Source organism: Triticum urartu, chromosome 5A (assembly GCF_056163025.1).
Source record: "Triticum urartu cultivar PI428250 chromosome 5A, HENAU_Tu73, whole genome shotgun sequence".
Taxonomy (NCBI): Eukaryota; Viridiplantae; Streptophyta; class Magnoliopsida; order Poales; family Poaceae; genus Triticum; species Triticum urartu.
This window is the reverse complement of record NC_141877.1, coordinates 297,917,568-297,989,656: the sequence shown is the minus strand read 5'-3', so window position 1 is coordinate 297,989,656 and position 72,089 is coordinate 297,917,568. Positions and strand designations below refer to the sequence as shown.

At 44.8% G+C, this 72,089-nt stretch overlaps 1 long non-coding RNA gene across 1 annotated transcript; it reads left to right on the top strand.

The window, feature by feature from the left end:
* The first annotated feature begins 52,661 nt into the window (after positions 1-52,661).
* LOC125508763 (uncharacterized) lies at positions 52,662-54,770 on the top strand. The gene is made up of 4 exons (XR_007283760.2): positions 52,662-53,010; positions 53,950-54,040; positions 54,123-54,241; positions 54,311-54,770. It is a non-coding gene; the product is annotated as an uncharacterized LOC125508763 (long non-coding RNA).
* Positions 54,771-72,089: the final 17,319 nt, after the last annotated feature.

Here is a 72,089-nt window from a genome sequence, read left to right as displayed (position 1 = left end):
TTGACATGGCAATATGGGAGGCATGATAAATCATGTGGTAGGTATCGTAGCATAGGCATAGCAAAAGAGCGAGCAATCTAGCAAGCAAAGATAGAAGTGATTTCGAGGGTATGGTCATCTTGCCTGCAAAGTTCTCCGAGTTGACGTTAGCTTGATCCTCGTAAACGTACTCAACGGGCTCCTCGATCACGTACTCGTCTCCCGGCTCTACCCAAAGCAAGAACACAAGCAAAGGGCGACACAATCATCCACGTGCAATGCACAAACAACATGATGCAAAACATGGCATGATATGCGGGATGTGATATGCAATGCATATGCATGCTTCGGAAAGGAAAGATTGAACATGGCCTCAACTTGGAAAACCAAGAGTGCCGCTGGAAAGATGAGTTGATTTCGGTCGAAATCGATATAAAGATCACCGGAATCGGATGCACGATTTGCAAATGACAAGCAAAACAACAATGGCACAAAGCTGCGATTAACAGCACGAGGCCATTTAAATGCATCAAGAACAACAAGCTACTGCACTCTAACATAACAACAAATCACATGGCAGTGATCCACTCAAGATACTTGACAAAAGATGAACACTGATCTACGGCTAATTCACTCAATAGCAGGTTCAAACAAGCATGGCAAAAGTGCAAAAGATATCAGGTTTCAGACTTAGTGAAAATAACAACATGCGAGGAATTTAACATCAGGAAGCAATGTTTAGAGCAAGATAACAGCATGCTACAGGAACATATCATGGCAAATCAAGGCATGGCATGAAGCTACTCAAAGCATACAACAAAAGTCCCTTACTGACCATAAGCCAAAAGGGATCAGAAAATACAATGGCAACCATGTGAACATAGCAACTTTCGTTAACAGATTCAGACATAGCAGAAAACTGGAACATGGCAAAACAGATTCACTAGGCATGTTTGCGAGCTCGATGCACTCACCACAAAGCATTGCATGAAAAACTAAGCATACACCCAGCAAGTAGACATGGCAAGAACAACCTCATAGCATGCATGGATAACCTACACCAACCTCGGCAAAAATGCTTAACACGTAAACAATCTGCCAGGAACATTTTATAGCAAAAGTAGAGCATGATTGAGTCATGCTAGGATGCTCCATAATTGCAAACAAATACATGGATGGATAGAGCACAACAATATCTACAAAACATCCTTACTGATCATGCTCAAAAGAGGCATGGTTCCCTCTGTAGCAACAAGAATACATGGCATAAAAATATAACCAGGAAAATGACTTAGAAGATTTCTAAGTCCCTGAAATCAGCAACATTACGAGAGCTACTTTGCATGCGTGTGCTAGTCAACACAAAGATCACAAAAATACATGGCATACACCCCTGTAAAGATGGCATGGCATACTACAAAACACATGTAGGACTAAAGTTCATAGGAGGCACACATTAATCATGGCAAAAATGACAAATGTCCAATTGCTGATAATAATCTAAAACTAACATTGCATAGCACTCTTGCAACAGCATTTAGGGAAACAAGATGAACTCAAATGAACATGGTGCAATGGAATGAAATGAAGTACTCGTCGAGACGAACAATTTGATATGCTACACGCCCAAAACGGAGCCACGGATGCAGAGTTATGATGCGATGAAAATGCCCAAAAAATTACTGGGACAGAGGCAAATTAGGTCAACCTCTAGGGTTTTCAGATCCAGATCGGGCGGCACGGAAACCGAGGATGGACGGAACAGTGCTCGCCGGAGAGGGGACTTGCCGGTCTTGGGAGCGTCGACTCCGGCCGGAGAGCTCGCCGGAGCGGACGCGAGGCGGCGAGGGCGGCAGTGGCGCGGCAGGGCGGCCCGGAAGCCGAGGCGACGGCGGCAGTCGAGGGCGTCGGGGAGGCGCGGCGGCCGGTGATGGGAGAGCGCGGCGGCACGGCGTAGGTGCGACGCCGGGCGAAGAGGAGGCAGCGGGCACGGGCGGCGGAGCAGGCGATGGGCTTCGGGGGCCCGGTACGGGCCTCGGCGGGCCAGCGGCGGAGAGAGGTGGCGGCGACACGTGGCACCATGCCAGTGGCTGCGGGCGGCGGCGGCGAAACGTCCGGCGTGGCCCGGACGTGTCCGGCGCGCGGATGAGGAGCGGGGCTAAGGGTTAGGGTGGTATGGATCCGGAATTTCGGGGGAGAGGCCTTTTAATAGGTAGGTGGAGCTAGGAGGCTCCAAATTGAGCACGGTTTTCGGCTACGCGATCGTGATCGAACGACCGAGATGATGGAGGGGGTTTTGGGCCACTTTGGAGGGGTGTTGGGCTGCAACACACACGAGGCCTTCTCGGTTCATCGGTTAACCATTGGAGTATCTAACGAAGTCCAAATGCCACGAAACTTGACAGGCGGTCTACCGGTAGTAAACCAAGGCTGCTTGGCAATTCTCGGTCCAATCGGAAAACATTTAACACCCGCACATGAAAAGAGGTAGAAGGGGACATCAGAGGACATAGGAGCACCGGAATGCAAAACGGACAACGGGGAAAATGCTCGGATGCATGAGACACACACGTATGCAAATGTGATGCACATGATGACATGATATGAGATGCATGACAAAGACAAAAGCAACACGAAGACAAAAACCCAACAACGAGGAATCTCATAACTTAGTGCCGAAAATGGCAAGAGTTGGAATACAATTATGGCAGGTTACATATGGGGCGTTACAATAATCTCACCATATTTTTTCGTATGCATGTCAGATATAGTACACAGTCATGCTGATCATGTAGAGAAAAAGAGAAGAGTTTTTTGCGGCAATACAATGTCATGCAGGCATCGCTCCATGGTGGGTTCAATGGAAAACCCTCCCCACCCCTCTCCAGATTGTAATCCAGAGGAAGATATCTGTTCTGAGGCGGATTCAGACGCCGCTGACCACTCCTATTTACCCCCCAAGGTGTTTGCTCTACCTTGGCATGATGATGTTAGTCATATCATGCATATGTTGCCTTGCAGTGCCTACTTTTGACATCATATATGTCATCTGCTTAGTTTAGACATGTTCTGTAATGCCACCTGTTTATTTTCTATATCATATATGGGAATTATGCAGTCTCATGTCTTTTAGCCAGCCATAATATATGTGAAATGTGCAATGCCATCCTGTTTAACCAGGCATCATATATTTGAATGATATCTTGTCCATCCTTTTCTTCATTACATTTCCATTTGTCGACAATGTTTGTACATTAAACTACTCTTCCTGTGAATCAGCCATTTGGGTGGGAGATGGAAAAATCTGGAGTGAAAACAAGGCCTTCAGAGCAGACAGTGCTACCTGTCAAAGCAGATCTCTTGTTGGGTCCCAATAGCTCCTCAGAGATGGATTCAGAGTCAGATGACCAGTCCTATTCCCCCGCTGAGGTGTATGCTCTAACTTGGCACAGTTATACTGCTCATATCATGCATACGGTGTCTCGCATTGCATAGTTTAGATATCATATACACAATATTCAACACCATGTTCTTAGTTCATACATCATATTGAATGCCCTCTGTTTAGCATATAAATCACATATGTGAATTAAATGATGCGATCCTGATTACTTAGATAACATGTAGGTGAATTATATCATGCGATCCTGTTTAGTTATTCATCATATCTTTGAATTATATTATGCTATGCTATCCAGTTTAGATAGACATCATATATGTGAAATTATGTCATGCTATCCATTTTAGTTAAACAATATACATGTCAACTATTTCATGCCCTCCTTTTTCCACAGTGTCTATTGCATCTGTCTCTCATACAATGTCTGTACATTCAACTATGTTTCCTGTTTATCAGCCATTTGAATTGGAGAGGGTGATGCCAGTATCTAGCGGACTAAAAACACGGTCTTCAAATAAAACAGTGCTACCTCTTGGTGGAGATAGCACCCCGGTTGTACATGCACAAGAACCAGCCCTACCACACATAACCCAAACTCTCGCAGATTGTACCCCTACTGCGATGGACAGAGAACCAGCTTCACCCAATCTAACCCCAACCCCAGCCGATAGTAACCCAGTTCCAGTTAACATAGCACCATCTCCACCACAGAGCTCCCAAACAAGAGCAGTTAGTAAGGCAGCTCCAGTTCCCAAAGGGCCAGTACTATCATGGCGAACCCCAACTCCACCAGTTAGTACGCCTATTCCTGTGGAGGAAGCACAACCAACTAGTCATAGTTTAGCATCTATCGCATTTGATGTTGTTAAATCGTATGTGCGTATCTTCCCATCTTGGAAATATTATACTGAAGATGAAGGAAAATGCCAGTTGCAGGTGTTTGTCCAGGAGTTATGTGTAAGTAATGTTATTCATGGCAATTACTTTGCTTCGTCCCATGCATCCTACCTCCATGATGGTTATAATACAGCAAATGTTCCCATTTTTCTCTATAGAGAAGGACCGATTTGGAAACTCAGGATGAGGTAACCTGTGCTAATACCTCTGCTATCTTCAAGAATTCTTGGTGGCAGTATCAGAATTACCTGAAGAAAACATACTTCACCGGCAAAGAAACTCATCAAATTTCCTTACGTTCTCCTGATACACATTTACTGGACGATGATTGTGAACGCCTTGTTCTGTACTGGTCCTGAACCAAGAATGTGGTAAGGTCTATGAGTTCATTTTCTATTTTTAAGTATTATATTCTTGCGTATTACTGTACTCTGTTCATGTAGAACAAGTGCCTAAACCTGAAGAACAACTATTCTAATTTAAGATTCCATTGCTATCATAGTTCAAAAAAGCGCTAGGCGTTAATTATGCATTTTGCCACCGCCTTGCGCTTTACTGACCAAAGCGCATGCTTATGCGCAGTTATGCACAGATTATGCGTAGTTATGCGCAATGCGTTTTGCCAACGCCTAGAGCCTAGGCGCGCCTTTTTTAACTATGATTGCTTTGCCCTTTTTTGACTGTGAACTGTGGGGCAAAACCCCCACAGCAGATCAAAACTTTATTGAAGTAAAGAACAAATACAACAAGTTGATTACAAGGAGTAACCAGAGTACAAAGGATAAAAAGGGAATCTTACAAAACTAGCTTGAGGGGGGAGGAAAGAGATCCATTTGAGCAAGTCATCCTTGTAAGCAGATTTGATTCTATGCTGCATTAGGCTAATATCATGCCTAAAAGCAAACCTCCATTTATTGAAACTAGCCCTCTCATTTCTGAACACTTTGGCATTTCTGATGATCCAGATATTCCAGCAAGCAATGAATACCACTTCAGAGAAGAAAGTCTTATCAAAACTTCTCCTTGCCTGAGTAACCAGCTCAAACATGGAGGTGCCAGCAGACCAATCAATTTGCAGATAATTCCATACCCTAATACTGAAATTGCAGTTGAAGAATAAGTGATCCCTGGTTTCTCTAGCCAGCAAGGGGCAGAGCCTATAGTGGACTCCATCTTCCATGTGCCAGTGCCTTCTCTCAACCATATCCTTGGTGTTCAACCTGTCAATAATAAGCATCCAAGAAAATACCTTGATCTTGAGGGTACAAAAGGATTTCCAAACCCAACAGAGCAAAGGATTGAAGGACTCGGACACAAATATGTGGGAGGAAAACATCTTGGGCTTTAAAATCTTGGATGAGTCCTGCCAGAACCAAAGGTCCCTCGAACTGGGGTCTCTGTTGTGGGAATCCATCAAATCCTTAATCAAGTTTAACTCATCAAAGGCCTGAGCAGATAAGGGAAGGTGGAAAAGTTGGTGCATATCCTGGGTATTGAAACTTTCCTTAACTGAAACCCAGGGGTCCTTGGCAAAATAAAATAGCCTTGGGAATCTTGTCTGCAAACTAGAAACTTTAGTGCCAAGGTTCCAATTATCAGACCCAAAAAATGCAGTGTCCCCTTCATTAATCTGCACCCAGGAGCAGTCCCTAAAATTCTGCATGACTTTACAAATATCCCTCCACCAGAAGGAGCCACAATCATTTGTTCATTGAGGCATTCTTTCAAAATAATATGAATCCCAAACTAGGGACACCCAAGGAATATCTCGTTTGTTCAGGAAGTTACTAGAATGCTTGAGAAGAAGAGCCACATTCTGAACCCCCAGATTAAGAATACCAAGACCTCCTTTGTTTTTTGGCCTACAAATGAGTCCCCAAGCAGCAAGAGATGGGGCTGGCTCATCTCTATGCTTTCTCCACAGACACTGCCTTTGGATTCTTTCCAACTACTTGAGAATACCAGCTGGAAGAGCAAGACTACACAAAAAGAATATTGGCATTGAAGATAGAGCAGAGTTAAGGAACTGTAGCCTTTCACCTTGGTTAAGGAAAGGTGAACTGGCAGTCATTCTTCTTTCCATACAGTCAACCAATGGCATGAAGTCCACCATTTTGGTCCTTGTGGTCCCCACAGGTAAGGCAAGATATGTAAATGGCAATTTACCAATTTTGCAACCAAAAGCAGCAGCCAGATCCTCCATTACAGCAGAGTCAACATTGATTGGAATAATAAATGATTTATGGTAGTTGACATCCAGAACTGTGGACTGAGAGAACACCTTTAACATATCCTTCAGGGCCAGAAGTTGAACCCTGTCTGCAGGGAGGATGATAAATGTATCATCAGCATATTGGATCACAGGGTAATCTGTATCATGCCAAGGTATAGGTAGGTGAAGAACTCCCTTCCTGAACATATCATTAATCACTGTTTGCAACAGATCAGCAGCTATGACAAAGAGCAGAGGAGATACAGGGTCACCCTGCCTAACTCCTTTTTTACAAACAAACTTCCTCCCAGGGACCCCATTAAGACGAACAGAAGAAGTACCAGTGGCTAGGAGCTGCTTCATCCAGAGAATCCACTTTTCATTGAAGCCCTTATACCTTAGAATTTGAAAGATAGCTTCATGCTCAACAGAGTCAAAGGCCTTCTCAAAGTCCAGTTTGAGAATTACTATGGGTCTCTTTGACTGATGACATTGGTGCAAATATTCAAATGTCCAACCCAGACAATCCTGGATTGTTCTGGTCTTAATGAAACCATATTGGTTTTTCTGAATGCACTGCATAATCATTTCTTGGAATCTATTTGCAGCCATTTTGGACAGAAATTTGAGCCCCATACTAGTGAGAGAAATAGGCCTATAATCTCCCACTTCCTCAGGTGATAGCTTTTTGGGCACAAGAGTAATAAAAGAACTGTTGATGTTCTCCAAGACAGCAGTTCCTTCATGAAAGGCCTGTGCCAGCTCATAAAAATCCTTAGAAATTAGGTGCCAGCATTTTTAAAAAAACAGGCCATTGAAACCATCAGGACCAGGTGCTTTATCCACAGGCATATGCTTAACCACATTGTCCATTTCCTCCTTTTCAAAAGGCTTAGTGAGCACCTCAAGGACAGCCACAGGTGAAATAAGTGAGGGCAAATAAAAACCCATCACAATCCCTCTAGAGGTGCCCATTCTATTCTTAAAGCAACTCCAAATAATTCCAGCCATTTGGGAGTGATCAGAGACCACAGATCCATCAGGTAGCTTCAAACTAGCTATAGAGTTCCTCCTGCGTCTCTCAGTGGCCATAGCATGGAAGAATTTGGTGTTCTCTCCCCCACCTTAAAATACCTGATAGTGCATCTCTTTTTCCAGTACAGAAACTGCAAGTGCAGAAGCTTTTCCAAATGGGTTTTGACAATTGTTCTGAAGTTATTCTCCTGAATAAAAAGAGGTATCCATTCCTCCAATTCATCTAGAAGGAAAATAACATGATTGCATTTGCTGATCAATAATCTCAATTTGGAAACATTCATTTGCCACCTCTTAAGGCACATTCTCAAACTTTTAAATTTGTCTGCAATTCTAGCAGTTATATGTGTTTTTCGAGAGGGTTGTTTCCAAGAAGATTCAACACAGTCCATGAAACCCTCTAATTCTAGCCAATAATTTTCGAACCTAAAGAGATTTGATTTTGGAATGGAAGTCTTAATGGAGACTAAGCAAGACACATGATCAGAGGCAGTCCTGGCCAAGGGCAGAACTTTAGTCATAAGATAATCAGAAATGCAGTCCACAGATGTAAAGAACCAGTCCAGCTGCTCAAGAAGTGGGGTATCTTGCATATTGGACCAGGTGTATGATCTGCCTTTGATTGGAATTTCAAGGAGGCCCAGGTGACCAATAATCTCATTGAAAATAAACATGTCATTTATGTCCCCACCAGGCAAGTTTCTATTATCCATAGACCGAAGGAAATTAAAATCACCAAGTAACAACTAGTGCTCATTGAGAGGTATAGTCAGGTTGTATAACCAATTAACAAAATTGTCCCTGGCTTCACCCTGACAAGGGCCATAAACAGCAACAAGTGTCCAAGTTTCATTGTTCTGTCTGGAATTAAACTGGACAACCACAGCAAACTGCTGCACTTCAATTACAGTGCCACTAAAAATAGAAGAATTCCAGACCACAATAATTCCTCCAGAAGCTCCAATAGAAGGGGAGCAAACGAAAGAGTCAAATCTTTTGGGACAGAAAGATTTGATTGACCTGGAGTCAAAAGAGGAGCGTTTTGTTTCTTGCAGACAGGCTATTGAACATTGGCTTTCCTCAATTTTCTGCCTAACAGCCCTCTGTCTAGCTTCAGAATTCAGACCTCTTACATTCCAGCAAAGAATATTCCAGTTTCTACAAATATTACTCATTATAGCATAAGATAAAGTCCACAAATCACATGGCACACAATACCACATGTCCAGAAGAGCACAGCCTAGTCTGACCCAACATTAAAACACACAAGAATTCATGAAGTAGAGTACTGCCTAAAAATATAGATAAAGCAAAGTTAAGGGCTTGCGAAACCCAACATGCCAAGGACATTCTAATCATCATGCTTAGGAGAAACAACAGCAAGTGGGTCCACCATAAGTGCATCCACAGAGAGCAGAGCAGCGTCAATTTCCAGCTCTCGCCCAACTTCTTGAAGTCGACTGACAGGAGTTGCAGGAGGAATTTCTTCAGAAGCAGGCTCATCATGCATCTGGGCCGTGAAAGGCTTAGCCTTGGGCTTCTTTCTCTTGGGCTGCAGAGTGAGCTCCTGGAAGGTGGGCTTGAACCCATCACGCTGAGCTGAGCTTCTGGTGCAGCGCCTAACTGCGGTGTCCACAATTGGAGTTGGCGCCAAGGTTTTCCGTGGCCTACGAGCTTTAACCACCGCAGCTGTAGGGGAGGATACCTGCAAAGGTTGCACATCAACATGATCAGAAAGCGCCATGGCAACAGGCCTAGCTGGCTCCTGTTCCCTCCAGGTAAGACGTGGCAGGTCTGATTCACTGAATGCCAGATCCCAACTCCTCTTGGACAAAACAACCGGCGACAGAGGTTGCAGCAGTACTGGCCTGGGTACAGAGAAAGCTACTGGAGCTTGTAGAAGGCTCTCAAAAGATCTCCTCAAAACCATATCCGGAGGAAAAGGGGGCCCAAATGGAATCGCAAGAAGAACAATCTCCTCCCTGACAGCAGGAGGCTGATAGACAACAATGGCCCAATTGTTAGCTGCATCTTCAGTAACCAAAGGCAAAACAGGCACTTCAGATAGATCATCCTCCACCACAACAATGGGCGGATCCTGGTTAACAGCAGAGCTGGGCTGGGCTGAGAGATCCACCACCATTGATTCTTGATCTTGTGCAGGTTCAGGTTCCACATTGGCATTCCAATTTCCCCAATTTTCATCAGCCACCTCATTGATCACAGGCTCTGGCGGCGGAGGTGGGACTGCATTCCACCCCAAGGCAGGGTAAGCAGGAAGATTGAACGGAGGCAGCTCTGGGAAAGGAACACCAGGAACTGGATGCGGATTGCGATTGATGGGAATCCAATCCTCATCCTGGGGCATCTGCTCAGCGAATTTCGCACCCAAAATATACAGAGGCGCAGTCCAAGAAACTCTAGCACCACCGTACACCGCATAATCCATGAATAGCACATCACGTGGCACAAGGATATCCTCTGGGAATGAAGAAAATACCAGAGAACGAACCAGATATGGGTCCTCACTGACCCAGTGATGAAACTTGCCAAAAGTGTTCACAGCTGCCCTGATGCATTCAGTGTTACGAAGATCCAACGGAATACCAAGAAACTTAAGCAGCCCCTGACGAAAACCCTGAACTCCATGAAAAGTTTCGCCCTCGTCGTGCTTCATAAATTGCACAAAACGGTCATTACCCAGCGGCTGTGGCGGAAGTTGCAGCAAAGAAAACTTGACAGCGGCGTCCCGAAGCTCAAAGAGCCCAACCGAACGGATCCAAGGCTGCGCTGACCTAACAAGAACACCATGCCCTTGCAACCACTGCACTACTTATTCCCTAGCAGCACCAACCTCATCTGGCTAAGGAATAGGCATTACCTCCGCAAGCATGAACTCCTCATGACGGTGCACAATTGGGGTATGTGGCGTCACAAAGGTACGCGGTAGTCGATCTTCCCCACCATCAACGATGTGGTGGCCAGCAGGCACATACAGCAGTGGATCCAAGTGAAAGTTCGCCATCAGAGCCGGGAGCTCCGCCTCCAAGGACGGCGAGTGGAGAGGTGGGGGAGGGGTTGCAGGCGGCGAGGTCGATGGTGTCTTGGGGCCGGGGCTGATGGAACTGGACGACGGCATAAATGCGGAAGTGCAAGGGAGGTCCAAGTTTGGTAAAAGAGTTGTCACAGAGATATTCCCGCGGCGTGCCTCAGAAGATTGAGCGTTAACGGGTTTGGCTTGCCATACGAGCCCCAAGATTCTAGCAAACTTATTGCAATCTTTTTTGACGTGACCAGACCGGAGGCAAGAGATACACCAGAGCTTAGACGTACATGCAGAGGCGAGATGACCCTTCTTAAGGCACTTCTGACACGTAGAAATTTCATCGACCATATCAGAAATTAAATTATCAAAATCCTCCCTGGCTTGTTGAGACAAGGGGATATCCAGCTGCTCCCCAGAGGAAACCGGCCTAGCCTGGCCCGACTGAGCAGAAGTCGAGCGCTGATCAAGGCCCAAAGCAGCCATAGAGGCTGGCCCATTATGGCACGGTACGTCCTCATTCAAAGGAACTGAATTCCCGCCCGAGATTGGTGGCGTGCGATCAGTGGGTGGCGGAAGATCATGAACCGTACTAAACGAGATGGATGGCCTCGCCGACGTCCACCGGAGAGTCGCCGGTAATGAAGGACGAATAATAACCTGCTCATGAGGAGGAATCGAATAACCCGCATCTTCAACAGTTCGAATGCAATTTTCCGTAGCTGGATAACGATATCCCTGGCATGCACCATAATTCTGAAAGACTGCAAACGAAAGCTTTTTGCCAACTGAACAAGCGGATTTGAAAGAGGACTTAGATGGCTTAGAATGCAAAGGCTAAAACCCCAAGAGCAGCACGCCTTTTTGAGGGACTCACAAGGATCCACTCTGCATCACACTCCAAATTCTAGATCTTAAACTCACGACTCCAATTAGGACCACCGTTACTCCACAAATGAAAGTAACATTAGAATTGATCGCAAGAAAAAGACCGAAGACAAAGAATGATCATGGCAACAACCTTGCAAGAGACTTGAAATCCAAATACCTTGTCTTTTATCAGAAAAACCATGAGATCAATGCCCGAACCACCAATAGCTGCCTCCAGAGCTGCGGCCATAAAATCTTCGTTTAAACGAAAATTGTGGCGTCCAAACGAGACCACCATGGTGAAGATGTATGAGTCCTCCATGGGATGCACCGAAAAGCCCGTAGATTGAAAAACCTTCTCCGGAAAAGCCAAACCCTTGGAGAAGTCCAAACCAAGTGTGGAACCCTCCATGGAATCCATAGAAGATGAGTATGAACGTGTAGATCTCGATGCGCCGAAGAGATCTACTGGAAGGGAACTAGGATTTAGTGGCTAGGGGTGGAGATCGCCGGAAGGGGGTGGAGATCGCCGGGGTGGGGGTGGGAGCACCATGCTTTGCTCTTGTATCACTGTATTTACTCATACAAAGTAATTTTTAAATTGAAGGATCCATTAAAACTCCAATGGCACAGCAGGTATGTTCACGCATGTTTCTTTAATAGGTTTGCTCTTATCAATAACTCTGTTGATTTCAATTTCAATTGTGTATACAGTTGACTTTCATGTCATGCACATTACTAGCATCACAACAGAGCCAATAGTGTTGTTGTACATGTAGACCCGTGGTACCCATCTGAAATCTTGTTGTGCCGTGTAGTTTCCCATGCTTTGTATTCTTTCACTGCTGCTTTGTCTTGAACTGGTATGATTTGAACCGTGTCTCTATTTTGATTTGGCAAGACAATGCAGTGACCATAGGACATAGATATATGTTTGTTTGATGCTTTTATTATGTACTAGTACTTGGCAATAGAAGACTTGGTAGTTTAATCTTGTCCACCTTACTAATGAACTGGTTCACCGAAATGAGTTTCATATACTAGTACATGCTAAACTTGTTATGTGTCTGCTTGTTTCTTCTTTTAGAATGCTGACAGAATATTGGCGAAGAGTGCCTTATTAAGCAATGGTAAAGGAAGTAATGCAGATAAGGTTCAGGATAGTGACACATCCTTCTTGGTCTCCAACAAAGCTGATAAAACAGCTAAGGAAGACTATCTTGAAGATAGCGAGACAACCCCAAAGTCCTGTCTTGGTTTAGTGTTCGAATTACTGGCCACTACTGCTTGCACAAGCTATTCAAACTCACTGTCTGAATCAGTTCGGTTTCTTGAGTCTCAACTACAAGCTGAAAGACATCGATCAGCTGTGCTGCGATAAGAAGCGAAAGGATTGCGAAAGTCCCTGGAGCATTCAGATGCATACTTTCTGGTGCAACAGCAAGCGTTGGAGGATTTTAGCACCAAACAGGACAAAGCTAATCAGCTTGCTAAGCTTATTGCCAGCATGGTGGATACCCAGGATAATGTTTCTTCAGCTCTTCTAAAGTTGTTTCAGTTATGCTCTTGTTTTGCTGCCGCGTTTATTTGCACTGGTGGCCAATTTTGACGGCCAGTGTATGTAATGTGCTGCTTTGTTCCCTATATTTGCACTGGTGGCGAACTTTGATGCCCAGTGGATGTAATATGTGTAATAGCGGTAATAGGCTAGCGTTAATTCCTTGCTTATTTATTTCCTTATTGTCTTGTTTAGTTGTTTGCTTGTAGTCACTACAGTTCTTTTTCTGTTTTTTTCTAGTGGCCACAATAGCCTATTTTTGGTAACTAGGCCAAAATAATCATGGGCCTTCTACAGGCCGTATTATGATGCATGGGCCTTCGTCCGGCCGTAGGATCCATCGGCCTTCTATACGGGCCTTAGGGTCCATGGGCCTTCTACGGGTTGTAGTGTCCATGGGCCTTCTACGGGTCGTACGATCCATGGGCCTTCTATGGGCCGTACTATCCATGGGCCTCATACGGGCCGTAGGATCCCTGGGCATTCTACGGGGTGTATCATCATTTCGCCAATCATGTGCCATACTATTCGTGGACCATAACGGGCCGTTAATAGGCCGTATTTGATAACTCTATGAAAACAGCCCAACGGGTTTTTTGACATGAAAACGGCCCAACGTATTAAAGGTCCGCAAACGGGCCGACTGTAACGACGGGCTGAATTTGGTCCACAAGCAGAAAATGACAGTGACGGGCCATATGTAACCGAATGCTACAAATGAGCCCAAGAATCAATGGACCCTGAGAAGGCCGAAAGATAACTTGGGCTAGAAACGGCCCAATGGAATAACGGACCATTAATGGGTATAAAGTGATACACTGTTCATTACGGGCCAGTTTCACCACGGGCCGTTAATGGGCCAAGAGTTACAAAGGTCCTCATATGGGCCGAAAGAAGTCATGGGCCACACATGGGCCGGAAGTTAAAACGGGCTAAATCATATTGGACGGCCCATATGACGCTACTGGGCCTAATTCGAAAAGGGCGTAACGGGCCCTGGGTTAGCGGGCTGTAAATGGGCTATATGCGAATAGGCCATTAACAGGCTTTCCATGGGCCAGCCCGCCACCTTTTGACCAAGTCGAACGGGCCGGCCTTTTCACAGGAATGGGCCTCTGTTGGGCCGTGCCACGTGTCGCCGTATCATAGGCGCCTTCGGTCCAATGAGCGGATGACATCTGTCCCAACGATGAGCCGACACGTGTTTCCTCTAGCCAATGATGATTTTACACGTGGAAAATCCCCATTGGTCGGGGCTGTTAATGGGTTATCGGATCCAAAACCCGACCCGATAGCTTAACGACGTTCCGTTATGATGGATGCCATGTGTCGGTCACCCTTGACGAAAGCACTTCTGTGACATGCGGTTTATCGTCATGGAAATGGACACTTCCGTGATGATAATTATGGTAATGTCATGGAACACTTCTAAGACAGCACAGGTATGACTATCTTGATTTTGTCATAAATTTGTCATGGATGTACATGCATGACAAAAAAACATGACCTACTGTGAAAAACACGTATCATCACGGAAGTGTATTTTTTTTGTAGTGCCAGTTATGCCGTCTGCCAGCGGACGGCAAAGTGATTTGAATCTTTGTTGTCTGCTAGCAGACAGCAAAGTGACCAAATAGGCAGCCAGTGTTTCCCAGGTTTTACAGGTAGCTGCCACGTGTCCTCTTTGCCGTCCGCTAGTAGACGGCAAAGAGGCTATATACCCCCTGTTTTTATTTGTATCCATTTAATTTCTCATGAATTCACACACAGATACACACACACACACACACACATATATTCACATGCACAGCAGACATATGATGTATCCAACACATAGCTCCATCCATGACAACATACATACATAATAAGAAACAGAGTTCCATACATACATATTACAGTAACATCACAATGTTCACCCAACACATTGTTCCATGCATGCATCCATATAACAAAGTTCCACATTTTTTATCGATACAAACGAAAAAAAGAAAAGGGAAACAAGCACTCCATCCATGCAAGCTCCCATATAGTGAATTAAATCTGCAAAATGGGAAACATGGAAGTTAGAAGAAGAAGACTAGAAGAAGAAGAAGAAGAAGAAGAAGAAGAAGAAGAAAATGAAGAAGAAGAAGAAGAAGAAGAATGAGTAAGCATACTTAGGTAAAATGGAGCTAACCTAGCTAATTGTGCCATTTCTGAGTGAACTAAGCATATTATGCCATTTTTGATATAACTTAGAGCTAACTTCATTTTGGAGAAGAAGAAGAAAAGTAGAAGAAGAAGATGATGATGATGATGATGATGATGAAGAAAACTAGAAGAAGAAGAAGAAGAAGAAGAAGAAGAAAAGAAGAAGAAGAAGAAGAAGAAGAAGAAAAGAAGAAGAAGAAGAAGAAGAAGAAGAAAGAATCTTCTTTTCTCCCTATTCCTTCTCTTTCTTCCTCTTCCTGGATTTTCTTCATCTTATTATGTCATTTATGGACTAAATAGGATAAATTATGTCATAAATGGACTAAATAGGCTAAATTAGAAGAAAAATGCCATTTTTTAGCTTACCTAGCTAATTATGCCATTTTTGACCTAACTAAGCATATTATGAGATATAACTTAGAGCTTACTTCATTTTGGAGAATAAGAAGAAGAAAACTAGAAGAAGAAGAAGAAGAAGAAGAAGAAGACTAGAAGAAGAAGAAGATCTTCTTCTTTTCTTCTTCTTCTTCTTCTTTTCTCCTATTCCTTCTTTTCTTCCTCTTCCTTGATTTTCTTCATCTTATTATGTCATTTGTGGACTAAATAGGCTCAATTATGTCATAAATGGATAAATAGGCTAAATAAGATGAAACATTCCATTTTTGAGCTTACCTAGCTAATTATGCCATTTTTGACCTAACTAAGCATAACTTAGAGCTAACTTCATTTTGGAGGAGGAGAAGAAGAAAACTAGAAGAAGAAGAAGAAGAAGAAGAAGGAGGAGGAGGAGGAGGAGGAGAAGAAGGATAATCTTCTTCTTCTAGTCTTATTCTTCCTCTTCTCCTTCTTCTTCTTCTTCTTCTTCTTCTTTTCTTCCTATTCCTTCTTTCCTTCCTCTTCCTTGATTTTCTTCATCTTATTATGTCATTTGTGGACTAAATAGGCTAAATTATGTCATAAATGGACAAAACATGCTAAATAAGAAGAAAAATACCGTTATGACGGAGGTGTAGGAATGGTCGGGGCTGCGCCAATGCCAGACGGAGGTGAAGGACCGGTCGGGGTTCCGGCATTGGCAAAAGGAGTGGTCGATGCTTGTCGGGAGCCATGCTGCGCCAAAGATCATTTCCGATAATGTCTCGTTAGAAAGTTCGCAAACTAAAATGTGAATAGTAGTAAGCAACGACCATTCAAATCAAACTCACTGTGTTCGCCGGAGCAATCTAGGGCATCGGCGGAGGGGCCTGACTGTTTTTCTCGCACATGGTCTGCACATTTGGTTCTCTTGAGTCAGTCATATTAGATAGTAATGCGAACATTATGTGCATGATTGGGCTAATATGCACGAGAAACGTACCACGATGAGCTCGTATATGGCCCGGTTAGCGATGTCGTTCCAGTTCCACTCCTCCTCCAACAGCTTAGCCGTCTTCTCCTCCATCTCCTTTTTTGCCTCCCTTTTTGCCTCCTCCACAAGCTCCTTCGTCTTCAATCTCTCTTTCTCAACAATAGCCTGCAACACACCACTCCTCGTTAGCATTGTAATCATCGATGGACGCACACACAATGTAATGGAGCAAAGGTGAGAGAGTCCGTATAACTAACCGCCATGGCGATCTCCGCGGGCCATGCATGAGGCGTTATCTCAGGATCAGAGCTACTCAGGGGCTTCTTGATCTGTGGGAGAGTCTTAGGACAACATATCAGTCCATCACCAATGGCTTGAGAGCCATGGGACCTCCCGCCACAAGATATCATCACCAGCTCTGTATCAAAAGGATCCTGGCTCAGGTTAATGTCCTCCCCTTTACTCGTCTTCCCCTCGTCTCTGTACCTCACAAGCTTGTGGTGGGAGGTCTTGTTGGTGAAGCTCTCTGGATCATCTAGGTCAGACTCCGTGAATGGCTTGGCCTTCTTGTACGGGGCCATATGGGCCATGCCATAGAGGTCGAACAGACCTGGCACAGGCCTCTTGTGGTGGTGCGCCTGAGAGAGAGGAACAAAATATTAGTTAAGGGCTCAAGCTAGCATGAAGAATGATATTGCTATGTAAATAGGTCATTTTGGAGCTAACTAGCTAAGATTAGTTTAGGTCGTTATTGAGCTATCGAAGGTAGTTATGCCATTTTTAACTGACTAAAGCATATTAAGTCATTTTATAGAGCTATCTAAGGTTATTATGTCATTTTAGAGCTAAATGTGTCATAAATGAACTATCTAGCATGAAGAATCAATTGCATGAATCATGTAGCAAACCACATACCCAGTTATCCCCGTACTCAAACAGGTTGGAGCTCCCTTGATGGTGTGGCACACCTTCCATTTGGTCGCGCTTATCCTTGGCCCTTTGGTGTTCGACTTTCCATTGGGCAGAGCACCACGCATCCACCAACGCCTCCCAACAGTCCATCTTATCCACACACCATCTCGGGGGCACCTAAGGCCAACTCCACCGCGCGACCCTATCCTGTCCGCCCTCGTCCATTTGGGGTAAAAGGGACAAACGAGACGGCCCAGCGCGCGGCCGCAAACGGACTTTTGTCCGCTTTGTGTCCTCTTTCGACCCATCCGCGGCCCAAGTTTGCGTCGCTTTTGGGGTGAAACGGACACCACGCGGACGCGTGGATCGTCTGCGCATGTCCTCCCCTGGCCCGCCCGTCAGTGGCACAACGCAGGCCTTTTTCTATCCGCCCCCTCCCTCCCTCCGGCCGCACCCCCTCCACTTTCCCCACTCTTCCCCTCGCCGCCGCCGCCGCCACTGCCGTTGCAGTCGTGCAGTTCGGACGTGAGCTCGCCCAACCCCTTCCCCTCGGCGCCGCCGAGCTACCCAACCACGGCCACCTGGTTTGCGCACCCGCCGGCCGGTTTTGGGGCGGATCCGGACGGTCTTGAGCTCGGCCGGCTGTGGGAGGCCGGGACGCACCATGGACTGGCTGGGCACCTCGCCGGAAGGCCCTGGCAGGGCCGCAAGGCCACATGCAGGCAGTGGCTCCTCCTCTAGCCGCTCGGATCTGCACTATCGGTGGTCCGCCGGCAGATACGCGAATGGCGGCCGGCCGGGCTCGGTGCTTGCCCAAAAGCTCGCTGGCGCACCGTTGCCACTCATTAAGTGCGACCACTGCCCAAGGATGGTCGTGCGTCGCGTGTCTACAACACCGGAACATCCCGGATGGGTGTTCATCAAGTGCTTAAACGATGGGGTATGCACTTTTTTTAGCTTCGGTTTGTGCTCTAGATTTGACTAGTTGTGCTAACTTCAAATTTTTTTGTGTAGAATGGATGCATGTTTTGGTATTGGGAAGAAGAGTACATCGATATATTGATAGAGCGAAATTTAGTACATGTTCGTGCACTTTTAGCTAGCATAGAGGCTGTAAATGAGACAAGTGCACTTGTTGCTAGATTAGAGGCTAGACACGAGACTAGGTCTGAGGAGGAAGCAACATTGACTTATGGCTTGAAGAAGAAAGGAGGATGCCAGATCGAGCCTCCTCCTCCACAGATGAACAACGAGTGCATCGAGAAGGCCCTAACCCAACTCTAGGGAGCAGTTATGGAAGTCGGGTATCTTCTAAAATGTATTCTTGTGGTTCTTGTTTTCTTTGGTCTTGCTTTACTAGTAAAAATGTGATGATGTATTTTTCATGTACTAAAAATGAATGATGAAATAAAGTTAAGGACTTGCAAAGAAATAATACGCGGATAGGATGCGGCCGAGATGCTTCCACGCGCTGGGTGCACGGCCACCACATCCCAGGACACGCCCGGACACGACCCCAAATCCCTACCCAAACGGACAGAATCCGGACAAAACAGACATCCGTTTGGGGTCGCGCGGTGGAGTTGGCCTAAGTGAGTCAAGAGAAATTTTAGCGCTACACCAATGAATCAAATCAAGAAAACTAAGTTCAAGGCCTTAAGAATAGGTAATTACCTGCATGTACTTCTCCTTACTCGGAAACTTGCCGCGACACTTCTGCTTGCCCCTCTTAATACCCTTCGAGGCGTAGAAGTCTCGAACGGCCTACACCCGAGCCTCGTGCCTTAAGTTCTAAAGTAGGCGCTTGCACTCGTTTTCGACAACCATACACGCGGCCTCCTGCTCTCCCTCTGAAACCCTGTAGAAGGTTTGCAATCAAAGTAGACAACACTGATTAGTAGAATCACTAGGTAGTGTTGATTTTTAATTCCGTAAAGGAGAAATTACCCAAAACCGACGGAACACAATGTCGGCCACCGTCTCGCACAAGACATCATTGACCCTCTCCTCCGGCGGGGCCGGGGCAACCGAGTACAGCTCCCAGGTCAGTGCTAGCTGTGGAACCTGACCCTCACCGGGCAACGTGACACACCCAGGGAAGTGCTGCCGGCAAAGCACACCAAGGACCTGGTTGGGCCGACGGGAACCATGGGGGCGAACCCAGCCCCTGCAGTATGACAAGGCCAATGCATTAGATATTAATTTGAAGGAACATGAAGGCAAAAGGTTAATGAATAGTAAATGCACTTACTTCAACCCTTTAGGCGCAATCAACCACCTCTGGTCGGGGGTCGTCTGCACGGGCGGGAGCTTTGTAGCACCACACTTGTAGACCTTCTTTCCCTTCTCAACCAGCTCATCATCGCTGTAGCAATCATCTGAAAAGGTGTCCTCCCTACCATCCTCCGAGCCACTAGCCTCCGGAGTCTCGTGGGCCGAAGACCCCGTGACCGGAGTCTTCTGGGACGAAGACCCCGTGACCGGAGTCTTCTGGGACAAAGACCCCGTGACCGAAGTCTTCTGAGACAAAGACTATGGGACCGGACTCACGTTGGGTGAAGGATCGGCGACCCGAGTCTGGTCAGGGGAAGGATCAGCGACCAGAGGCTCGTGGACCGGAGTCCGAGACGGGTCCACGTCAGAGGGAGCACTCATGTGGTCGGGTGAATCAGCTGAGGGTGGCGGTGAGGAAGGCGTAACAGCTTTCCTACCTCTCCCTCTGCCACGTCCACCTCTAGCAGGCTTCTTCGTCCTCCCCGACCTCTCCCAGCCGAAGAAGAAGTGCCCGCCGCAGTTGTCTGCATACTGTCTAGCAGCGCTCTCCGGAGGGGTGGGCTGGAATAATGGAACCACCCCTCCTAGTAGCGCTCGCAGGAGGATCGGGGCGCTCTGGACCCTTGCCCACCATCCTGTCAACACCTGCAATGAAAAAAAGTAAACAAAATTAGTACAACATAAAAAATTGGATACCTGACATGAGCATAATGATATATATATATATATATATATAATTTAAGTGTATCATTATCATGACCATAATAAAAATACACTCGATCAACACAAATATATATGGGGTCGGGGTGTGGTGTCAGGGTGTCGGGGTGTCAGGGTCGGGGTCGGGGTGTGGTGTCAGGGTGTTAGGGGTCGGGGGTGAGGGTGAGGGTGGGTGTGGTGTCAGTGTGTCGGTGGTCGGGGTGTCAGGTGTCGGGGTGTCGATGGTCGGGGTCGGGGTCGGGGTGTGGTGTCAGGGTGTCAGGGTCGGGGTGTCGTGTCGGGGTCGAGGTGTCAGGGTGTCGAGGTCGGGGTCGGGGTCGACCGCGGTCGGGGTGTGGTGTCAGGGTGTCGGGGGTCGGGGTCTTCTTCTTCTTTCTTCTTCTCCTCCTCCTCCTCATCCTCCTCCTCCTCTTCTTCTTCTTCTTCTTCTTCTTCCTCTTCTCCTTTTTCCTCCTCTTCTTCTTCTTTTCTTCTTTCTTCTTCTCCTTCCTCCTGTTCCTCCCTCCTCCTTCTACTTCTTCTTCTAAGCTAAAACTAAAACTAATCTAAAATACTAAAATAATATAAACTAAAGCTAAAACTAATCTAAAATAAACTAAACTAAAAATAATCTAAAATAAAGTAAACTAAACTAAACTATAACTAAAACAGAAACTAAACTAAAAGAAACTAATTAAACAAAAAGGGGAGGAGCTCGCCTGGTGGAGAGGGAGGCCAGGCGACTGTGGCGGCCGCTGGAGGAGGCGGTGACCCGGTGGAGGGGTAGGCCGGACGGCCGTGGCAGGACGGGGCGGGGACGGCCGTGGTGGGACGAGGCGGGGACGGCCGCGGCGCGGCTGCCCTACGTGGAAGAGGCGGCGGGGCCACGGTGGAGGTCGGGGAGGGGTGCGGGGCGGCAGGGCAGCCGGCTACGCCGGACGGGGTCGGCGGCGACGGTGCGGCCGGTGTGGGTGGGGGATGGCGACGGAGGGGAAGGGGCGGGGCGACGTCGAAGGGGCGGTGGGGTGCGTTGGAGGACGGGGGCGCAGGGGAGGGGTGCGGGGTAGACGGGGTCGGCGGCGGCGGCGCGGGTGTGGTGGGGACGAATGAGAGAGTGGAGAGAAGAGAGGGGGCGGGACGGCCGTTAACGTACCCGCCTCTTCGCCGTCCGCCAACGGTCGGCAAAGATTCTTTGCCGTCCGCTTGCGGACGGCAAAGAGGTGGGGCCGGTGGGCTTGAGTTGGTTAAACAATAACAAGACCCACCCACCTCTGTGCCATCTGCTAGCGGACGGCAAAGATTCTTTGCCGTCAGCCAGCGGACGGCAAAGAACGGGCTGATGGCAAAGACTTTGTGTTTGCCATCAGGCACATCTTTGCCATCCGTTTTCTTGTGGCTGACGGCAAAGACCTTCTTTGCCGTCAGCAAGCGGACGACAAAGAATGGGCAGATGACAAAGAACCTGATTCCACTAGTGTGGTAGGTAGCGTGACATAGCGATAGAGCCAAGAACTAGCAAACAAAGATAGAAGTGATGTCGATGGTATGGTCATCTTGCCTGAAATCCCGCAAGGAAGAAGAACGAGTCCATGAAGAAGACAAACGGACGTAGTCGAACGGATCCTCACAAATGCAATGTTACCGGAACTAACAAGAATAAGCAACTCCGGAAAGAAACAAACAACATGGTAAACCAACAAGCATAATCATGGCATGATGCACAAACAAGTATGATGCATGTCCGGTTAAAATATGCATGGCATGGCAAAGTGCACAAACAACACTACAAATTAAGTGGAGCTCAATATGCAACGAGTTGCATAATGACAAAACCCCACATTCAAGTATTTAGTTCACTATCGTTTATGAACCCAACAATATTAAATGTTGTTAAACATGGCAAGAGGTGAAGCACAAGTAAAACAACTATCTAGGCAAGTTTAAATGAGGCCAAAAACAAAAAACAACAATTCCGAAAAATCCTCATCTGCATATTCAAATTTGCTCCTGTTCTTCCTAAACCGTATTTTAGAGTTGTTAAACAGCCAAAGCAAGTGCAACATGTTAATCTATGCATTTTTCTACCCCATTTACGTATAAAGTTTATTTAAAATGAAGCTACAGTTATTTAGTTATGAAATAAATCATTTTAACATGGCATTATGCAAAATAAACACAAACAACATTTTGAACATTTTAAACATGGTTGAAAGTTGCATATTATGAAACTAGACAAAATTCTAAGTATTTTTCATATTAAGTTTGTTTAATTCCGATGCACGGTTGTGGACTTATTAAATGCATGAACTAGAAGGGTTTTTCTGTAAAACTGTAAACTCTGGAAAATTAGACAAATTCGCAGATGCTAAAAAAACATATGCAGGCCGAATCTGAAGTAGTCCACTGGGCGCCGAATAACTAAACTACGCACTGGGTAGGGAATAGGGAGGTTGTCCTCACCATGGGCTTGGCTCAGTCGAAGGAGAGACGAGGCAGACGATCCTGCACTAGGCTTGGGGCAGCTGGGCCAGTTTGCGGGACCCATGCGGCCCATGTGCGTGCGAGCGGGTAGGGGAGGTTGGCGAGCTGGGCGCTCGTCCTCCTCGCGTTCAGGGAGTAGCGGCGGCGGACTTCGGTGGCACGGAGGTGCAGCAGGGTCGAGGAGGAGAAGGACCCGACCTGAATGGATGCGGGACGACGTGAGTTTCTCGTATCCGACAGCAGGGAGGCCGGATCGGGCGGCTGGCGACGGATTCCAGCGATGGTTGCGCAGATCTGAGGCCATGGCGGCCCTGCAGACAGAGGGAGAGAGAGATGTGAGGTCTGCAAGAGAGAGAGGAGAAGGAGAAGGTGACGGGGGTTGGCAGCGACCTGACGGGGCGCGGTGGATCGGTCTCCGACGACGGCGCTGGTGCGTCGGCGACGGGGTCGGGCAGAGGCGATGGAAGGAGCGAGCGGGGAGCTCGGGCTAGGCGGTTCGGGAGCTCGAGGAGGAGCCATGGGAGCGGCGGTGGAGCGCTCGGGCCCTGATGGGCTTCCCAGGGCCTGATCTGGGTCCTGGCAGGCCCACGGGCTTCGTGGCGGCGCGGGGAGACCAGGGGCCGACGTGGCCGGCTCCTGTTGGCTGTGGCGGGCGCTGAGGGGTGAGGTGGCACTCCGGGATTGGCCCTAGGGCATGGCGGCGGCGACGACAAGTGGAGGCCAGGGAGGGGCTCGGCGCTGAAAACAAGGTGGGGTGGTGGCTAGAACTAGGAGGAGGGGTAGGCTACCCAAAATGGAAGGGGAAGGTGTTATATAGGGCAGGTTTAGGGTTAGGGGGGATTTTGGGGCGTTTCAGAGCATCCGATCACAATCCGACGATTCCGATCGAGAGGAGGGTTTAACTAGGTTAGGTGGGCTCTAGAGAGAGTGGGTTGGGCTGAGAGGAGAGAGACGGAAATGCAGCCCGGCAAGGTTTCCGGAGACCGAAAACGTCCGACGATACACTGGCTATACTGCCGCTATAGTTATCTGTTGGGGTGTCAAACGCATGCCGAATGCGATGAAACTTGGCAGGTGGCCTACCTACAACATAACAACACCACATTCCAACTTTCAACCCATTCTGAGAACATTTTTCGGCCACTTATAAAATACTATTTCGGACATGCCGCGGGCGTGTGCAAGTGTGTCTGGGCTCAGAACGGACAACTGAAAGAACTGGGAGACCCGGACGAATGCAAGTTTTGAAAACATGCAGATGCAATGCAGATGATGACATGGCAAGATGCAACACGCAAGTGAATGACAAGGCAAGAATAACGAATAACTAGAAGACACCTAGCGCGTCAGACTTGGGGAGTCACACAAACTACCCGTTACCGACAATTTCAGTGCTTGCAGAAAATACCTTGCTGAAAACCACTTGTCATTTCCTTCTGCTCCTCGTTGGGTTTGACACTCTTACTTATCGAAATGACTATGATTGATCCCATATACTTGTGGGTCATCAGAGCTCACGTAGGAGCTCGCGGCAGTCTCGGAGAAGCCGGGAGAGGTCAGGGTTGAGCGAATCGATGGTGTGATGTGGTGGCCGGTGTTGGGGAAGAAGTAGAGGGCTCTGTTCCAATGGTGTGGAAGAAATAGCGGTGGTCGGTGAAGCTTTTGGACATCCACACGAGGCTTGGGGACGATGGTGACCGCGAGAACGGCGGTGGCCATGGCCGAGGCGGATCATGTGCACGCTACAGAGGGGAGAGGGACGCGAGGGGAAGGGGATCTGGGGTGTTAGGGTTTCGGGATAGGGTGAGAGGGGCATGGGCTAGCCCTTATCCATCATGGGAGCCGGGGGGATGGCCGCACGTGGTCGGGGGCGCCGTGGATGCCTGCCATGGTTGTCTCCTGCGCCCCCACTTTAGCGGGGTAGAAGACAAGGGTGATGGTGGGCTGGGCCTGCACTTGTGGACTAAGGCCCAGTCCACCAGTGCTTCTTTTCCTTTTTATATACATCCTTTTTATATATTTCTATTTTGCCTCAAATATTATAAAGTAGATAACTTTTATTAAATATGGAAGTTGGTCCATAAACCACAATGCAATTTTGGCCTCTGCCACAAAAAGTTTGGGGTTTAAATAAAATAGTTAGTAAATTTTATAATTTTGAAAAGGCATTTTATTAAAGATTTGGCCTCTGTTTTAATTATTTTAGGGTACTTAAATACTTTACAAAAAGTTGATTTCACCTTGACAATTACTCATTGATTATTTGTAATGCAATGAACATTTTTATTTTACTGTTCGAAGAAATATATTACTTGACTTTACTTTAAATTTGAATTTGGCTTTGTTTATAACAAGTGATAATTTGGCTTAGTTAAGTAACGATGACATGGCATCATTAGTGTGGAGTTACTGTAGCATGACACTGGGGATGTTACACTGTCCTGTGCAGGACCAGCGCGCGACAAGCCGAGAAAGCCTCGTCGCCACCGCTCGCCCGGCTTTGCCCGGCCGCGCCCTGTGGCGGCGGCGAGGGAGGAGGCGTGGGGTGGAGAGAGCTTGTGGCGGCGGCGGCTGAGGTGCCCTCCCTGTCGCACGCGGGGCAACGAGGGTGGTGAAGGGGGATAATGCGATTCGGGTGCTCGTATTTGCGAAATCACTAATTGAGGAGTACTCCTTCCAAAGACCACTCGCACCTCCCTATGTTGTGACAAACGGTGCGATGCATGTGCGCCACTTGTGGCAAGCTGGGAGTTTTCCCTTTTTCATAGATCCATTTATTCAAAACATTTTATCTCTTAAACCATGCGTCAAAATCTCGAATCGTTTTCACCATTGGATTCGTGTCGAGATCTTCAAAATCCCATGTTGATAGGTTTTGACGATCTTTTTGTCAGGAAAAAAACAGACGAAAAATCAATACCGGGAGCATGTTTTTTTCTTACAGTAGCCGTTTGCGAGAGTCATGCCTCTCGTGGAAGCAAAAACGTGCCTCTCAGGAAAGGAAAAAAGAGAAAACCGAGTTTTTTCGTTTCTAAGAGACATGGTCGTGCCTCTCACGGAAGCAAAACTGTGCCTATCGTGGAAGCAAAAACGTCCCTATCGAGAAAGAAAAAAACATATTTTTTCCGTTTCTAAGAGGCACGTCCGTGCCTCTGGTGGAAGGAAAACCGTGACTCTCATAGAAAGAAAAAAACACATTTTTCATTTCTGAGAGGCACGACCGTGCCTCTCGCGAAAGCAAAACCATGCCTCTCGTGGAAGCAAAACCATGCTTTTATGGACGCAAATAAACACATTTTTCACGCAATTTTTTCCCTTTTTTATTTTGTCGAAAAGCTAACACTACTGCAGGTTGTTGCTAACGCGACACTACAATCAGAGACCGTTTGACGAAACTATGTGCGATGCATTAATCACAAATTGCGGTGTAAAAAACCGTCAAAAAGGTGCAAAACATTTGTGATGGAGCATGCATCAAACATGGTTCAGATTATAGTTGCATGTGCGATTCAGGACACACGGCTAACCCGTTCGAACTGTTTGCGATGAGGCAAAACAACAAAAACGGGCAGCCATATCAATGTTTGTGCGATATGTGGCATACAGTTCGCTCCGATGAACTATTTGCTATTAGGGAGTGCAATAGAAATGGTTAGCCAGATCAAGGTGTGTGTGGTATAGGGCATACAGTTCACTTGGAAGAACTGTTTTCGATTAGCGAACACAAAAGAAACGGTTCAACTTAACAAGATGTGTGTGATACGTGGCAAACAGCCTACTCGGATGAACTATTTGCGATGAGAAATTACAACTCAGACGGTTAATACAGTAAGTTTGTGTGCGATTCTATGTGTACAAAAAACTTTGAAAATGCAAACTAGTTGCTTGCGGTGGCTAGGAGTATCGCACATGATGCGTCTGCGAGTACTCGTGTGCGATGATTAGTAAGTTACACATATGTTTCCTTATGTCAACGCTTGTGTGATAAATAACACGTGGCACCGGATACGGTATTCGGGTTGTGTGTGTGCTCCACTTAGTCTTCCCGCGCTCCAGCGAATGCTTCCCGTGCTCCACATGGGTGAATTGTAAAATCCATGCCTCTTCCCTCACCGGTTTCCCGCCACCAGCTTACCGCTTGCTGCATATAACCCTGGCGGCAACGCACCACCACGACACTCTATGCAGATCTAGTCCTCACCCATATACCATTAGTTATTCCAAGCATGCCAGGAAACGACCAAAGCTTCGACATCAACACCTACCTGCGTTACATCTTCGGCGAGGAGAACGAGCAGGTCGGGGAGCAAGAGCTTCATCGGCCGATGCAGGCACCATACCCCATCGGTAGCGATATCGGTGTGATAGTCCTTGGGAGCACAATCGACATATTGCAGAGGAGGTGTGATGAGCAGTTTGCCATCCTCCGTGCAAAAGATCCATAGCTGCTCGGCGGCATGATCGACGACCAACCCAAAGAGCCGCCGTCACCAGTGCTCAACGAGAGCCTGATGCCCTGCAAGGAATGGGCAGAGGGTCTCTACGATTCAGTCAAGACACAGGCAGCCGGTGGCTTTATCATTGCCCGCGGCAGCCGTGTCAACCTCGATCCTGATGATGTGGTGGCTAGGCTCGAGCACATCCTTGGCGGAGTTGACGTCCCCGACGAAGTAGAACATCGCCAACGGGATATCTTGAGGATGTAGGTGATGGACGGAATTTGCTACCAGGCCAGAGACATGGAAATGGAGCGGTTCCGCGAAGTTGTCATGCGCACGCTTGCACGCTGTCAGGCTCTTCTGGAAGAGGCCCAGCAGCCCCAAGAGCCTCCCAGCGCCAGTAGCTCCGTAGGCAGAGGCGGGTCGGGACACTTGGAGTGAACGGCCGCAAGGGTGCTATGCTGATCATGGAATCCGAGAAGACCATCGCCGGAAGGCCGCCAACTCAGCCTTTTAGATTATATTTTATTATAATTGTATGCATATGTAGGTCGTGAGTGTTCTGGGCCTTGCCGCATGTGGCATTTTAAATTATCGTGTATACGTAAGTGATACGTCTCCAACGTATCTATAATTTTTGATTGCTCCATGCTATTATATTATCTATTTTGGACGTTAATGGGCTTTATTTTACACTTCTATATCATTTTTGGGACTAACCTACTAACCGGAGGCCCAACCCAAATTGTTGTTTTTTGCCTATTTTAGGGTTTCGAAGAAAAGGAATATCAAACGGAGTCCAAACAGAATGAAACCTTCGGGAACGTGATTTTCTCAACAAACGTGATCCAGGAGACTTGGAGTGGGCGTCAAGAAACGATCAGGGAGGGCACGAGGCAGGGGGCGCACCTACCCCCCTGGGCGCGTCCTCCACCCTCGTGGGCCCCCATTGCTCCACTGACGTACTTCTTCCTGCTATATATATCCACGTATCCCCAAACATCCGGGAGCACCACGAAAACCTAATTCCACCGCCGCAACCTTCTGTACTCGAGAGATCCCATCACGGGGCCTTTTCCGGAGCTCCGCCGGAGGGGGAATTGATCACGTAGGGCCTCTACATCAACTCCATGGCATCTCCGGTGATGTGTGAGTAGTTTACTTCAGACCTTCGGGTCCAAAGTTATTAGCTAGATGGCTTCTTCTCTCTCTTTGGATCTCAATACAAAGTTCTCCTCGGTTCTCTTGGAGATCTATTCGATGTAATCTTCTTTTGCGGTGTGTTTGTCGAGATCCGATGAATTGTGGGTTTATGATCAAGTCTATCTATGAATAATATTTGAATCTTCTCTTAATTCTTTTATGTATGATTAGTTATCTTTGCAAGTCTCTTCGAATTATCAGTTTGGTTTGGCCTAGTAGATTGATCTTTCTTGCAGTGGGAGAAGTGCTTAGCTTTGGGTTCAATCTTGCGGTGCTCGATCCCAGTGACAGAAAGGGAAACGACACGTTGATAACCCACAAGTATAGGGGATCGCAACAGTTTTCGATAAGTAAGAGTGTAGAACCCAATGAGGAGCTAAAGGCAGAACAAATATTCCCTCAAGTTCTATCGACCACCGATACAACTCTACGCACGCTTAACGTTCGCTTTACCTGGAACAAGTATGAAACTACAAGTACTTTGTAGGTGTTGTTGGATAGGTTTGCAAGATAATAAAGATTACGTAAATAAAAAGTAGGGGATGTTTAGATAAAGAAACAATAAAGTAAATATAGCGAGTGTGGAAAAGTGGAGGTAGGAGTTGTGAAATTGCCCCTAAGCAATTGACTACTTTACTAGACCGATAGCAAGTATTATGTGGGAGAGGCCACTGCTAGCATGTCATCCCTGACTTGGAATTCTATGCACTTATGATTGGAACTATTATCAAGCATCCGCAACTACTAATGTTCATTAAGGTAAACCCCAACCATAGCATTAAGATATATTGGTCCCCCTTCAATCCCGTATGCATCAATTTCTATGCTAGGCTGAAGCTTCTGTCACCCTTGCCCTCCAATACATAGTCCTATCAACATACAACTAACCCTATGGTGTGATCCACGCGCGCGCTCATATGGTGGGCACCAAAGGACAGCAACATAACCACAAGCAAATTAAATCAATCATAGCAATTCATCAACCACCGCTAGGACAACGAAAATCTACTTGGCCATCATAGGATGGCAACACATCATTGGATAATAATATGAAGCACAAAGCACCATGTTCAAGTAGAGGGTACAACGGATTGCGGGAGAGTGTACCGCTGCAGATAGAGGGGGGAAGGTGATGGATGTGTTGGTGAAGATGGCGGAGGTGTTGGAGTAGATCACGGTGATGATGATGATGGCCACGGCAGCGTTCCGGCGCCACCGGAAGAGAAGGGGAGAGGGGGCCCCTTCGTCTTCTTCTTCCTTGACCACCTCCCTAGATGGGAGAAGGGTTTCCCCTCTGGTCCTTGGCATCCATGGCGTGGGAGGGGCGAGAGCCCCTCTGAGATTGGATCTGTCTCTCTGTCTCTCTCTGTTTCTGTGTTTTCTTCTGCTGCCCTTTCACTGTTTTGTATATATATGGAGATTCGTAACTCCGATTGGCCCGAAATCTTCGCCATGATTTTTTACCAAAAAATAGATTTCTTGCGGCCGAAGAAGGGCATCAACCGCCTTACGGGTGGCCCACGAGGGTCAGGGGCGTGCCCCCCAGCCTCGTGGCCACCTCGGGCATCGTCTCGCGTGGATTTTTCTTCCAGAATTTTCCAAATATTCCAAAAATAAGCTCCGTCCATTTTTATCCCGTTTGGATTCCATTTGATATGGATATTCTGCGAAACATAAAACATGCAACAAACAAGAACTGGCACTAGGCACAGGATCAATATGTTAGTCCCAAAAATAGTATAAAAAGTTGCCAAAAGTAAATGAAAGTTGTATAATATTGGCATGGAACAATCAAAAATTATAGATACGACAGAGATGTATCAGCATCCCCAAGCTTAATTCCTTCTCGTCCTCGAGTAGGTAAATGATAAAAAGATAATTTTTGATGTGCAATGCTACCTAGCATAATCTTGATCACATATCTAATCATGGCATGAATATTAAGATACGAGTTATTCAAAGCAATAGTCTATCATTTGACATAAAACAATAATACTTCAAGCCTACTAATAAAGCAATCATGTCTTTTCAAAATAACATGGCCAAAGAAAGTTATCCCTACAAAATCATATAGTCTGGCTATGCTCCATCTTCTTCACACAAAATATTCACATCATGCACAACCCCGATGACAAGCCAAGCAATTGTTTCATACTTTTGACGTTCTCAAACCTTTTCAACTTTCACTCAATACACGAGCGTGAGCCATGGACATAGCACTATAGGTGGAATAGAATATGATGGTGGAGGTTGTGTAGAAGAAGATAAAAAAAGGAGAAAGTCTCACATCGACGCGGCTAATCAACAGGCTATGGAGATGCCCATCAATTGATGTCAATGTGAGGAGTAGGGATTGCCATCCAATAGATGCACTAGAGCTATAAGTATATGAAAGGTCAAACTGAAACTAAGTGGGTGTGCATCAAACTTGCTTGCTCATGAAGACCTAGGGCATTTGAGGAAGCCCATCGTTGGAATATACAAACCAAGTTCTATAATGAAAATTCCCACTAGTATATGAAAGTGATAACTCAAGAGACTCTCTATATGAAGAACATGGGGCTACTCTGAAGCACAAGTGTGGTAAAAGGATAGTAACATTGCCCCTTCTCTCTTTTTCTCTCATTTTTTTCTCTTTTTTTCTTTTTTTTGGGCCTTCTCTTTTTTTGGCCTTTCTCTTTTTATTTTTATTTTTTTATTATTATTTTTTTTGTCCGGAGTCTCATCTCGACTTGTGGGGGAATCATAGTCTCCATCATCCTTTCCTCACTGGGGCAATGCTCTAATAATGATGATCATAACACTTCTATTTACTTACAACTCAATATTACAACTCAATATCTAGAACAAAGATATGACTCTATATGAATGCCTTCGGCAGTGTACCGGGATGTGCAACGATCTAGCGTAGCAATGACATCAAAAAACAGACAAGCCATGAAAACATCATGCTAGCTATATTACGATCATGCAAAGCAATATGACAATGATTCTCAAGTCATGTATATGATGATGATGGAAGTTGCATGGCAATATATCTCGGAATGGCTATGGAAATGCCATGATAGGTAGGTATGGTGGCTGTTTTGAGGAGGATATAATGAGGTTTATGTGTGACAGAGCATATCATATCACGGGGTTTGGATGCACCGGCGAAGTTTGCACCAACTCTCGAGGAGAGAAAGGGCAATGCACGGTACCGAAGAGGCTAGCAATGATGGAAGGGTAAGAGTGCGCATAGTCCATGGACTCAACATTAGTCATAAAGAACTCACATACTTATTGCAAAAATATATTAGTCATCGAAACAAAGTACTACGCGCATGCTCCTAGGGGGATAGATTGGTAGGAAAAGATCATCGCTCGTCCTCGACCGCCACTCATAAGGAAGACAATCAATAAATACCTCATGCTCCAACTTCGTTACATAACGGTTCACCATACATGCATGCTATGGGAATCACAAACCTCAACACAAGTATTTCTACAATCCACAACTACCCACTAGCATGACTCTAATATCACCATCTTTATATCGCAAAACTATTGCAAGGAATTAAACATATCATATTCAGTGATCTACAACTTTTATGTAGGATTTTATGACTAACCATGTGAATGACCAATTCCTGTCATCTCTCTAAATAGATATAAGTGAAGAAAGAGAGTTTAATTCTTTCTACAAAAGATATGCCCATGCTCTAACAAATATAGGTGAAGCAAAAGAGCATTCTACAAATGGCGGTTTTCTATGTAAAGGGAAACAGGCAATCCAAACTTCAAATGATATAAGTGAAGCACATGAAGCATTCTATAAAGCCATACTCAAAAGATATAAGTGAAGTGCATAGAGGATTCTATAAATAAACCAAGTACTACCTCATACCAGCATGGTGCATAAAGGAAAAATTAAAACTAAATGCAAAAGACGCTCCAAGATTGCACATATCGCATGAACGAAACGAATCCGAAAACATACCGATACTTGTTGAAGAAAGAGGGGATGCCTTCCGGGGCATCCCCAAACTTAGACGCTTGAGTCTCCTTGAATATTTACTTGGGGTGCCTCGGGCATCCCCAAGCTTGAGCTCTTGCCTCTCTTCCTTCTTCTCACATGAGACCTTCTCAATCATCGAACACTTCATCCACACAAAACTTCAACAGAAAACTCGGTAAGATCCATTAGTATAATAAAGCAAATCACTACTCTAAGTACTATTGCAAACCAATTCATATTTTGTTTTTGCATTGTGTCTACTGTAATATAACTTTTTCATGGCTTAATCCACTGATATAATTCGATAGTTTCATCAAAACGAGCAAACTATGCATCAAAAACAAAATCTGTGTAAAACAGAACAGTCTGTAATAATCTGAACATTCACCATACTTATGATACTTGAACAATTCTACCAAAATTAGGAAAAATAAAAAATTTGTATAGAAAGACAGTTCAAAAAGAATCAGAACCATTTGATGTTCCAGCTAAAAATGTAAAATCGCGCACTACAGCCAAAGTTTCTGTCATGCACCGTACAAACCATCAAGCAAATGTAAACATCCTAAAGGCAAACCTTGGCACATTATTTTTATAATACAATGGAATTGTACAAGGGGGTAATTATTTTTGTTGAAAAGTTTCTGTAATCAAGATTCACAAAGTTTCAGTGAGCATGAACAAAGTTCAAGGAGCTCTCCCACTTCAACAATGCATGTCTTTCTCACTTTCACTTTCCTTTTTAAAAAAAATTGGGTTCCCCTCTTTATTTTTGTTGTTTTTAAACTATATAAAAGAACTCAACAGAAATAAATGACTCTCTAAAACTTCTGGGTTGTCTCCCTGGCAGCACTTTCTTTAAAGCCATTAAGCTAGGCATATAGTGCTCAAGTAATGAATCCACCCGGATCCCAAGGTATATCAAAACCAATTTTAATTAACAATGATTTGTAATTTAGTAGTGAGCACAAAGTAACATATATCATGCAACAACGAAGTCTAACTCTCTTCCTATGCATTGTATCATAAAAGAACAATTCATGTACACAAAGTAAAGGCCAATGCATAGTATAAACAGTTTCTTGCAATTTTGTTGTATTGGAAACATAAAGAGGCGGAGATGTAGTTCCTCTCTCAGAATAATTGCAAGTAGGAGCAGCAAGCACATGCATATTATATCTATCAAAATCATCATGTGTAGCACTAAGACGCAACCCATCAATGTAATCCTTAATAAGGGCAAACTTCTCCAATATAGTGTAGTCGGGAGAATTTAAAAAGATAATAGGACTATCATGCGTGGGTGCAATAGCAACAATTTCATGTTTAACATAAGGAACTATAGCAAGTTCATCTCCATAAGCATAATTCATATTGGCATCTTGGCCACAAGCAAAGCAAGCATCATCAAAAAGGGATAATTCAAAACAATCAACGGGATCATAGCAATTGTCATAGCATTCATCCTTCGGTAAGCATGAAGGGGAATTAAACAATGTATGAGTTTAAGAGTTACTCTCATTAGAAGGTGGGCACGGATGATCAATCCGCTCTTCCTCTTTTTGTTCTTCGCTCTCCTCCTCATCTTTTTCATCCAATGAGCTCACAGTTTCATCAATTTCTTCTTCCATAGACTTCTGCAAAATATTAATCTCTTCTTGGACAGTGGAGATTTTCTCAATAAGTGCATTAATATCATAATTGTATTCATAATTCTCATAACAATATTTAAGGATAGCTAAATTTTCAGGTCTATAAACCGAATCATCAAAGTCTTCAACCTCTTTAAACATAGATTCAATTTCATAAGCACCCATAAAAGCAACAAATTCTTCTATTTGTTCCACATCATAGTAATCATATATACCATTAGCATAAGAAACTAAGGTTTTATTATCATTAAATTCGCATGAAAAGGGAAGGTGTGGAGCCTTCAACCTAGAGCAACAAGTATAATCATATCTCAAGCATAGTTGCCTAGCATACCACTTCAATATATGAATTTGATCCCATAATAGTCTCCCTTTTGTGTCAAGTGGTAATACCTAAAGTATTCACGTTGATCTAACGTTACTCCCATTACATAATTGAATGGGGTTTTCTCAGGATTATTAAAGTAGTACATAATATCTTTCACATAACCAGCATCGAGGGTTTTAGGAGGTTCCACATCTCCATGAGCAGAAAGTACACCTAATTTTTTTTGGTATTTCATGTTCCATATCCATAACTAAAGATAAAGAACAACTAAGAACAGCAAATAAAAATTACTTAGTGATAAAGCAAACAAGCACACACAAGAATATTCACCCCACGCTATTGCTCCTCGGCAACGGCGCCAGAAAAAGGTCTTGATAACCCACAAGTATAGGGGATCGCAACAGTTTTCGATAAGTAAGAGTGTCGAACCCAATGAGGAGCTAAAGGAAGAACAAATATTCCCTCAAGTTCTATCGACCACCGATACAACTCTACGTACGCTTGACGTTCGCTTTACCTAGAACAAGTATGAAACTACAAGTACTTTGTAGGTGTTGTTGGATAGGTTTGCAAGATAATAAAGATTACGTAAATAAAAAGTAGGGGCTGTTTAGATAAATAAACAATAAAGTAAATATAGCGAGTGTGGAAAAGTGGTGGTAGGAGTTGTGAAATTGCCCCTAAGCAATTGACTACTTTACTAGACCGATAGCAAGTATTATGTGGGAGAGGCCACTGCTAGCATGTCATCCCTGACTTGGAATTCTATGCACTTATCATTGGAACTATTAGCAAGCATCCGCAACTACTAATGTTCATTAAGGTAAACCCCAACCATAGCATTAAGATATATTGGTCCCCCTTCAATCCCGTATGCATCAATTTCTATGCTAGGCTGAAGCTTCTGTCACCCTTGCCCTCCAATACATAGTCCTATCAACATACAACTAACCCTATGGTGTGATCCACGCGCGCGCTCATATGATGGGCACCAAAGGACAGCAACATAACCACAATCAAATTAAATCAATCATAGCAATTCATCAACCACCGCTAGGACAACGAAAATCTACTCAGACATCATAGGATGGCAACACATCATTGGATAGTAATATGAAGCATAAAGCACCATGTTCAAGTAGAGGGTACAGCGGGTTGTGGGAGAGTGGACCACTGTAGATAGAGGGGGGAAGGTGATGGAGATGTTGGTGAAGATGGCAGAGGTGTTGGAGTAGATCGCGGTGTGTATGATGATGGCCACGGCAGCATTCCGGCGCCACTGGAAGAGAATGGGAGAGGGGGCCCCTTCGTCTTCTTCTTCCTTGACCTCCTCCCTAGATGGGAGAAGGGTTTCCCCTCTGGTCCTTGGCCTCCATGGCGTGGGAGGGGCGACAGCCCCTCCGAGATTGGATCTGTCTCTCTGTCTCTCTCTGTTCCTGCGTTCTGTTCTGCTGCCCTTTCACCGTTTCGTATATACATGGAGATCCGTAACTCCGATTGACCTGAAACCTTCGCCGTGATTTTTTATGAAAAAATAGCTTTCTTGCGGCCGAAGAAGGGCATCAACCGCCTTACGGGTGGCCCATGAGGGTCAGGGGCGCGCCCCCCTTCCTCGTGGCCACCTCGGGCACCGTCTCGCGTGGATTTTTCTTCCGGAATTTTCCAAATATTCCAAAATAGGCTCCGTCCGTTTTTATCCCGTTTGGATTCCGTTTGATATGGATATTCTTCGAAACATAAAACATGCAACAAACAGGAACTGGCACTGGGCACTGGATCAATATGTTAGTCCCAAAAAAGTTGCCAAAAGTATATGAAAGTTGTATAATATTGGCATGGAATAATCAAAAATTATAGATACGACGGAGATGTATCACACGTATTGTATTGTTGCCGTCGAGGATAAAAAGATGGGGTTTATATCACATTGCATGAGTTTATCCCTCTACATCATGTCATCTTACTTAAAGCATTACTCTGTTCTTAGGAACTTAATACTCTAGATGCATGCTGGATAGCGGTCGATGTGTGGAGTAATAGTAGTAGATGCAGAATCGTTTCGGTCTACTTGTCGTGGACGTGATGCCTACATACATGATCATACCTAGATATTTTCATAAATATGCCCAATTCTATCAATTGCTCTACAGTAATTCGTTTACCCACCGTAATACTTATGCCCTTGAGAGAAGCCACTAGTGAAACCTATGGCCCCCAGGTCTATCTTCCATGATATTAATCTTCCAACACTTAGTTATTTCTTTTTCCGTTTATTTTACTTTGCATCTTTATCTCTCTTTATCATAAAAATACCAAAAAATATTATCTTATCATATCTATCAGATCTCACTCTCGTAAGTGACCGTGAAGGGATTGACAACCCCTTTATCGTGTTGGTTGCCAGGTTCTTATTTGTTTGTGTAGGTGCGTGGGACTCGAGCGTGATCTCCTACTGGATTGATACCTTGGTTCTCAAAAACTGAGGGAAATACTTACGCTACTTTGCTACATCACCCTTTCCTCTTCAAGGGAAAACCAATGCAGTGCTCAAGAGGTAGCAAGAAGGATTTCTGGCGCCGTTGTCGAGGAGATTCGCACCAAGTCAAGTCAAGATTTGACTCCTAATAATGAGCCATTTTGGCACGGTTGCTGGAGTCTACGCACAAGTCAAGACATACCAAGTACCCATCACAAACTCTTATCCCTCGCATTACATTATTTTCCATTTACCTCTCGTTTTCCTCTCCCCCTTGCCGTTTTATTCGCCCTCTTTTCCTCACGCCCTCTCTTGTCTGTTCGCCTCCCTTTTTCTTTTGCTCCTCGCTCTTTCTGCCGTTATTTCTAAAATGGGAAAATTATTGTCGATGTGGACAATAATAATAACATGGAAAATTATGATGCTCCTGCTGAAGAACCCCCTTTCTTACATACAAAAAAATTCCGAATCGGTAGTGGTAATATTATTGGAAAAGGAGTTATCCAAGATTTCTTTACTTGTGCCGGTGCTTTGCCTTCTATGGGTAGTTCTATTCTTCATAGAACTAGTAGTCTTGCGGACGCTATCGCCATGCTTGTAGTTGAACTTGAAAGGCAATTTATGCACATGCATCCTTGCATACAAAGGATTTTCCTAGAATTTTCTAATATTGAGCATTCTTCTATTAAGCGTGCCGCTACTATCTTTTTGGCTCATGAGTTCAGATTTATAATAAAAGAGGCCAAAGAGATCTTTGCGCACTATAGGGTGGACGCTGGTCGTCCTCCCATAGAGGCAATCCTCTTTGATCAAGAAGAAATTATGCGTTTTCAATCTTTAGACTATGTTGCTTTTAATGAGAACCTTAGAAAAAAGGTTCCTACCAATGTTCTAGTTGATAGAATTTCCGAACTTAATAATGATTTTGCTATTCGAAATAATGAGCTAGGATATTCTCTCGAGTATAGGCTCACGAAGTTCTGTCAAAAGAATGCTTATAATGATGAATTGGTCGTGCAATATGAAGGGCCAAAGGAGGAACCTATACCTCCCATAATTGATCTTGGGGACTTCTATCCCATTAAATTTAGCCCTTTTGATTACTTTTTCTTGCCTCAAAGAAAACTTTCAGCTGAACGTAGAGAATATGAAATGAGTTTTCGTGATCTATCCTATTATTATGGTACCTAGATCTATCTTCGCTCTCATGCCTAGCTAGGGGCGTTAAATGATAGCGCTTGTTGGGAGGCAACCCAATTTTATTTTTATTCCTTGCTTTTTGCTCCTGTTTAGTAATAAATAATTTATCTAGCCTCTGTTTTGGTTGTGTTTTTTGTGTTTAATTAGTGTTTGTGCCAAGTAGAACCGTTGGGAAGACTTGGGGAAAGTCTTTTTGATCTTGCTGTAAAAAACAGAAACTTTAGCGCTCACGAGAATTTCTGTCATTTTTATTTGGAGAGTGCTATTTAGTTAATTATTTTTGAATATGATTAATAGATAAATTCCTCACGTCCAACAATTTATTTTAGAATTTTTGGGGCTCCAGAGTTTGCGTTAGCTACAGATTACTGCAGACTGTTCTGTTTTTGACAGATTCTGTTTTACGTGTATTGTTTGCTTATTTTGATGAATCTATGGCTAGTAAAAGAGTTTATAAACCATAGAGAAGTTGGAATACAGTAGGTTTAACACAAATATAAATAAAGAATGAGTTCATTACAGTACCTTGAAGTTTTGTTTTCTTTCGCTAACGGAGCTCACGAGATTTTCTATTTTGAGTTTTGTGTTGTGAAGTTTTCAAGTTTTGGGTAAAGATTTGATGGATTATGGAACAAAGAGTGGCAAGAGCCTAAGATTTGGGATGCCCATGGCACCCCAAGGTAAAATTCAAGGACACCAAAAAGCCTAAGCTTGGGGATGCTCCGGAAGGCATCCCCTCTTTCGTCTTCGTCTATCGGTAACTTTACTTGGAGCTATATTTTTATTCACCACATGATATGTGTTTTGCTTGGAGCGTCTTGTATGATTTGAGTCTTTGATTTTTAGTTTACCACAATCATCCTTGCTGTACACACCTTTTGAGAGAGACTCACATGATTTGAAATTTATTAGAATACTCTAAGTGCTTCACTTATATCTTTTAGAGCACGGTGGTGGATTTGTTTTATAGAAACTATGGTTCTCTCATGCTTCACTTATATTATTTTGAGAGTCCTTTCAAACAACATGGAAATTTGCTTTAATATAAAAACTTTCATAGAAGTGCATTGAATACTATGAGAAGTTTGATACTTGATAATTGTTTTGAGATATGGAGATGGTGATATTAGAGTCATGCTAGTTGAGTAGTTGTGAATTTGAGAAATACTTGTGTTGAAGTTTGTGATTCCCGTAGCATGCACGTATGGTGAACCGTTATGTGATGAAGTCGGAGCATTATTTATTTATTGATTGTCTTCCTTATGAGTGGCGGTCGGGGACGAGCGATGGTCTTTTCCTACCAATCTATCTCCCTAGGAGCATGTGCGTAATACTTTGTTTAGATAACTAATAGATTTTTGCAATAAGTATGTGAGTTCTTTAAGACTAATGTTGAGTCCATGGATTATACGCACTCTCACCCTTCCTCCATTGCTAGCCTCTCTAGTATCACGCAACTTTCGCTAGTACTTAAACCCACCATATACCTTCCTCAAAACAGCCACCATACCTACCTATTATGGCATTTCCATAGCCATTCCGAGATATATTGCCATGCAACTTTCCACCGTTCCGTTATTATGACACGCTTCATCATTGTCATATTGCTTGCATGATCATGTAGTTGATATCGTATTTGTGGCAAAGCCACCGTTCATAATTCTTCATACATGTCACTCATGCATCATTGCATATATCACTACACCGTCGGAGGCATTCACATAGAGTCATATTTTGTTCTGAGTATTGAGTTGTAATTCTTGAGTTGTAAGTAAATAAAGTGTGATGATCATCATTATTAGAGCATTGTCCCAAGTGGGGAAAGGATGATGGAGACTATGATTCCCCCACAAGTCGAGATGAGACTCCGGACGAAAAATAAAAAAAAAGAGAAAAGAGGCCAAAAAAAAGAAGGCCCAAATAAAAAATGAGAGAAAAAGAGAGAAGGGACAATGCTACTATCCTTTTTTCCACACTTGTGCTTCAAAGTAGCACCATGATCTTCATGATAGAGAGTCTCCTATGATATCACTTTCATATACTAGTGGGAATTTTTGATTATAGAAATTGGCCTGTATATTCCAATGATGGGCTTCCTCAAAATGCCCTAGGTCTTCATGAGCAAGCGAGTTGTATGCACACCCACTTAGTTTCTGTTGTTGAGCTTTCATATACTTATAGCTCTAGTGCATCCGTTGCATGGCAATCCCTACTCACTCACATTGAGATCTATTGATGGGCATCTCCATAGCCTGTTGATATGCCTAGTTGATGTGAGACTATCTTCTCCTTTTTTGTCTTGTCCACAACCACCATTCTATTCCACATATAGTGCTATATCCATGGCTCACGCTCATATATTGCGTGAAGATTGAAAAAGTTTGAGAACATCAAAAGTATGAAACAATTGCTTGGCTTGTCATCGGGGTTGTGCATGATTTAAATATTTTTTGTGGTGACGATAGAGCATATCTAGATTATATGATTTTGTAGGGATAACTTTCTTTGACCATGTTATTTTGAGAAGACATGATTGCTCAGTTAGTATGCTTGAAGTATTATATCTATGTCAATATTAAACTTTTTATCTTGAATCTTTTGGATCTGAACATTCATGCCACAATAAAGAAAAATTACATTGAGAAATATGTTAGAAAGCATTCCACATAAAAAATTCTTCTTTTATTATTTACCTGCTCGAGGATGAGCAGGAATTAAGCTTGGGGATGCTTGCTACGTATCCAACGTATCTATAATTTTTGATTGCTCCGTGCTATTATATTATCTATTTTGGATGTTAATGGGCTTTATTTTACACTTTTATACCATTTTTGGGACTAACCTACTAACCGGAGGCCCATCCCAAATTGCTATTTTTTTGCCTATTTTAGGGTTTCGAAGAAAAGTAATATCAAACGGAGTCCAAACGGAATGAAACCTTCGGGAACGTGATTTTCTCAACAAACGTGATCCAGGAGACTTGGAGTGGGCGTCAAGAAACGATCGAGGAGGGCACAAGGCAGGGGGGCGCGCCTACCCCCTGGGCGTGCCCTCCACCCTCGTGGGCCCCTCGTTGCTCCATCGACGTACTTCTTCCTCCTATATATATCCATGTATCCCCCAAACATCCAGGAGCACCATGAAAACCTAATTCCACCGCCGCAACCTTCTGTACCCGAGAGATCCCATCTCGGGGCCTTTTCCGGAGCTCCGCCGGAGGGGGCATTGATCACGGAGTGCCTCTACATCAACTCCATGGCCTCTCCGGTGATGTGTGAGTAGTTTACTTCAGACCTTCAGGTCCATAGTTATTAGCTAGATGGCTTCTTCTCTCTCTTTGGATCTCAATACAAAGTTCTCCTGGATTCTCTTGGAGATCTATTCGATGTAATCTTCTTTTGCGGTGTGTCTGTCGAGATCCGATGAATTATGGGTTTATGATCAAGTTTATCTATGAACAATATTTGAATCTCCTCTTAATTCTTTTATGTATGATTGGTTTATCTTTGCAAGTCTCTTCGAATTATCAGTTTGGTTTGGCTTACTAGATTGATCTTTCTTGCAATGGGAGAAGTGCTTAGCTTTGGGTTCAATCTTGGAGTGCTCGATCCCAGTGACAAAAAGGGAAACGACATGTATTGTATTGTTGCCATCGAGGATAAAAGATGGGGTTTATATCATATTGCATGAGTTTATCCCTCTACATCATGTCATCTTACTTAAAGCATTACTCTGTTCTTATGAACTTAATACTCTAGATGCATGCTGGATAGCGGTCGATGTGTGGAGTAATAGTAGTAGATGCAGAATCGTTTCGGTCTACTTGTCGCGGAAGTGATGCCTATATACATGATCATACCTAGATATTCTCATAACTATGCTCAATTCTATCAATTGCTCGACAGTAATTCGTTTACCCACCGTAATACTTATGCTCTTGAGAGAAGCCACTAGTGAAACCTATGGCCCCGGGGTCTATCTTCCATCATATTAATCTTCCAACACTTAGTTATTTCTTTTGCAGTTTATTTTACTTTGCATCTTTATCTCTCTTTATCATAAATATACAAAAAATATTATCTTATCATATCTATCAGATCTCACTCTCGTAAGTGACCGTGAAGGGATTGACAACCCCTTTACCACGTTGGTTGTGAGGTTCTTATTTGTTTGTGTAGGTGCGTGGGACTCGAGCGTGATCTCCTACTGGAATGATACCTTGGTTCTCAAAAACTGAGGGAAATTTACACTACTTTGCTGCATCACCCTTTCCTCTTTAAGGGAAAACCAACGCAGTGCTCAAGAGGTAGCAGCAAGACAATTATTAAGAATTATTAACCATTGCCATTGTATATTAACCTCAACGGCGAGCAGGGCACGCGTAGGGATGCCAGAGCAGAGCGCGCCGCGGCCGCCTCAATGGCGAGCAAAACGCGCGGACAGACGTGAGCAGAGCGCGTCGCGGCCGCCTCAACGGCGAGCAACCACGTGGTCAACCTTCTACCATCAATAAATTTTGACCTTATTTCTCGTCACATTGCAGATTACAATGCAATAAGTAATTGCAAATCTGTTCACACCTATCAAACTAATATGTGTTCACACTTAGCACCGGGCTATAAAAACTACCCACTCGAAAATTACTTCACAGTTCCTCTCCTCATCACCCACAAAACTGGTCTTTCCTGTCAAGTCATTCCGCCATGACCGGTAGGAGGAGTTTAGGGTGGAAATATAACTAGGCATCAAAGATCAAGGCCGCGGAAGCACTAGAGAGCTCCCACCGTGAAGCCGCAGCAGAGATGTCCCGGCGCGCTGCGGAGCCCTCGAACGAGCTCTCACGGGCACACGAGGGCTTTCACAAGCGCATTCGCGGCGTCGGCCATCGTAATGCGCCGACGTTCCTGAAGTCCTTCGCCAGCGACGATGACATTCTCGCTGGCGTCACTATGTAGTAGGAGCTGGTCGACGGCTTGATGAAGCTGCTCAAGATCAGCAATGCCTCGGTTGACAAGGCGACCGGCCTCGTCGAGCAACTCATGAGTGACAATGCGAAGCTCCTCAAGTTGGTCGTGGAGAAGGAGAAGGAGGAGGCCGCTGGCTAGAAGATGCTGCATGAGCAAAGCAGTGCCTCGAAGATGACACTGAAAGCGGTCGTCGAGGAACTGATGGGTGGCTTGTGGAATCTCTGGATCGAGTGCGAGCAAGAGCTGGAGGAATCCGTGGCTGCTTTCAAGCAAAGTCGTGAGGAATTAAAGAAGGAGCTGAAGGATTTCGTCGCCCGGTGATCCGTCGACGAGTAGAGACAGTAGCGACCCAGGTCACTGTCTGCAATTTCCTTCTTCTCTTGCCCCCGTGTCTTCCGCGCTTTTCCGCATGTGGCATTTTAAATTATCCAGAATATGTAAGAAAATTATCATCTGCGCCATTGTAAAGTTGTCGTCATATTATCCGTTTCCATTTTATTTGTGGTCATATTATCCGTTGCCTTATGTGGCAATTTAAATTAGGGCGGAATACGAGTTGAAAACACAAACAAAGCAAATGCTGCCATGGGATCACAAGCAAACACCCTCCGTCCAGGTGCTTTAATTAACCCATTAATGGAGAAGTTGTGAGCGAGGCAGGCGGCGGCTGGTGCATGGAGGTCAAAGAGCTCGCTTCCCGGTGAGCATGGGTGGCCTTGCTGCTCACACGTGTCCCGTCGAGCCTGCGAGGTGGATAGGATGCACGCGTCCCGTCGAGCCTGCGCGGCGGACTGCTCGCACGCGTCTCGTCGAGCCTGCACGGCGGACTTCTCGCACTCGTCCCATCTAATCAAACAGCTGCATGCACGCCATCGAGTATGGTTAAATTTCGACACGGTTAATAAAAGACAACCATTTGCGATATTAATGTGTCAGCTTTTTGTTTCAAAAAGGACTTCGTTGGCTACTAATGTGTGCGCCTCTTCTCAAACTAGACGATTTTTTTACCATGACATATATGTGCCATGTCATGAAAACATGCCTAGTTTCATGTTTTTTGGGTGAGTTTTTGATTTACTGGGATTTAAAAACTGAGATTCTCAATGTTTCAGGACGACGACAAGTTTGTAATTCATTCCCATTCCTTAAATGAGACCTAAACATGCACCCAATGACACATGTATGATTTCCCACCCATTTTGCTTCACTGGAGCATGTGCTTGTAGTTCAAATTTGAAATATGGACTACATTAAATGCGTAGAAAACCTAGTAATTAGTAATATATACAATGGCCAAACGAACCCTGAACAGTTTCAAATTTCAGCCTGACACTCCTATTATTCTATGTTTCCTGTAGAAAACAAAGTTCAAGACGAGAAGAGGCAGCGATTACCGTTTCACCCACAAGAGGGGCATGTTCCCCTATCGGAACCACGAGGGTTGCGACAGGCTCTGGTTTGTAAGAGGCTTGTAATATAGCTTCGCCCAAATTGGACAATTATATGTACCATGTAGTGACACCATGCCAAGTTTCATGATTTCCTGGTGAGTTTTGGATTTACAGAGATTTCAAAACCGAGATTTGCAATGTTTGTGGCCAAGCCAGGATGGCGAGACGGTTGAATTCATTCCTATTTGTTCCATGGGACCTAAAAATGCACCCCAAGGAAACATGTAAGTTTTTTGTAGCCATTTTGGTGCACTAGAGCTTGTATTTGTAGTTCGGATTTGAATTATGGACATTTAAATGCCTAGAAAACTCAATTAATGAATAAAAAAGATCAAATGAACCCTGAATAATTTCAAAGTTCAGCGCGGATCTCCCGTTGTTCCTTGTCGTGTGTAGAAGAAAATACAAGGCTAGAAGAGGGAGTGATTATCGTTTGGCCCACAAGGGGACATGTTTCCCTATCAAAACCACGAGGGTTCTTGCGACAGGCTCCGGTTTGTAAGAGGTTTGTAATAAAGCTTGGCCCAAATTGGCAATGTTTTTACCATGACATATATGTGCCATGATGTGACACCATGCCACCTTTCATGACTTTCTAGTGAGTTTTAGATTTATGGGGACTTAAAAACCAAGATTCAAAATGTTTGAGGACGAGCCAGGACACCGGTACGGTTGTAATTCGTTCCCATTCCTGACATGGGACCTAAACATGCACCCAAGGACACATGTATAATTTTTCTAGCCATTTTGGTGAACTGGAGCATGTATTTGTAGTTTAGATTAGAATTGTGGACATTAAATGCCTAGGAAACTCAATTACGGTATAAAAAGTCCAAGCGAACCCTGAATAAGTTTAAATTTTAGCACAGATACCATGTGTTTCCATGTTGCCCGTGTAAAAAATACAAGGCGAAAAGAAGTAGTGATTATGTTTCGCCCACAAGGGGAACACGTTTCCCTATCGGGAGCACGAGACTTCTTTGAGAGAAGCTCCGGTTTTTGTAAGAGGTTTGTAATAAAGCTTGGCCCAAATTGGACAATGTTTTTACCACGACATATATGTGCCATGACGTGACACCATGCCACCTTTCATGACTTTCTGGTGAGTTTAGGATTTATGGGGATTTAAAAACCGAGATTCCAAATGTTTGAGGACGAGCCAGGACGCGGGTATGGTTGTAATTTGTTCCCATTCCTGGCATGGGACCCAAACATGCACCCAAGGACACATGTATAAATTTTCTAGCCATTTTGGTGAACTGGAGATGTATTTGAAGTTCAGATTTGAATTATGGACATAAATGCCTAGGAAACTCGACTAGTGTATAAAAAGGCCAAACGAACCGTGAATATGTTTAAATTTCAGCACTGATATCATGTCATTCCATGTTGCCCATAGAAGAAAATACAAGGCAAAGAGGCAATAATTACATTTCGCCCACAAAGGGGACATGTTTCCCTATCGGAACCACGAGGCTTCTTTGAGAGAAGCTCCGGTTTGTAAGAGGCTTGTAATAAAACTTGCGCCACAATGGACGAAAAAATTCCTCCGCGAATAAGTGCCATGTCATGACACCATGCCAGGTTTCACAATTTTCGGCTTAGTTTTGGATTTAGGGGGATTTAAAAACCGAGATTCTTCTGACGAAATGTTTTCAAATAGCACCTGGTTCACTCACGAAAGCCGATATTCAATGAAAACTTCATGGAAACCATATTTTAAAGTTTCATAAAAATCTGAAAAAATGTGGGATGTTAAGAAGGTGATGTTTTATTGCGACACAAAATTTCAAGTTGAGAAACATTATGAGATGTGAGCTATGAAAAAGACAAATTCAGCCCGGAATAGTGACATTACTATTCGGCACTATTCGATGATGATTTTGTCTTTTTCATAACTCACATCTCGTAATGTGTTTCAACTTGAAATTTTGTGTGGTAATAAAACATCATCCTCTTAACATCCCGCATTTTTCCAAAAAAAATTGGAACTTCAAAACATCTTTTTCTCGTGGTTTTCACCGGTTTCCACCGAATGTTGGTTTACGTACGATATTCTTCCCCCTGCTGCGCGCACGATCTGAGTCATGCGTTTTGAATGGCCATAACCCAAACCCCACGGATCGTACGTGTGCACCGTTGGATGCTCCCAGGTCGAACGGCAATCCTGAGCCCTTTCGACGGCACATGTAGTACATGGGTAAGCACTATGCGCATGCGTCGTGCTAGCTCACGCTTCTTTCTCTACTAGGTTTTCAAAACAGGCTACCATTTCTCGCCGCTCCTCTCATCGGTTTCCCGCCTCTTCTCCCATCGTTTTCCCTCTACCAATGTTAGTGCTGATTGAAGGCTAGCGGCGACACACTGGCGATGTAAAATATCCCATACAGTTTCTAAAAGCACAATGTGTGTGATAGGAGGGAGTAGGTCCCATAGGGTGACCAGCGTGAAACGCCTTAATGGCAAGGAGGCAATTCTTATCAGCAAGGGCTGGCTTCCCATCCGCTAGCCTAGTCGAATAGAATGCACGAGTTAAGCGTGCTTGGGCTGGAGTAGTCCAAGGATGGGTGACCCGGTGGGAAGTTGCATATCTCAAGCTTCATTTAAATGCCATGACACGGTCATTATTAGATATATTATATCTCTATAGTGACCTATCATGGCAATTATATAAACCTTGGGATCGTTGTTTTGCTAATTTGTAGACTATGTTTTTATGGGTTATTTTTTGCTCTAAAAAATTAAAGAATGATTGACTAGAATTGTCATGGTGATTATATAAACCTACTATGTTTTTATGGGTTACTTTTTCCTCTAAAAATTAAAGAATGATTGACTTGACCTATCATAAATATATCTCTATAGTGACCTATCATGGCAATTATATAAACCTTGGGATCCTTGTTTTGCTAATTTGTAGACTATGTTTTTATGGGTTATTTTTTGCTCTAAAAAAATTAAAGAATGATTGACTAGACTTGTCATGATGATTATATAAACCTACTATGTTTTTATTGGTTACTTTTTCCTCTAAAAAATTAAAGAATGATTGACTTGACCTATCATGGCGATTATATAAACCTTTTTTAGGTTACATGCAGGGTATAGGGGGCAGGGTGTTCTTCTCGAGCATGTCTCCCTTGTGCGTCTTATAGACGCGGCACATATCTGTGCGCTCCCCGAGGTATATATACTATCCTTTACCGACAATTAGGGGGGCCCACACAATCTATCCCTTTGACCCAACAACGAGAAGGGTTTGACCATGATGGTTTCCTATTGATACTAGTAAGGTACACATGCATTGCACGCATGAGATTTGGTAAACAAATTATGAATAAATACCACACTATAGCATGTAAGCTTTGAGTTATATATGCATGATGTAGATGTTCGTTTAATTCTTATAGTTTATCTCATCCAAAATCAATTAGTTTTATAAAAAAATATTTTAAGATTCATGGAATTGTGCATTATAAAGGTAAAAACAAAAAGTGCCAATTCATTTAGAAAAAAAGTTTAGGCAATTAAGATATGGAAGATTCTAGAGAACAAAGGAGAAGTGCTTGTGTTTTGAGGTTTGTGCATTATGCTTAAGTTCAACCATGGAGTCTTCTAGATTGTACATGTGGCAGAATCTGGTGGAATGTAGATGATATCCAACGGCCAGTAGTGCTCGGATTTGCCATCTCTGTACCGTCGGATTGGCTTCATCCAACGACCAACTTTCAAAGTTATTCGCACACTATATAGGTGTACAGATGTGTGTGTGTGTGTGTATGTGTGTGTGTGTCCCATGCTAGACCAAATAAAGTTTGAGCGCATGCGTGGGACGACCCCCCCCCCCCCCCGCCGCTGCCGTCTCGAAGTTGGGAAACTGACACCATACGTATTGAACCAGGCTTAGAGTCGGGTACGGTGCTTGGTTTGTAATCTAATTGGTGGCCCATCGAAGTTGTGTATTTGGGATTTAAACACATCACACACCACCATACCCATACATATTTTCGGGCTGCATGAAGTGTATACGGGGTCTTCTCATCGACCATGTCTCCCTTGTGTGGTTTTTTGTGACGACACACATATCTGTGGGCTCCCCGAGTGTGTATATATATATCATCCCTTTAACCGATAATGAGGGGTATGTGTTGTCCATGAATGGATTCCTCCTAGTTCGTGTTAGGGCCGATCACCATCACATGTCGCTCAACCAAAGCTTGAGCTCATGCGTTGTCAGGATTCCCTCGCACATGCTCAGATTGCTGGGTTTGACCTACATCAAACCCTGTGTATCTCGTCCTTAACTACCTCGCCTTCATGGTTGTTGTCTGTATCGAGAGATAGGCACCACATCTAAATTGTACATTATTCCATATTGAAAACACACATCACCCCTTCCCAACGTACATCATTTTGGGTCGCATGCAAGAGGTGCTAGTTTTGTGGTCCCTCTCGTGCGATTTTTATGATGGTTCAATCTATTGGCCTAAGCGGTTTATCAACAACAACAACTGTCGTTTGACCAAACGATAGATTCATTGGTCCATCTTATGGTAGGTCATGGCGACATGCATGTATGACCAAAGTATCGATCATTACGTGCATCCGCCCCGCTGACACGAAGTGGGAGGTGGTGGGGCAAGCATCCTAGCTAGGTACAACATTATGTCATTATATATATATATATACATATCCAAGGGTGATTTCGGGTTTGCGAGACAGGTGCCACCAAAGTTATGCATTGTGTATTTAAAGTTTTAGACATCCCCAATATTCCTACATATATGAACGAAATATGCCCTAGAGGCAATAATAAAGTTGTTATTTATATTTCCTTATATCATGATAAATGTTTATTATTCATGCTAGAATTGTATTAACCGGAAACTTAGTACATGTGTGAATACATAGACAAAACAGAGTGTCCCTAGTATGCCTCTACTTGACTAGCTCGTTAATCAAAGATGGTTAAGTTTCCTAACCATAGACATGTGTTGTCATTTGATGAACGGGATCACATCATTAGATAATGATGTGATGGACAAGACTCATCCGTTAGCATAGCATAATGATCATTTAGTTTATTGCTATTGCTTTCTTCATAACTTATACATGTTCCTATGACTATGAGATTATGCAACTCCCGAATACCGGTGGAACACTTAGTGTGCTATCAAACGTCACAACCTAACCGGGTGATTATAAAGATGCTCTACAGGTGTCTCCGATGGTGTTTGTCGAGTTGGCATAGATCAAGATTAGGGTTTGTCATTCTGATTGTCAGAGAGGTATCTTTGGGCCCTCTGGGTAATGTACATCACTATAAGCCTTGCAAGCAATGTGACTAATGAGTTAGTTGCAAGATGTTGCATTATGGAACGAGTAAAGAGACTTGCCGATAACGAGATTGAACTAGCTATGATGATACCGTTAATCGAATCTCGGGCAAGTAACATACCAATGACAAAGGGAACAACATATGTTGTTATGCGGTTTGACCGATAAAGATCTTCGTAGAATATGTAGGAACCAATATGAGCATCCAGGTTCCGCTATTGGTTATTGATCGGAGATGAGTCTCGATCATGTGTAACGCCCCCGGTTTGGCCGTACACTAATCATACACGCAAACATGTACGATCAAGATCAGGGACTCACGAGGAGATATCACAACACAACTCTACAAATAAAATAAGTCATACAAGCATCATATTACAAGCCAGGGCCTCGAGGACTCGAATGCAAGAGCTCGATCATAGACGAGTCAGCGGAAGCAACAATATCTGAGTACAGACATAAGTTAAACAAGTTTGCCTTAAGAAGGCTAGCAAAAACTGGGATAGAGATCGAAAGAGGCGCAGGCTTCCTGTCTGGGATCCTCCTAAACTACTCCTGGTCGTCGTCAGTGGCCTGCACGTAGTAGTATGCACCTCCCGAGTAGAAGCAGTCGTCATCGACAGTGGCGTCTGGCTCCTGGACTCCAATGTCTGGTCGCAACAATCGGATATAGAAAGGGGAAAGGGGGGAGCAAAGCAACCATGAGTACTCATCCAAAGTACTCGCAAGCAAGGAGCTACACTACATATGCATTGGTATCAATGAAAGGGGTAGTATATGTGGACTGAACTGCAGAATGCCGGAATAAGAGGGGGATAGCTAGTCCTATCGAAGACTACGCTTCTGCTAACCTCCATCTCGCAGCAGAAGAAGAGAGTAGATGGTAAGTTCACCAAGTAACATCGCATAGCATAACCCTACCCGATGATCCTCCCCTCGTCGCCCTATGAGAGAGCGATCACCGGTTGTATCTGGCACTTGGAAGGGTGTGTTTTATTAAGTATCCGGTTCTAGTTGTCATAAGGTCAAGGTACAACTCTGGGTCGTCCTTTTACCGAGGGACATGGCTATTCGAATAGATAAACTTCCCTGCAGGGGTGCACCACATTTCCCAACACGCTCGATCCTCTTTGTCCGGACACACTTTCCTGGGTCATGCCCGGCCTTGGAATATCAACACGTTGCAGCCCTACCTAGGCACAACAAAGAGGTCAGCACACCGGTCTAAATCCTATGGCATAGGGGTCTGGGCCCATCGCCCATTTCACACCTGCATGTTGCGAACGCGGCCGGTAAGCAGACCTGGCCTCCCTAATACAAGAGCAGGCGTTCCAGTCCAACCCGGCGCGCGCCGCTCAGTCGCTGACGTCAAGAAGGCTTCGGCTGATACCACGACGTCGAGTGCCCATAACTGTTCCCGCGTAGTTGGTTAGTGCGTATAGGCCAGTGGCCAGACTCAGATCAAATACCAAGATCTCATTAAGCGTGTTATTTTGAAGTAACCACGGACGCCGACCAGGGCCAGGCCCACCTCTCTCCTAGGTGGTCTCAACCTGCCATGTCGCTCTGCCACAAAGTAACAGTCAGGGGCCGTCGGGAACCCAGGCCCACCACTACCTGGATGGAACCACCTGCCCCTTCAGCCCCCACATCGGAATCACTTGCGGGTACTCTACGACCCGACCCGACTTTAGTCACAACATGTATAGTATGTATGTATAGTATAAACCCATGATCAACACCGACGTGATCATGGCCCGATAGTATAGAATGGCAGACTGACAAGAATGTAGGGCCACTGATGATAATCTAGAATCCTATACTAAGCATTTAGGTTGCAGGTAAGGTATCAACAGTTGTAGCAACAATGTCAAGCTATGCATCAGAATAGGATTAAAGGAAAGCAGTAACATGCTACACTACTCTAATGCAAGCAGTATAGAGGAGAGTAGGTGATATCTGGTGATCAAGGGGGGGGGCTGCCTGGTTTCTCTGGCAAGAAAGAGGGGTCATCAACAACGTAGTCGAACACACGAGCATCGGCAACGGTCTCGGAGTCTACCAGAAATAAGTAATGGAGAGGGAACACAATAAATAATAGAGCAATCAAATGTAACACAAAGCAAGAAACGGCAAACGTTGTGCTAGGGGTGACCTAATGTATGGCTATACGATATAGGTGAAGGAGGAATTTAACCGAGAATATTTTCCCGGTTTCAGACCTGTGTCAGACAGATGACCGGAGGGGGAAAGCTCCATGTTCAGATAGTTAGAGGCATCCGACAGGTAAACAAACCACGTGTTCGGATTCGTCTCGTCGTTCTGAGCAACTTTCATGTATAAAACTTTTTCATCGGAGTTACGGATTATTTTCTATGATTTTTCAAAGTTTTAACAATATTCCGAAATTATTATTAATTCGAAATAAAAGGGGAAACTGCTATGTGCACCCAGCTGAGTGCACACAGCAGGGCCACCGGAGGCTGATAGTGGGTCCAGGGGTCCCTGTTGACTCAGTCAACGGTGCAGTCAATAGTCAACTGTTGACTGGTCAAAACTGTAGATGGGGCCTAGGTGTCATTCACACATATCTTGCATTTTCTTTTTAAGTGGATATTTAGAGGGGGGTCCACCTGTCATTTGTACTATACCTAACCACTGATTAGACTAACTAGTAGGAGTACAAGTTAGCTAACGGAGAGCCGGTCGGCCACCACACACAGAACACACACGCACACACAATGCTAGGGTTAAGAAAAGGGGGGAATTTGGTTCCCCCCCTTACTTTGGACTTTGATTATTTGCCACTCTTTATTTTGTATTTGATCTTTTGCCATCTTTTACTTTGCACTTTAATCTTTTGCCCTCTGTCAGATGGGTCCCACGTATAATGACAAACTTGCCCCTCCCGAACAGATTGACCAGAAACGAGAGGACGAGGAACTCGTTCTTTCGCAACTCATCCCCTCCTCGTCTGTAGGAGACGGCGGCGGCCAGCTCCAGGAGATGCACGTGGTCAACGACGGCAACGGCGACGGCCCCGGTGGTCCGCGACGGCGAAGGCGAGTCTTCTTTCCCGCCCCGGCCTTTGCCACCTAGGGTTAGGGTTACTTGTCGCCGCCATCGCCCCTCGCGTTTTGCTCCGCTGCCGGCCACCGCCTGTCCGCCCGCCGCCCGTCGCCGGCCACCACCTCCACACACGTTTTGCGCCGCTGCCGCCCCTTTCCTGCCCGTGCGCCGCCGCCACCGCATCTGCTGCTCCTGGCCATGCGTCCCCGCCGCCTGCGTGCATGTGCGCGCCACCACTGCTGCTGCTCGTTGCCGTGCGTGGCAGGCGGGCATCCGGGGAGCAGCAGGGCAGAAGTAGCGGCTCATGGCCTCTACTGCTGCTCGTCGCCCGTGTTGTCCGCAGCTGCAGCTTCTGGTGGCCGTGTGTGGCCAGTGCTGTTGCTTCTCACCCCATGTGTTTTCACAATATAACTATTCCTATTTGTTGCTCCCTTTTGTACTTGCGAATATGTCAAGGTGAGAAGATTGATAAAATTTGGATTTGAGATCTTAGGGAAGTGTTGCTCCAAGAAAATAAATGGTGTACTGATTATTTATTCATGTGCTTTCAGTTTCGTTGGAATATAACTTGTGATTACACGGCTAACTTTTGGAGTAATCTGATATACACTGCTATATTACTATATTCTTAATATAGTAGGAAAAGAAGAACCTACATATGCATATATCCTTTTTGATGTTTCATTCCAAATTGTTTCAAGTTATGTGTTTGTCCTAAGCTAGACCAAGTTTATAGAAGAATATGCAAATATCGACAACACTAAATATAGATATCAAAATGTATTGCATGATAATTGAAATGAAAATAATTTGGTGCTGCTCATGGCCGTGACTGCCGCTGCTGCTCATGCCCGTAGGCTGCAGTGCTATTCCTATTTGATTATTGCTTGTCACTAGAGATTTGATGGTTGGTTGATTTATTGTTGATGCAGACCATAAATTTGAGATGAGCTAAGTGTTGATGATGGCCGAACCGGAGACGGGTGACGGCTTACCCGAGACTTTGTTCTCAACCAAGCCGAGGTGAGAAAGCAAAGTATCTACTGCTTCTATTTGTTGCTCATTATTTAACACGCTAACTCTGTAGTTGCTTATTGTCGAGTAGGATGCCTCCACCACCCAATGTTTTCACAATAACTGTTAGACTTGCTTCTTATGTCGCCAAGCTTGATGATGGAAGCGAGCAACCCGTCTTCAAGGCAGTCCCAATCCAGTGACAAGAAGGTAACACATCCACACACTATAGAAATATATAATTTTCCTTGCAATTCTTACATTTCTCAATACATGCAGGATGTTGGCTGCGGCGTTGGCTGATGAGGAAACACATGCAGCACCACAACTTGAAGTTGTTGCCACTCCCAGTAGGCACATGATCACTATGCCACATAGTCTTCAAGGCAGTCCCAATCCTGTGACAAGAAGGATGTTGACTATGGCGTTGGCTGATGAGGCGTCCCAGCAACCTACCACAACCGTTGGGAACACCATGATTGCATATGACATGTCCTCGAGCTCAAGGGCTAGAAAGTTGACCCCGAAGAGAAGGAAGAGCTAGTGTTGTGATTGATCTTCTATGTTCTCTATGCTTTTAGTTATAGTTTGCCAGACTTGCCATCCTACTTTGTGTGGAACAATGCATCAAATGTTTCCTTATGTTTTTGGTTGTAATATGCCAGACTTGACACCTTATGTTAGATGATGTATGAAAATGGATGATGTATGGACATGTGAAATGCTTTATTTTTCTATACTGAGTTCAAGTGTGATATGGATATGAATGTCTTTCTGGAAATATATGTTAGGATTTGGATGATATGTGCATAAACAGTGGAAATGCTGTCCAAATTGAGCCAAAATGCTGCCCAACTTTTGGAATTTTTTTCGAACAACCCAGAAAAAATTGGAAAAAAATCCATATAAAGAACCATATATGTGTGACCATTCTGGTAAAATTTGAGCTCATTTCGATGAGCCATTTTGGAGGAAATTCAAATTTCAGCTGCAAATTTTGACCAAATTTGAAAGTTCTCAGAAAAAATTGAAAAAATTACAGAAAATCACTCACGCATGAATGACTAATATGTGAAAGTTTCATAAATTTTTGATCGATGGTTCAACGTTTCTATGCACTTCAACATTCAGCTTAACTAGTTTGACCAGAGTTTGACCGAAATTTAAAAGTTCTCAAAAAAAAAGAAAAAATTACAGAAAATCACTCATGTATGTGTGACTAATCTGGGAAAGTTTCATCATAGTTGGCTCAATGGTTCAATGGTTTCATGCATTTCAACTTTCAGCTCAACTACTTTGAGCACGTGAAGCGAGGCGAGTGCGAGATGCGAGGGAGCAGCACGGGGGGGGGGGGGGGGGGGGGGGGGGGGCAAGGAAAGCAGGAGGCGGCGCGGCAGTAGGGCAGCAGGGCCGCCGGAGAGGAGCAGGGGTGGGGTGGGGGGCAGCAAGGCAGCATCAAGGGTTCATCACGTTTTTGAGGTGAGGTTGATCTATGTTTCAGTCAAAGAGGTATAAAGGTATACTTGTCCTCTGATTTGTGCATGCATTTCTTCTATCATTTGCAAAGATTGTTTTTGTGTTACAAAGTGGCAAAAGATCAAAGTGCAAAGTAAAAGATGGCAAAAGATCAAATACAAAGTAAAGAGTGGCAAATAGTCAAAGTCCAAAGTAAGGGGGGGGGGGGGGGGGGCAAAACACCAAATGCCCGTAAGAAAAGATAGCATTTTGTGATTTTTGTAGGATTTAAACCATGCATCAAATAAATTTGGTCCAGTGGAGTAATATGAAGTTTGTCAAGTGTACATCCTACTCATATTTATTTTTGGCCTGTTAGTAGTTGTTTAAGGGCTGATTAGAGGCTGCCTAGAGGGTTAGTCAATGTAGATATTGAAAAGCTAACTAGTAGTACAGTAAGCAGCAGCAGTTAGCGCAGCAGCAGGGCAAGAGCTTCAGCAGAAACAGTGCGGGCAGGTGCAGGGGCGCGCGCGGAATGGCAAGCAGGGCCAGGCGTGGCCGGGAGTGATGGGCGCGGCGTGGGGCGAGCAGCAGGCAACGGAGACGGGCGCAGCCAGGCGGCAATAGCAACAGTAAAGCAACACTAGTAGCAGCAGCAGAGCAAAGGAGCAATGGCGGCAGCACAACGACACTGCAAGAGCAGAGGCAGCAGCAAGCAGCGCAGCCACAACGGTTGGTGAGCAACCGCGGCGAGGACGCGTGCGGGCGCGCGCGCACAGCAGCGGCAGCAACAGCGCAGGAGCAGCAGCAGTACACACGTACGTACGCGTACGCGCGAGCTCAGACGAGCTCGGGGACGGAGGCTACCGCAACGAATCGAGGGGGCAAGCATGGGGAAGAGGAGGGGCTCACATAGAGCTCGTGGGCACGGTCGACGAAGGCCGGGGTGGACCGGAGCCGTGGCAAACGACGTCAGACGCCGGCGATTTACCGATGAAGGTGTGCCCGATGCCGAGCGTACTGGGTGTCCTAGCTCGAGCACTTCGGCGAGGGCGAAGGAGACGGCAATGGCGGAGCTCCTAGACGTCTCCTCAGGCGCTGAGATGGACGGTGGCCGCGGTGACGATGACGGCCACGACCCGGGCGAGCTTTAAATCTGAACAGAGAGGCGTGAGGGGGGCGAATTGGACGGCTAGGGTTTGTCCACTCGGTCGGGGAGGTCCTTATGCATCTCCAGGGGGCTCCGGATGGTCGACACGGCGACATCCATGACGTGGACGGCTGTGTGCGCGGCCACGCCAGGACGCTGCCTCCTCCTGTACAGTAGGAAGAAGAAGAAGGCCGTGGTGGGCTTGGGACGAATGCACTATAGCTACATAGAGCCCACCCACACAGTAGCTTATCAGGCCTTTTCCCGTTTATATTTACTGTTTTATATTTTGCTCACTGTTTTGTATTTTGTTTTCGATCCAACTAAATTTTTTTAAATAGGAAACTTGTCTCATAAATACTTTGCAATATCGTGGAACTAACCACGGAGTCTTACATAATTTTTGAAAGGCTTTATTTTCAGTTTGAATTTAAAGGAGCCACTAAGTGTTGTTTGCTCAAATCAAAAATATATAAGGGCAATTTTGAAGTTTCAAATGATGCTGGTCCCAACATGAATATTGATCAGGGAAATTTATACTAATATTCGAACATTTTAGTTTTTTCCGCTCGAAGAAATAATAATTTCACTTGAAATTTTAATTTGAATTTGACTTTGATTTTGGACAAGTGGCAAGCTGCATAGTAATCACGGTGACATGGCCACCATTAGGGGAAGGTTACTGTAGCATGATTCTCAGGGTGTTACAAATCTCCTCCACTACAAGAAATCTCGTCCCGAGATTTAAGAGGTAGAGTGAGGGGGAAAGTTATGGTTACGAATTTCTAGCGGACCTTCTCGTCCTGAGTTGCTCTTCTCAAGATGTTGATCCCTCTCGTTGATGTCTTCAACGCTCTGCTCTAGGTCATCATGACGAAGTTATCATTGTTTCTTCAGAAACTCCATCGTACTTACGAAAAGGTTAAGGGGTATCTTTGGAAGAACGAATGTCTAGCTACAAGGTTGCTTATCTGATAGATAACATCAGGGAAGGTGGCGGAAGTAACTCTCGAATTGGAACTTAAGAAAATATCGAGAGCAATTAAGACGGTGCAATAAGAAGTTTTGAGCGGATAGGCAATCATTCATTGCCTGAAACAGGGCGTGAAAGGGGTTCAGTGCAACGGGAATAAGTATTGTGTCTGATACCAGAATAGGTCATCTCTAGGAAGGTGACCCATGAATGCATATGGAGTCAAGCGCGAGGAATAACCTTGGAAACTAGGGGGTGTGCCGGAGAGTCAGGTTTCGATCATGTGGAACTGTGGGTTATGGGCCCACCAGGTGGGTTAAAAGTAGGGACGCGATGACGTCTTACACGATCATGTAAGCAAGGCATGTCAGAGGATAGTCTATCAGTTATGTCGACAACAACATCGATACCAAGGGCGAGGGATGAAGAGAACCATTTTCCTGCTCGTTGAATGAGGCGGACCAATAGGCAAAGTTCTCGTCCATCGGTGGTTACCGGAATGTCATCAACAAAAGCAATAGGGTTGCTAGAAGTTTTGAAGTCGCACATCATAGTTCAATTGTCGGTTTTCCGGTTAGAAACAACATGGGGACCAAGGAGCGAACGGATATGGCAAGGAGTATCACTTGTATCAAGAATTCTTAAGAGGTGGTGAAATTCTCACGACATTCTTAACATAAAAGGTGGTAATACTCCAAGGTAAAGAATAAATGTTGGATAGCAAGGATCTCAAGGTATATCACGAAACACGTACAAGTTTGTGTTGAACGGAAGGCAATAAAGTGGTCGATGATAACACAAATCATCGAGGGCAAGGATGGTACTTCTCATCATGAATTTAATTGATATCTTGGAAGGGGTCAAAATGTTGATGACTATCACGACACACTTGTCGAGGGGTTTCATGAGGATATAATCGATCATCGATGACATCAAGCAAAAGGAAGGGTGAAGCGAAAGTTATCAGAATGATGGGTATGAAACAAACTCGAAATCAAGTTTTCCATTCAAGGATAAATGATATGACAAGGAAGATCGACGTAAGATTAGCTCCCTGTCGAAATTTGTGCTCCGTGAAGAAGGACCAGGTAGCGCAGTTAAAAATTAGCCCAATAATGGTATAGCCGATCAGGCTAGGAATGACTTGAAGGATTATTAAACTCATAAGCAACGAAAATTAATTAGGGTCATCGAACCGGAATGCAGAATCGGTTAACATATCGGTGTTCTTGGTTGACGACAACCCAGAACCTAGAAAAATTGGAATCGGTGAGAAATAAAAGTTAATGAAGAACCCATAAGAAGTTATGCAGTTCCATGACATTATCAAGATATCACAGTGTAATACTTGACGGTAGATCAAAGTAAAGGTTGGACAGGTGCAATGATCTGCACAAGACAAGTACTTCAACTTGTCGGAGAAATGGTATTAAGGAGAAAATATGGTCGAAACCACGATTGTAAAGGGATCAATCCACAGACACAAGATGATATTATATCAAGGGGGTAATTAGTTTAAGAGAAGCTTCCATGATAAGATCTACATCGTGTCCACGGGCATGAACACAAAGTTCAAGGTCTACTCCCACTTCTCCAATGCATAACCTTTGATTCACTTCTCACATTCCAAGTGGTTGTAGTGTTGAAAAACTATATGACGAAACAATATTAGAGTGTGACCCGTAGAAGTTTTCGGGTTCACACAAATTAGGGAAAGACATAGGTTCAAACCACTGGGGCATCATGGAAACATATACCACAAGCTTCAATAGAAAATATCACCAGCTCGAAAGCAGAGCATGGTCGGCCAAATCAGAGAATAGGATTTACCAATAACATTATGTATCAGGGAAAGAACTTCTCGAGGTTTTTGTATACAAAGGACACTGTCGGATGATAATTCAACAAAGGATTTGACGGTCCACAACGGAGCTGATGGGAGCATCGGCACACAATCAGAAGAAGAAACAATGAAAGGAGATCAGATTATGGAAACAACTGAATAACTCAAAGCTCAAATGCAGAGGAATTATGAATTCCAGGACAAGGGACCGGAAGCAAACGCTCTGATTAAGGATGGATAAGTTGAATAGGCTTAGGGGTACAATCGATTGCAAGTTGATTGGTCGAGATCCAGTGTAACGCCCTCGATGCGCCTATATCTCCCACCTGTAGAAGCACGACTTAGAGGCATAACCGCATTGAAAGCAATGTCGCAAGTGAGGTGATCTTCACACAACCCATGTAATACATAAGGGAAAAGATACATAGTTGGCTTATAATCGCCACTTCACACAATTATATGAATAAAGCATTACATCATCCAGATACAATCAAGGTCCGACTACGGAACCAAAATAAAAGAAGAACCCCAAAAGCGACACAGATCCCCGATCGACCCCAACTTGGCTCCACTACTGATCAACTAGAACAAAACAACACAAAGGACAAGATCTTCATCGAGCTCCTCCTGAGCTTGGTTGCGTCATCTACACGGACTCATCGGCACCTGCAAGCTGGTTTTGGAAGTATTTGTGAGTCACGGGGACTCAGCAATCTCGCACCCTCGCGATCAAGACTATTTAAGCTTATGGGTAAGGTAAAGGTATGAGGTGGAGCTGCAGCAAGCGACTAGCATATATGGTGGCTAACATACGCAAATGAGAGCGAGAAGAGAAGGCAAAGCACGGTCGAACAACTATGATCAAGAAGTGATCCTAGAACAACCTACGTCAAGCATAACTCCAACACCGTGTTCACTTCCCGGACTCCGCGGAGAAGAGACCATCACGGTTACACACGCGGTTGATGCATTTTAATTAAGGTCAACTTCAGGTTTTCTACAACCGGACGTTAACAAATTCCCATCTGCCCATAACCGCGGGCACGGCTTTCGAAAGTTCAAATCCCTGCAGGGTGTCCCAACTTAGCCCATCACAAGCTCTCATGGTCAACGAAGGATATTCCTTCTAGCGGGGAGACCCGATCAGACTCGGAATCCCGGTTACAAGACATTTCGACAATGGTAAAACAAGACCAGCAAAGCCGCCCGATGCGCCGACAAATCCCGATAGGAGCTGCACATGTCTCGTTCTCGGGGCACACCGGATAGGTCAAACTACGAGTAAAACCAACCCTCGAGTTGCCCCGAGGTGGCCCCGCAGGCTGCCCGTTTCGGACCAACACTCAGAGGGGCACTGGCCCGGGGGGTTTAAAATAAAGATGACCCTCGGGCTCGCGAAAACCCAAGGGAAGGTTAATAGGTTGTAAGTGCAAACGGTAAAACCAAGGTTGGGCCTTGCTGGAGGAGTTTTATTCAAGGCGAACTGTCAAGGGGTTCCCATTATTACCCAACCGCGTAAGGAACGCAAAAATCCGGGAACATAACACCGATATGACGGAAACTAGGGCGCCAAGAGTGGAACAAAACACCAGGCATAAGGCCGAGCCTTCCACCCTTTACCAAGTATATAGATGCATTTATTAAATAAGAGATATTGTGATATCCCAACAAGTAAACATGTTCCAACAAGGAACAACATCTCCATGTTCCAACAAGGAACAAACTTCAATCTTCACCTGCAACTAACAACGCTATAAGAGGGGCTGAGCAAAGCGGTAACATAGCCAATCAACGGTTTGCTAGGACAAGGTGGGTTAGAGGCTTGGTTCAACAATATGGGAGGTATGAAAAGCAAGTGGTAGGTATCGTAGCATAGGCATAGCAAAAGAGCGAGCAACTAGCAAGCAAAGATAGAAGTGATTTCGAGGGTATGATCATCTTGCCTGAAATCCCGCAAGGAAGAAGAACGAGTCCATGAAGAAGACAAACGGACGTAGGAGAACGGGTCCTCACAAACGCGATGTTATCGGAACCAACCCGAAGAAGCAAACACCGGAAAGAAGCACACAACATAGTAAACAACCAACACATGAACATGGTATGATATGCGGGATGTGGTATGCGATGCATATGCATGATTTAACAAGGAATGATTGAACCTGGCCTCAACTTGGAAATCCAAGAGTGCCACTGGAAATGTGAGGTGATTTCGGTTGAAATCGATATAAAGAACACAGGAATCGGATGCATGGTTTGGAAATGGAAAGCAAAAAAAATATGGCACCGGTCTGCGATAAACAGCAAGTAGCCATATAAATGCATCAAGTTAAATATGCTACAACACTCAAACATGGCAACAAAATACATGGCAGTGATCAAATCATGATGCTTGACAAAAGATGAACACTGAGCTACGGCTGATTCATCCATTAACAAGTTCAAACAAGCATGGCAAAGGTGCAATTGGTAAACAGGTTTCAGACTTAGTGAAATTAACACTAGTCTGGAATTTCAGATCAGGTAGAACACTTTGGAGCATGAAAACTATATGCGAAAGGAACTTAACATGGCAAAGTAAAGCATGGCATGAAGCTACTCAAAGAGCTTAACAAAAGTCCCTTAGTGACCTTGAGCCAAAAGGGGTCAGAAAATACAATTGCAAGCATGTGAACATGGCAAAAACATAATCAGATTACAGACTGAAAAACTGGAGCATGCAAATATGATAGCAAGTAGGCATGTTTACGAGCTCGACGCACTCACTACAGAGCAAGGAATGACAAACTAAGCATACACCCATCAATAATACACCTTGTATAAGCTAGACATGGCAAGAACAACAACATAGCATGCATGGATCAACTACAACATCCTCAGCAAAATCGCTAACAAGTAGACAATCTGCCCAGATTCACGAAATAGCAAAAGTAGAGCTTGATTGACTCAAGCTAGGGTACTCCATAATTGCAAACAAAGACATGGATGGATAGAGTACCACAAGTTTAACAAATCATCCTTACTGATCATCCTCAAAAGAGGCACGGATCACTAGGAAACAACATGAACATATGGCATATTGATAAAAACAGATCAAGGACTTTGTGGAATTGCTAAGTCCCTGAAATCAACATTAACGAATGCACCACTTTGCAAACTTGTGCTAGTCACCACACATATCAAAAAAAATACATGGATAGCACCTCTGTAAAGATGGCAAAGCATATAACAAAACACATGTAGAGCTCAGGGGCATATCATGCACACAATAATCATGGCAAAAATGACAAATAGCTCTCTTCCAACAGAATTTCGGGCATCAAGATGACCTCAAATGGAAATGATGCAATGAGAGGAAATGGTGTACTCTCTGAGACGAACATTTTGATATGCTATACGCGCAAATCAGAGTTACGCATGCAAAGTTACGACATGATGAACATGGGCATTTGAATCAGGAAATTTCAGGGACTTAGAAGAAATTATACCTCCCGAAATGGATCTAGGGTTTCGGGGCACGCCGTACGAGGTTTGCCGGAAAGTCACCGGAGGAGAGGGAGACGGTGCCGGAGTTGAGGAAAAGTTCGCCGGAGTTGTTGGGGTTGCCGGATCCGGTCGCTCCTCGACCGGATCTGGCCGGGGAAGAAGCGGAGCGAGGTGCCACAGCGGAGACGGCCGGCGGCGAGACACAAGGCGGCGGCGCAGGGAAGGCTCGAGCGGCAGAGCGCGGGGGCCGGTCCGGGTTCTCGCGGGCTCGGGCGGGCCCCGGATGGGCCTGCAGGGCCGCAGCGGCGAAGTGGGCGCGGCGGGGACAAGTGGCGGCCTGGGAGTGGCTGGGAGCGGCGGCCGGCTGACGTGGCGGCTCGCTATTGGTCGAGGCGACGTGGCGGCGGCGCGGCGGACATGTCCGGCACGGTGAGGACACGTCCGGCGGCGCGAGGGGAGGAATTTTTAGGGTTCATCTGCGAATTTCGGGAGGGGAGCACATATTTATAGGTAGAGGGAGCTAGGAGAGTCCAAATGAGGTGCAGTTTGCAGCCACGCGATCGTGATCGAACGACCGAGATGATGGAGGAGGTTTAGGTGGGTTTTGGGCCACTTTGGAAGGGTGTTGGGCTGCAACACACACGAGGCCTTCTTGGTCCCTCGGTTAATCGTTGGAGCATCAAACGAAGTCCAAATGATACGAAACTTGACAGGCGGTCTACCGGTAGTAAACCAAGGCGGCATGACAAGTCTAGGTCCAGTCCGAAAACGTTTAACCCCCCCACACGAAAGGAAGGTAGAAATGACCACCGGAGGAGAACGGAGCGCCGGAATGCAAAACGGACAATGGGGAAAATGCTCGGATGCATGAGATGAACATGTATGCAAATGAAATGCACATGATGACATGATATGCAATGCATGACACGCAAGCAATGACAAGGCAACTACAGTGAATAACTGGAGGACACCTGGCACATCGGTCACGGGGCGTTACAAGACTCCACCACTACGAGAGGATCTCGTCCCGAGATCTAGAATGGCACCGGAGGGAAAAACGGAAGAGAGAGAAGAGGTAAAACTAAGTTGCTTCTTTGTAAAACGAGTGAAACCAAAGAACCTTGCGAGGTTGAGCAAAAGACAGAAAGAAAGCAACAGAGATGAATGAAGTTGAAAACACTCCGTTAGGAAAAAGGAACAAAGAAGAACAACTTCGGACAGCACTCCGATTGAAAAGTGATACAAGACTTGATAAGGCGAAAGAACTGAGCAGAGGGCACAACTCTCTGGTTAAAAGTAAAAGCAAGAAAAGAATAAGGTCCTGACAAGAACAAGAAGAAATGTTGAAGATAGCACCATCACAATGCCTCCGGAACAAAAGAAAGAGTGGAATGGAATGAACGAAGTGAAACAAGATCTCGAGGGAGCACGCTAACAACAACAGCTAGAACAGAGTTGTTGGAAAACTAATAACGAAAATAATAAGCTTGATATGGTCTTATGGAATGCATCTCAAATTATGAGGTGACAACCTGCCACTCACGGGAAAAGAATTGGATTGATAAGAACAAGGAGACGAGAAACTATTTCACCGGGAGGATAAAAGAAGAACTTGGGTCATTTATGAGCACCCTAAATAGCAACAATCCTTAGGGAAAGCTTTAGGTGAAACATAACCCAAGATAACTCTAATGAAGTGGTTGATGGATTTAAAATATCTCATTCTTGACAACATGTGAATCATGAAACATGAACTCAAATTATCAAGAATGACATAATACCACCTCCAATGATACGTTAGAGAGAATTGCACTCCGGATTGCAAGATGAAGAATGCTTGAGCTCCTCTGAAAAGAATCTCAATGAACACTTCGAAAAGGAATTAAATCTTTGATGAACCATCGCGGGGAACCTCCATGAAGAACTCGGGTAACAAAAGAATGATCAATCGAAATGAAAGAGAAGTTGAAAACACACGGCGAAGACTTGTAATGAATAGATGGATTTTCACGATGATATAACCGAGAAAACTTGGAACTTCAGGAAAAGAAAAGATGAAACAATAGAAACTGAGAATTTGATGACACTCCGGAATAAGGAATTAATCACTTGGATGAAACAAGAATAAGAATTACATTATGCTTATCCTTCACCAATTAAATTGATGACAAGCAACAGATTTGACATACTACTTAGAGAAAAGGCTTCAACGAACCACCGTTAGCATTTGGAAAGCATGAATGAATTGATATGGTAACCAAGGAGGAGAACTCTTGAACGAACCACTGTAAGGATTGAAAATGAACGAATAAAAGATGAAGAACCACCGGGAAGAATTAGAGAATGAAAGAAGATACTTGAGGGAAATTTAGATCCATGAGAACTAATAGATCACGAGCTGATTAGAGGATATTTGGGCGATGCACCGGTAAGATTTGGAGAATGAGAGCTGAAAGCTGAGAATGAATACTTCTGAGGTGGTGGCCTTCGGAGAAACAAACTGAAAAGACTATTGAATTGCTCCGGATGGATGAAAAGAATTCTCACAATCAAAACCAATTATGAGAGGATGGCCTCAAACTAGAATCACGAATCTTGAAGAGGATGGAGCAGGATTGAGAGAAAATCTTCTTCTTCGGTCTTGAAATGCAGGGAATGACGATGAGAAACACTACCAATAATTATTGAGGTACTCCGGAATGAAGAATGGAAAGGTTGAGCCAATGATGAAAAGAATTTGAAAGATCTTGGAGAAAGACATATGACTGATGATAAATCATTCTTACGTCAATGTTGGAGAGAATTCGAAAGGCTCCGGGGAAGTTAGAAGAGTCAGGTAAGATCCTGGGAAAAGACCTGTGGGTTAGGGCCCACTGAAGAGAAACACCATTGAAATGATTTAAAGAGAGAGATTGCACCGGTTGACTTAAAAGACTTGAATGAGATAACATCCTTGAAAGAGTTTGAACGAATGTAGAGTGGAAACATGAATCTTCGAGATATCTTGAGCATTCCGGAATAATTGAATAGCGAGAAGTGACTGAATATGAGGTGCACCGGCATGAGAAGGTATTTGCAACGAGGAAAGGATATAATTGGCAAAGCTTGAATTGAATTCATCGGATAAAAGAGAACGAAGAATGATGAACTAGAAGCTCCGTTAGCATCTTCCTAAGAATCACCGGATAAGAACATTGACGAAAAAGAATGGAGAGACTTCATATGAATAAAAGGATACTTGATTAAGAAATCCGAGTCCTCGAAGAAGAAGGGTGGGAGGGCGGGAAAGCAAAGGCAACTTGGAGACGGATGAAACAAACACCGTTGAGAAGAACTGATAATTGATCTTGCGAATGTTGAAGTGATCGGATCCACTTGAAGAGAAGCACGCCGGTTAAAAAGAATTGACAAAACAATCTTGATGATCAAGAAGGATTAGTATTCACATCAAAATATGAGAACACTGCTTAGAAACAAGTATGGAACCAACATTTGACTTCGAAGCAACTCGAATACCCCAACTCAAAACAAAACAAAGGATTGGCTTGCAAAATAAGCCGGAACAAACATATGATAGAGATTTTGTTCGAAGTTTTCGTGGTGGGGCCTACACGGGCTCGATCGTACAGCACCATCATGTACAAGGCAGTGCACATGACATACGAAGCGTCCCCGAGTCGGCATAGCCAAGGACTCTTTAAGACACAATGAGACCACTGTAAAACCAACCGTGAATAGGCGGACCACTAGACGTCGAACCCCAATTTCAAATCATACATCTGTCGGAAAGATATCCTAAGAGCTACTTGAATTCCCACTTATAAACTCCTGAAACTTTCCGGTTATGCAATCAGGTGTTGGGGATACAGGGGAAGCATAATATCTCACCCAAACTAACAATTCCTGCATCCAGCTGTATCCATCCTTCAACACATAACCAAGAAACCTTCAGAAATCGTCTACCTCAACCTTCGAAAAGCATCCATTATACGAGTTATGGCAATACTCCCGAACTCCCGCCCCAGTACTGGGTGGCGTCGAGGTTATCTCACCAACAACTGCATAAAAGAGATTTTCGATGTCGGCGAAACTAATCTCAGGTATTCCAGAACTGCAACGATAAAATTGTGACGACGACACCTCGGAGCTCAACTCCCCGGGACACTGCCACAACCCCTAAATGACAGGAGACACCAAGAACATTGTTCTCATCACAAATCCATCGGAACGATTCCAAGATACCCGCGTGATCCTAAATTTTTTTAGTGAAATTTGAGAAGAGAAGAGTCAAAACTCTACGTCAGGATGCCTTACCAGAGCGATGAAGGGACTGGGGAGTAAAAATAATTCCTAAACTCTCCGATATATAAATCCTAAATGACTCAAAACATTTTTCTAGACTCCACAACGTCCGCTAATTCGATCAAGCAGTGGGGGCTCCTAAGGTCAGGGAAGGCTCTGATTACCAACTTGTAATGCCCTCGATGTGGCTATATCTCCCACGTGTAGAAGCACGACTTAGAGGCATAACTGCATTGAAAGCAATGTCGCAAGTGAGGTAATCTTCACACAACCCATGTAATACATAAGGGAAAAGATACATAGTTGGCTTACAATCGCCACTTCACACAATTACATGAATAAAGCATTACATCATCCAGATACAATCAAGGTCCGACTACGGAACCAAAATAAAAGAAGAACCCCAAAAGCAACACAGATCCCCGATCGACCCCAACTGGGCTCCACTACTGATCAACTAGAACGAAACAACACAAAGGACAGGATCTTCATCGAGCTCCTCCTGAGCTTGGTTGCGTCATCTACACGGACTCATCGGCACCTGCAAGCTAGTTTTGGAAGTATCTGTGAGTCACGGGGACTCAGCAATCTCGCACCCTCGTGATCAAGACTATTTAAGCTTATGGGTAAGGTAAAGGTATGAGGTGGAGCTGCAGCAAGCGACTAGCATATATGGTGGCTAACATACGCAAATGAGAGCGAGAAGAGAAGGCAAAGCATGGTCGAACAACTATGATCAAGAAGTGATCCTAGAACAACCTACGTCAAGCATAACTCCAACACCGTGTTCACTTCCCGGACTCCGCGGAGAAGAGACCATCACGGTTACACACGCGGTTGATGCATTTTAATTAAGGTCAATTTCAGGTTTTGTACAACCGGACGTTAACAAATTCCCATCTGCCCATAACCGCGGGCACGGCTTTCGAAAGTTCAAATCCCTGCAGGGTGTCCCAACTTAGCCCATCACAAGCTCTCACGGTCAACGAAGGATATTCCTTCTAGCGGGAAGACCCGATCAGACTCGGAATCCCGGTTACAAGACATTTCGACAATGGTAAAACAAGACCAGCAAAGCCGCCCGATGCACCGACAAATCTCGATAGGAGCTGCACATCTCAGGGCACACCGGATAGGTCAAGCTACGAGTAAAACCAACCCTCGAGTTACCCCGAGGTGGCCCCGCAGGCTGCCCGTTTCGGACCAACACTCAGAGGAGCACTGGCCCGGGGGGGGGGGGGGGGGTTAAAATAAAGATGACCCTCGGGCTCGCGAAAACCCAAGGGAAGGTTAATAGGTTGTTAGTGCAAATGGTAAAACCAAGGTTGGGCCTTGATGGAGGAGTTTTATTCAAGGCGAACTGTCAAGGGGTTCCCATTATTACCCAACCGCGTAAGGAACGCAAAAACCCGGGAACATAACACCGATATGACGGAAACTAGGGTGGCAAGAGTGGAACAAAACACCAGGCATAAGGCCGAGCCTTCCACCCTTTACCAAGTATATAGATGCATTTATTAAATAAGAGATATTGTGATATCCCAACAAGTAAACATGTTCCAACAAGGAACAACATCTCCATGTTCCAACAAGGAACAAACTTCAATCCTCACCCGCAACTAACAACGCTATAAGATGGGCTGAGCAAAGCGGTAACATAGCCAATCAACGGTTTGCTAGGACAAGGTGGGTTAGAGGCTTGGTTCAACAATATGGGAGGCATGAAAAGCAAGTGGTAGGTATCGTAGCATAGGCATAGCAAAAGAGCGAGCAACTAGCAAGCAAAGATAGAAGTGATTTCGAGGGTATGATCATCTTGCCTGAAATCCCGCAAGGAAGAAGAACGAGTCCATGAAGAAGACAAATGGACGTAGGCGAATGGGTCCTCACAAACGCGATGTTATCAGAACCAACACGAAGAAGCAAACACCGGAAAGAAGCACACAACATAGTAAACAACCAACACATGAACATGGAATGATATGCGGGATGCGGTATGTGATGCATATGCATGATTTGACAAGGAATGATTGAACCTGGCCTCAACCTGGAAATCCAAGAGTGCCACTGGAAAGGTGAGGTGATTTCGGTTGAAATCGATATAAAGAACACTGGAATCGGATGCACGGTTTGGAAATGGCAAGCAAAACAAATATGGCACCGGTCTGCGATAAACAGCACGTAGCCATCTAAATGCATCAAGTTAAATATGCTACAACACTCAAATATGGCAACAAAATACATGGCAGGGATCCAATTATGATGCTTGACAAAAGATGAACACTGAGCTACGGCTGATTCATCCATTAACAGGTTCAAACAAGCATGGCAAAAGTGCATTTGGTAAACAGGTTTCAGACTTAGTGAAATTAACACTAGTCTGGAATTTCAGATCAGGTATAACAATTTGGAGCATGAAAACTATATGCTACAGGAACTTAACATGGCAAAGTAAAGCATGGAAGGAAGCTACTCAAAGAGCTTAACAAAAGTCCATTAGTGACCTTGAGCCAAAAGGGGTCAGAAAATACAATTGCAAGCATGTGAACATGGCAAAAAAATAATCAGATTACAGACTTTGTGAAAAACTGGAGCATGCAAATATGATAGCAATTAGGCATGTTTACGAGCTCGATGCACTCACTACAGAGCAAGGCATGACAAACTAAGCATACACCCATCAAGAATACACCTTGTATAAGCTAGAAATGGCAAGAACAACAACATAGCATGCACGGATCAACTACAACATCCTCGGCAAAATCGCTAACAAGTAGACAATCTGCCCAGATTCACGAAATAGCAAAAGTAGAGCTCGATTGACTCAAGCTAGGGTACTCCATAATTGCAAACAAAGACATGGATGGATAGAGCACCACCAGGTTAACAAATCATCCTTACTGATCATCCTCAAAAGAGGCACGGATCACTAGGAAACAACATGAACATATGGCATATTGATAAAAAAGAGATCAAGGACTTAGTGGAATTGCTAAGTCCCTGAAATCAACATTAATGAATGCACCACTTTGCAAGCTTGTGCTAGTCACCACACATATCACAAAAATACATGGATAGCACCTCTGTAAAGATAGAAAAGCATATAACAAAACACATGTAGAGCTCAGGGGCATATCATGCACACAATAATCATGGCAAAAATGACAAATATCTATTTGGAGCAGCAGATCTGACAATTAACTCAAATAGCTCTCTTCCAACAGCATTCCGGGCATCAAGATGACCTCAAATGGAAATGATGCAACGAGATGAAATGATGTACTCTCTGAGACGAACATTTTGATATGCTATATGCGCAAATCGGAGTTATGGTGAAAAGTTACGACATGATGAAGATGTGCATTTGAATCAGGAAATTTCAGGGACTTAGAAGAAATTATACCTCCCGAAACGGATCTAGGGTTTCGGGGCACGCCATATGAGGTTCGCCGGAAAGTCACCGGAGGAGAGGGAGACGGCGCCGGAGTTGAGGAAAAGTTCGCCGGAGTTGTCGGGGTTGCCGAATCCGGTCGCTCCTCGACCGGATCTGGTCGAGGAAGAAGCGGAGCGAGGTGCCACGGCGGAGACGGCCGGCGGCGAGACACAAGGCGGCGGCGCAGGGAAGGCTCGGGCGGCGGAGCGCGGGGGCCGGTCCGGGCTCTCGCGGGCTCGGGCGGGCCCCGGATGGGCCTGCAGGGCCGCAACGGCGAAGTGGGTGCGGCGGGGACAAGTGGCGGCCTGGGAGTGGCTGGGCGCGGCGGCTGGCTGACGTTGCGGCTCGCTATTGGCCGAGGCGACGTGGCGGCGGCGTGGCGGACATGTCCGGCGCGGTGAGGACGCGTCCGGCGACGCGAGGGAAGGAATTTTTAGGGTTCATCCGCGAATTTCGGGAGGGGAGCACATATTTATAGGTAGAGGGAGCTAGGAGAGTCCAAATGAGGTGCGGTTTGCGGCCACGCGATCGTGATCGAACGACCGAGATGATGGAGGAGGTTTAGGTGGGTTTTGGGCCACTTTGGAAGGGTGTTGGGCTGCAACACACACAAGGCCTTCTCGGTCCCACGGTTAACCGTTGGAGCATCAAACGAAGTCCAAATGATATGAAACTTGACAGGCGGTCTACCAGTAGTAAACCAAGGCCTCATGAAATGTCTCGGTCCAATCCGAAAACGTTTAACCCCCACACACGAAAGGAAGGTAGAAATGACCACCGGAGGAGAACGAAGCGCCGGAATGCAAAACGGACAACGGGGAAAATGCTCGGATGCATGAGGCGAACATGTATGCAAATGAAATGCACATGATGACATGATATACAATGCATGAGACGCAAGCAATGACAAGGCAACAACAGCGAATAACTGGAGGACACCTGGCACATCGGTCATGGGGCGTTACATCCAGCTCATGTTTAAAATGACATCTGAGCTGGAAGGATGAATTCTAGGATCTGATTGAGGATCATGAGCATTCGCAACATATTGAATCAATGGAATCAAAATGATAATGACAAGGGATGCCAATAAGATTACGAGACTTATGTAATTAACCATAACACAAGCAAGCAAGAATTTCAAGAGCAATAGACTACTCAGGATTTTTGGAAGACCGAATGGTATTCCGAAGACTTTTGCGAAACACATGAACAAATGGGGATGAGCAGATGCTCGATAAGTGCGAGGAATTATCCATAGGGTTATTCAGGCGGAAAGAGCTGCATGGCAGTCAGAAGAAGGATTCTCGAAAGTCGGAGTATACTTTCGGGTATCTTGTAATAACAAGAACAATTAGGGATGAAAGTATGAACGGCGAGGGTACACAGTTATCCATAAGAATTCAACGGTGTTAAGGG